The 72,089-nt window shown below is 36.8% G+C and overlaps 4 protein-coding genes and 1 pseudogene across 5 annotated transcripts; 2 read left to right on the top strand and 3 right to left on the bottom strand.

The window, feature by feature from the left end:
* The first annotated feature begins 12,114 nt into the window (after positions 1–12,114).
* LOC140864288 (uncharacterized) lies at positions 12,115–23,673 on the top strand. Its single transcript, XM_073268372.1, has 4 exons — positions 12,115–12,587; positions 21,774–22,909; positions 23,247–23,381; positions 23,480–23,673. The coding sequence occupies exons 2-4, from the start codon at positions 22,862–22,864 to the stop codon at positions 23,558–23,560; spliced, it is 264 nt and encodes an 87-aa protein (XP_073124473.1). The 5' UTR covers positions 12,115–12,587; positions 21,774–22,861; the 3' UTR covers positions 23,561–23,673.
* Positions 23,674–25,326: 1,653 nt separating this feature from the next.
* LOC140860348 (uncharacterized) lies at positions 25,327–42,794 on the top strand (annotated as a pseudogene).
* Positions 39,979–40,960, bottom strand: LOC140860634 (uncharacterized). Its single transcript, XM_073263637.1, has 2 exons — positions 40,069–40,960; positions 39,979–39,986 (listed from the first exon to the last, which is right to left on the bottom strand). The coding sequence occupies exons 1-2, from the start codon at positions 40,958–40,960 to the stop codon at positions 39,979–39,981; spliced, it is 900 nt and encodes a 299-aa protein (XP_073119738.1).
* Positions 42,795–42,824: 30 nt separating the features above from the next.
* Positions 42,825–44,071, bottom strand: LOC140860349 (uncharacterized). The gene is made up of 2 exons (XM_073263323.1): positions 43,214–44,071; positions 42,825–43,051 (listed from the first exon to the last, which is right to left on the bottom strand). Exons 1-2 carry the CDS (start codon positions 43,347–43,349, stop codon positions 42,828–42,830), a joined length of 360 nt encoding a protein of 119 aa, XP_073119424.1. The 5' UTR covers positions 43,350–44,071; the 3' UTR covers positions 42,825–42,827.
* Positions 44,072–52,099: 8,028 nt separating this feature from the next.
* LOC140864457 (protein BLISTER-like) lies at positions 52,100–61,447 on the bottom strand. Of its 2 annotated transcripts, none has more exons than XM_073268649.1 (14): positions 61,334–61,447; positions 61,064–61,229; positions 59,586–60,285; positions 58,954–59,438; positions 58,157–58,276; positions 56,684–56,749; positions 56,296–56,406; positions 55,830–55,906; positions 55,678–55,745; positions 54,487–54,600; positions 53,907–54,070; positions 53,689–53,757; positions 52,963–53,118; positions 52,100–52,618 (listed from the first exon to the last, which is right to left on the bottom strand). In XM_073268649.1, the coding sequence occupies exons 2-14, from the start codon at positions 61,124–61,126 to the stop codon at positions 52,538–52,540; spliced, it is 2,274 nt and encodes a 757-aa protein (XP_073124750.1). In that variant the 5' UTR covers positions 61,127–61,229; positions 61,334–61,447; the 3' UTR covers positions 52,100–52,537. The 2 variants fall into 2 exon arrangements, with proteins under 2 accessions (XP_073124750.1, XP_073124751.1); XM_073268650.1 differs by having other exon boundaries at positions 61,392–61,447.
* Between the last annotated feature and the right edge of the window lie 10,642 nt (positions 61,448–72,089).

The following is a 72,089-nucleotide window of genomic DNA, read 5'->3' as shown; positions in this document are numbered from 1 at the left end:
GTAAGGGGGGTACTTTTTTTCAAAAAGATTTTATTTTAATATTCTATCTCTCTAAAATATCCTTGAATATTTTAATAAATCTCCATCATATCCTCCGCCCATAAAATATTAAATATTATTTTAAAAAAATTCCAAATCACATAAATTTTTCTAAAGTAAAATATTAAAACAATTTTATTTTCTAATATAGGTTTATTATAAAACTATTTTCGTATATGTATAACTCAGAAATATTATTTTCATAGAATTATACCATTTTTGATAATTTTGATGATTAAAAGATCTTATAATACCAAACATATCAACATCTTTAAGTTATTTAAAATAAGTTTACTCAAACACTTTAACAATTTATTTTTAAAATAAGTTCTAACATCTTATAAGTTCGTTAAACAGCTTTTAAGCTCTAGGAGCTTATAAACTCTTTTTAATAAGTTTAGCCAAACACCATCTAAATTTCAAAGTACAAATCAAAATTAAGTTCCATTTATTGTATTTGTCAATCATCGTTAAATCAATATATATTGTATGAGCTAATTGTACCAAACACATTTAAACTATTTGTTATAAAAATTGACACATTTGCTTTTTTTGGTAGGAGGTTTAATGCCAGATTTTTGAAAATATGTGTTTAAAATGCTATTTTTTTATAGTCAATATCTTGTAATTTATTGAGGGGCTAATAGGTCTTTAGTTACGAGATATATCAACCATAAAGAAAATTTTCCAATCTCCACACAAAATTAGAAGAGGAGGAAATAGAAAAAGCAGTAATCGATCGAGTGTGCAACAACATTTGTCGATCGTCGAATATGGTACGTGTTACTATGAGAATCCAAAATACGTCTGATATCTGTAGCAATGGATCCTGCATAATTGAGATCCTCTTCCGGCCAGGTGACTGTTTGCACAGCTAAAAGAGAATCTGAAGCGATATGATTAACTTGAAAGTTGTGGGAATGAGCAACCTTTTAACTAGGGGTGGGCAATCGGATCGGGTAATTCGGGTCCCGAACCCGATCGGGTGCAAATTTTGGTTTTTTTGGTTTTTTAATCGGGTTCGGGTAATAACCAAACCCGATTTACACCTAGTCGGATCGGGTTCGGGTAGTATTTTACTACCCGAAATACTCGATCGGGTACCCAATTATAATTAACATTTTTTAAAACAAAAATTATATGGATGTTATTGATTTGGACTATGGACTATAGATTGTATAAATTTATAAGTGATTAGTATTTTAAAATTTTGGTGGTGTTTTTTTTGGTATTGATTTCAATATGCTTTTGATTTTTTCTCTATATATATGATTGTTTTAAAAAAAATTTATATATAATTGTCTAACGATGCTAATTTTATCTTGGAACATTAACGATTAATTATTTCATTGTTTGGATTGTTATTATGAACATTGAAAAATAATATTTTGATAATATTTGAATTTTTTTGGTACATTACTTGGTACATTAATTCGTAGATTGTATATATTTTTTTCATAATTTTTTGAAGCGAAAAACCGAAACCGACCCGACCCGAAACCGATTCAATCGGGTAACCGACTAGTCGGGTACCCGACCATTTCGGTTCGGTTTCGGGTAGTTCAAAACACTACCCGAATTTTCGGGTACCCGACCCGAATAACTCAAAAACCGAAAAACCCGACCCGTGCCCACCCCTACTTTTAAAATCCCTCTATTGCCATGAGCTCGAAGCATAAAAACGATTGGGGCTTGTCGATCTGGCGTCCAAAAGATAATACAGGTTGCTCCTCATGATTACGGATGATCCCACCAATAGTGAAACTATTAGTTCTCTCATTGTAGGCAGTATCAATATCCATACGAATATTACTTTCAGGAGGAACAGCTAAGACCCCCGGAGAGCGCCGCTTTTTCAATATTCACATTCAAGGCTGTTCGAGCAAGGCGGAAGTCGTGAAGCAAGCTCTCTCCCCAATCTACGAAAATCCCTGAAGGCCGACTCCCATTTTTATGGATTAGTCTCAATCTCTTGCTCCAATTCGCTCAAGTTCTCATTGCAAAGACCTCAAAGTCTTTTCTGCATAGCTTTTATTTCATCCAAAGGAATATATCAAGGACACCCAAGTGTCGAACCTGTTTGATAAGCACCCAGAAGCTTGATTCTTTCCAACTCGGTTTGGCTATTGGGCACGTAAATAATCCATGACTTGTTGAGTCACAACTCGCCCTACAAAGTGGACACATACCAGATACCGGCATATGATGAGTCAAAAGATTCTGCTCCGTAGGGATTATATTGTGTGCCACTCGCCAGCAGAATATGCGGACTTTCGGAGGTATCGAGAGAGCCCAAAGAAACTGTCACCAGCTCTTTAACTGAGAACTCGAGCTCGAAACTGGAGAGTCATAAAATCCCATTTCTTTTTTATACCCCTCACGCACTGAATATCTCCCTTTCGGATCCAGTGGCCAGAATCTAAAGTCCTCTTGTTGCAACAAGGGAGTTGGAATTGCCAATATTTCATTCACCAAGTAAGGCGAAAATAACTGTTGGACCATGATAAGCACGAATCTTATAGCTTATTTGACACTTTATTTTGTCGTATTCGTGCTTATTTGGCATTTTTATTCCGAATTTTGCGCCTAAATCGTCATACTTTTATGTGTTTGTAGGTTTGACTAAAATTTGAAAAATCTTAAATATTGGAAAAAAGTCAAACAATGCGATTCCGGACCCCGTGCCATTTTTGGATCAACCTCCGTGCCCATGTAAATGAAGAAATCCGAGACAGAAGACCTCCGGAGGGGTACACGGACCCTTATCCGGGGTCCGAGTAGTTACTGGTCACGTGTTAGAAAAAATGTCCGGAGGGGTATCCGGACCCTTATCCGGGGTCCGTGTGGTTCGCATATTTGGAAGAAAAAAAATATTGCTAGAATTTGGAAATTTCGGGACTCTTTTATTGGAGGCAATATTGGACATTATTTTGAACGAAAAATAGGGCTTTTTAAGAAAAATATAAAGGGAATTAAGCCCTAATTGGAAAAGGACTTTGGACTCTAAAACTTTTGCCAGATTTCGGAATTGAAGGCTTAGAGCAGAATTGAAGAAGCAAGCAAGATTCGGCACCATCGTTGAGATTTTCTTTATTCTTATTTTTCTGATTTATTTATGTTGAATTCAAACATGAGAATTTTGTCTCTTTTTGATATTATGGAGTAGTCGTCTTTTGACCGGGGCCACGATAGGGACAGACTTTTGATTTTTGTTCATGGAATGGATTGATTGATTTTTTATTTATGAAAATTTATTGATTATATTTGTGCATATTTCTTGCTTTTTATCTGGCCAATTAATTGCATGTCTGTTGTTTGATCTGGACTTGAAAAGGAAGAGATTGAAATTAGCTTCAAAAATATTGATCAACACATGGTTAAACCGACTAGAAGTAGTATTTGGTTTCAGTGTGCGATTTTAGGCGAAAGCTGAAATTCCATAACTCGTGAATGTGTTGCTTAAAGTTAATGAATTTATCTTTCCTGTGGACTTTGTGGTACTTGATATGGATGATGATCGTGAAGCTCCTTTGATATTAGGACGTCCATTCTTGGCAACCAGTTGAGCATTAATTGATGTTCAGAAGAGAGAATTAATACTTAGGTTGAATGAGAAGCAAGTTGTGCTTAATATGTTTAAAAATGATTCCTCTTATCCTAAAGTCAATGATTCTTGTGTGAATGTTGATGCTCGTAGTACATGTGTAGGTGGCAATAGGGAGGTACGAGACGCAATGAAATTGTCCTCTTTGAAGACGAAAGAATTAACTGCAATCTCGCAAAATCCAAAACTTTCTGTCGAAGAGCCTCCTGTACTTGAATCTAAATCTTTTCCCTCTTATTTGAAATATCTGACATTGGAAGATTCAAGTATACCTGTAATTGTGTCATCTTCTTTGGCAGGTAGGGAAGAATCAAAGCTTGCTAGGCTCTTACTCGATTATATTCGCACAATGGGGTGGAGCATCGATGATATAAAAGGACTTGGACCCATAGTGATGGCTATAGACTATAAATTTAGCGCTTGCTGGGAGGCAACCCAGTTTCTTTTTCTTTTGTTCGTTTATTTCGTTTCATTTTGTTTTTTTGTTTAATTTATTTTAGTTCTTCTTTAGTTAATCTCAACGTATTTTTGTGGGTGCAGATATTTTACTTTAACTGATATATCATTGGCTGCGGAGGAGAACTCGTGCAGTGTGGGGAATCACATCATTCAGGCTGTCGCTATTCAGGCGGTCGCTTACCCCTTATTTTGCATGGCAGTGGACATTTTTTAGGGAAGTGTTTTTGTTATTACTATTTTTCTTGCTTTAATTTTTATTAGCTTAACACTGAGGACAGTGTCGCATTATAAGTGTGGGGGTAGGTCGTTCATTACACTATGTTTCACATCACTTAGCAACACTTTTCAAAATAAAAAAGAGATGAGAACTTGTGGTTTACATGACATACCAATTAGTTTGCTCGATTTTTGATCACTTGAGAAATTGTTTCTTGCCTCGAACTGAATGAGATTAGCTGTAGTTGCAAGGAGAAACTTTGATATGAACTAGTTTTGCATTGACTTTATGAGACATCCTTCATGCACTTTTGTCAAACTTATGCAAGTTAATTATGAATTGGTAAGAGGTGATCTCATGGAAAAAAAATGGAGAGTTAGTGAAGCAGTTATTTTCCCTATAACTTGTCTGATTAGTCCTCGAAGCAAAAATTTGAATGATTATGACTTAGGAATGATTTAGGCGATCTTTGGACCGTTTATGCCTTTCGAGCCTACCTAATGCATCACTTTTGTCCCTAGTAACCCCATTGATCCTATAAAAAAATCGAATGGTGTGTGCCAATGGCACGCAATTAGACCCCATTCGTCATTTCTTCTGTCCTACATTAACCACCTGATTTTTAGTCTATACACTATTTTTCCTACCTAAGTTTTGAGAGAAACAAACCCTTTTGGCGCTTTTAAATATACAAAAACTCCAAGTATTCACAAAAAAACATTTGAAGGAGTTGGTGAATTATTTTTGAATGAAAGAAAGGGTTGAATTGAAAAAAAATGAAAAAGAAAAGAAAGTACCCGAAAAAAATTCAAGGGGTATTGAAAAAAAAAGAGGAAAAAGAATAAGAAGGGGTTGCATTGATGAAGTAAAAGGAAGCGATGAAATTCAATAATTGATGGGGATTGGAGCTATTTAATTATGCTAAAAGACAAATTTGTTTGTTGTCTCTCACTTTTGAATTCCTATCCTTTATTGTAGCCGTGAATCGTGGCCTAACGTTATAAGCTTAAAAGACCTATTGATCGAGTCATAATTGTTCCACATTTAGTAGAGAGGGATATGAAAGACAAGCATATGGGGCGAGAAAAAGAAAAAAAAATTATATTGGTGAATAAACATGAGAGATCCTTAAACCAAAAAACTTTTGAGGAGTATAAGTTCTGACACTCACATTACACACGTCTCATTCTGTTGATCTTTACTGGGTAGTGTTCGAGTTTTGAATTGTGACGAAAGCGAGGCTTGTGCTTTTCGACGTATGAGTTTTTGACTGGGTGTGACGAGATTTGGTAGATTCAAAGGTTTTGATTGTGCCACTCTGTGTTGTAAATCATTGATATTTTTCATCTTTAATTTTTTTTTGATTTGTTCGAGGGCGAACAAAAGCTAAGTGTGGGGGATTTGATAAGCACAAATCTTATAGCTTATTTGGCACTTTATTTTGTCGTATTCGTGCTTATCTGGCATTTTTACTCCGAGTTTTGCGCCTAAATCGTCATACTTTTATCTGTTTGTAGGTTTGACTAAAATTTGAAAAAGCTTAAATATTGAAGAAAAAGTCAAACAATGCGATGCTACGTTGGAACTTGGCCGAAAAACACGGAGAAATCATAAGACGCCAATAAATTGAAGAGAAGAAAAATACACGGACCTCGTGCATGCTCTAGAAGGGGGTCCGTGCATTTTAGAGAGAAAGAAGGATTCGGCCTAGTTTAATGTCCGGACCCCGTGCCATTTTTGGATCAACCTCCGTGCCCATGTAAATGAAGAAATCCGAGACAGAAGACCTCCAGAGGGGTACACGGACCCTTATCTGGGGTCCGTGTGGTTCGCATATTTGGAAAAAAAAATATTGCCAGAATTTGGAAATTTCGGGACTCTTTTATTGGAGGCAATATTGAACATTATTTTGGAAGAAAAATAGGGCTTTTTGAGAAAAATATAAAAGGGAATTAAGCCCTAATTGGAAAAGGACTTTGGACTCTAAAACTTTTGCCAGATTTTGGAACTGACGGCTGAGAGCATAATTGAAGAAGCAAGCAAGATTCGGCACCATCGCTGAGATTTTCTTTATTCTTCTTTTTCTGATTTATTTATGTTGAATTCAAACATGAGAATTTTGTCTCTTTTTGATATTATGGAGTAGTCGCCTTTTGACCAGGGCCACGATAGGGCCAGACTTTTGATTTTTGTTCATGGAATGGATTGATTGATTTTTTATTTATGAAATATTTATTGATTAATATTTGTGCGTATTTCTTGCTTTTGATCTGGCCAATTAATTGCATGTTTGTTGTTCGATCTGGACTTGAAAAAGAAGAGATTGAAATTAGCTTCAAAAATATTGATCAACACATGGTTAAACCGACTAGAAATAGTATTCGGTTTTAGTGTGCGATTTTAAGGGAATGCTGAAATTCCATAACTCGTGAATGCATTTTGTTTAATTAAATTAAATTAGAAATAATTGGACTGTTAAATAAAAATAGGGTTATTAATTCTAGAAATAGATTAATAATTATTCTACGGAATTTCATCGTGAATATGAATGATTCTTGTTTGATTAAATCCAATACGTGGAAATTATCGATGTCTGGTACCGTTGTGTGTTCCTGGTCATTTTCCTAAAATTTGAATCAGTCTTAAAGTTTTTCTGCTCATTTAATTTAATTTAAACTTCTGCTTTAGAATAATTTAGTTTATTTTCTTTAGGTTAATAATTCTTAAAAATCCTTTATTTTAATTTTCCTAGATTAAGTTAAATAGTCTATATCTTAGTATTTAAACATTAGTCTCCATGGGATCGACTTGGACTCTGTTCAACTATATTATAATTTGACCTAGTTCACTTGCTAGAATTTTCCCAACCGAAATCGTTGGTCAGACCACCAGTTTATTTCATCCTCCATTTGCCATAAGATCCTTGACTTTCGTGTAAGAAGTATGCTCTTAGATCATACTAATTCGGCCCCTTACACTCGGAATCCATCTATCTTTAGAGATATCAATTTTTGTTCCGTCTCTCACATGCCAACAAACCCCCTTTTCCAGCAAAGATCGGCTCCATATCAAAGAACGCCATGTAAAATATTATTTTGTAATGCATGTGTAATGCATGAATTCAAATTTGTCTTGATACATTTAATGCACAAGACAAATCAAAAGTGATGGCCGAGAGACATAATCATTCATGGTCAAGAATGGTGTCCAGAAGCATGCATCCAATTTAATTAATATCACGCGTGTTGAATTTGAAGTAATCATCTTTGAATTGTAATCTGTAAATTGCCTATAAAAGGCAATAATCAGTGTGAAGAAAAATCATCGTGCAGAATAAAAATCATTTCCTTCGTTCTTTCTCTGTTTCCTTCTTTCGCTTATTTTTTGCTCTGTTCATATTAAAATCTAAAGCTTCCAACAGCAGTTCATAATTATTTCATTGAAATCCTTGCATACTACCAAATATATTACTGGTACCCAACAAAATTGTGGTATCAGAGCCACGTCCGATTTCTCCTTTGCAAAAATATTCTAAAGACAAAAAATGTCTAAAGATTCATTAACTACACCCATTCCCGTATTTGATGGGGAAAGTTATGAATTTTGGAGAGTCCAGATGAAAACTCTATTTATCTCTCAAGATCTTTGGGAGATAGTAGAGAATGGTATACCAGAACCAGCAGATGCCGAAACCTTGGCCACGTGGACTCAAGCAAAGCAAAGGAGTACCGGGAAAATATCAGGAGAGATGCCAAAGCCTTATTGTTCATCCAACAAGGCGTAAATCGATCCATTTTTCCCAGAATAATGGGTGCCGAAAATTGCAAAAAAGCCTGGGATATTTTAAAAATGAAGTTTCAAGGGTCCGAGAAAGTTATCTCCATCAAGCTTCAATCTTTATGGCGAGATTTTGATAATTTAGCCATGAAAGATAATGAAGATATCCGCACTTTTATTTCACGTGTAGTTGAAATAATCAATCAAATGAAAAGTTACGGAGATACCATCGAAGACAAGAAAATTGTTGAAAAAGTCCTACGGAGCTTGCCACAAAAATTTGAACATGTTGTGACTGCAATTGAAGAATCAAAAGATTTATCAAAATTCACGATGGTGGAGTTGATGGGTTCTTTAGAAGCCCATGAAAAAAGGATGAGTAAATTCGTTGGACCATCCATTGAGCAAGCCTTTGAGTCCAAGCTCAAAATTGCGGAGAAGAAAAAATATGAAGGTGGAGAATCAAGCACATCCCAACAATTTCAACAAAGAGGAGGATTAAAAAATTATCGATACCGTGGACGAGGAAGAGGAAAACCACGCTTCAACAAAAATCAAAGAGGCAGTGGTAATATCAATTCTAACTCTTCTTGTTTTGTTTACAAGAAACCGGGTCATGAATCAAAAAATTGTTGGGATAGATGCAAAACTTGTAAAATTCCAAACAACTCTTATAAAGACTGCTGGCACAGACAAAAAAATAAAGGAAACGAAGCCAACTTCACGGAGGAGAACGATTATTCATGTATGAACATGACCAATAATTCCTTGAATATGTGGTACTTGGATAGTGGTTGCAGTAATCACATGACATGACACAAGGATTACTTCATCAAATTTGATGAAAATTTCTCATCGAAAGTCAAGATGGGAGACGGAAAAATGCAACCTGTTCAAGTCAAAGGAACTGTAGCCGTGAGGACAAAGGGAGGTAACACAAAATTTATTGAAAATGTCCTATATGTCCCTGATCTTACTTCAAATTTACTGAGTGTTGGACAATTAATTCAAAATGGTTACTCAGTTAATTTTGAAAAAAGTGAATGCAAAATAAGGGACAAAGATAAGAAACTGATTGCGAAAATTAAAATGTCTCCGAACAAAGTATTTCCGTTGACAATGCCATTGGAAAATAATATCTCATTAAATGTTGAAAAATCTGAAGAATCACTTTTATGGCATTTGAGATATGGACATTTGAACTACCATGGATTGAGACTGCTGAAACAGAAAAACATGGTGATTGGACTCCCTGATATTGAACTTCTGGACCAAACATGTTAAGGATGTATATATGGTAAAATGCATCGATTACCTTTTCCTAAGACTGCTTGGAGAGCAAAACAACCTCTTGAACTGATACATGCGGACATTTGTGGACCAACAAGGACATCATCATTTCAAAACAAAAAATATTTTCTTCTTTTTGTTGATGATTTTAGCATGATGATGTGGGTGTACTTTTTGGAGCAAAAATCAGAAGCTTTTGCAGTATTTGTCCGGTTCAAGAAGATGGTTGAAAGAGAGAGCAATCTTCAGCTCAAAACACTCAGAACTGATCATGGTGGGGAATTCTTGTCTAAAGAATTCTCAAATTATTGCAGTCAAGAAGGAATCCGAAGGCAGTTGACAACTCGCTACACACCTCAACAAAATGGTGTAGCTGAAAGAAAAAATCGAACCATTGTCGAAATGGCCAGAAGCATGTTGAAAGCAAAAGGTCTTCCCAACACCTTTTGGGCTGAAGCTGTCAATACTGCTGTGTACATCCTCAACAAATCACCTACCAAGGCCAATCCAAGTAAAACTTCTTACGAAGCTTGGCACAAGCGCAAACCAGAAATCAAACACCTTCGAGTTTTTGGATGTCTGGCTTATTCTCTCCTTCCTTCACAACGACGAGAGAAATTCGACGAAAAAGGTGAAAAATATATTTTTATTGGCTACAGTGATGAATCAAAAGCCTATCGTTTGTTTAATCCAAAAACAAACGAGTTGACAATTTCAAGAGATGTACACTTTGATGAAATGAAAGCATGGGACTAGGAAAATAAAAATTCCATTGAATAAAAACAAACAGAAGATTATGGTGCAAGTTCTACAATGGATCCAGTACGCGGCCAAAATATATTTGACTCAGATTCTGATTCAGAATCCCCTGTGAGAAAGGTACGTTCACTAAGAGAAATTTATGATTTATCAAATGTTGCATTTTTCTCTTGTGAACCACATAATTTTGAAGAGACCGTGAAAAAAGAAATCTGGCAAAAAGCCATGGATGATGAAATGACCACTATTATGAAAAATCAAACCTGGAGCTTGGTTGATCTCCCAAAAAATAAAGATGTGGTCGGATTAAAGTGGATCTACAAAAATAAATTCAATGAAGATGGATCAATCCAAAAACACAAAGCACGACTTGTTGCAAAAGGCTACTCATAACAGTCTAGGATTGACTATAATGAAACATTTGCACCTGTGGCGAGAATGGAAACTATTCGCATTGTACTTACTATTGCTGCACAGAAGGAACTACCAGTCTATCAACTTGATGTCAAATCAGCTTTTTTAAATGGAGAATTGCAAGAAGAAGTCTACGTAGAACAACCAGATGGCTACGTAGTAAAAGGCAAAGAAAACATGGTTTATCGCCTCCACAAAGCACTTTATGGCTTGAAACAAGCACCTCGGGCATGGAATAGTAAAATCGACAGTTACTTCATCAACAATGGATTCCATCGAAACCCAAGTGAGCCATCTCTTTATGTCAAAAAAGGAGGTACAAATGAATTTATGATCGTGTGCCTTTATGTTGATGATTTGATATATACTGGCACTAACCATGTGATGCTAGAGGAATTCAAAAAGGCCATGATGAAAGAATACGAGATCACAGATCTGGGCCTTATGAAATATTTTCTTGGCATTAAAGTGCAACAAAAGAAAGGAGAAATATTTATTTCTCAAGAAAAATACACAGAAGATTTGCTGAAAAAATTCAATATGTCTATGTGTAATCCTGTCACAACTCCAATGGCCTTAAATGAAAAATTGCAGCAAAATGATGGAGCAAAAAAGGCCAACGCAACAATTTATCGAAGTTTAGTGGGTTCATTAATGTACCTCACTAACACCAGACCAGATATTGTTCATTCTGTGAACATGATATCCAGATTCATGAGTGACCCAAGTCAAATTTATTTTTCCGCTGCCAAAAGAATACTGCGATATTTGCAAGGAACAAAAAATCAAGGTATAAAATATACCAGAGAAGATGACAATAGCCTAATTGGCTACACTGACAGTGACTGGGCTGGATCAGTTGATGATAGGAAAAGCACATCTGGATATGTATTCTGTATTGGTACAAAACCAATTTCTTGGTCTTCTAAAAAACAAAAGACAGTTGCACTTTCATCAGCTGAAGCTGAATATATTGCTGCTACTGATGCTGCATGTGAAGCAATCTGGCTACGAAGAATTCTCAAAAATTTACAACAAGAGCCAAAAAGTCCTACAAAAATATTTTGTGACAACATGTCTGCTATTTCAATGACGAAAAATCCAGTTTTTCATGCCAGATCAAAGCACATTGAACTTCGTCATCATTTCATCAGGAATCTCGTCAATGACGGAGAAATTCAGCTGACTTTTGTTAGTACTGGAGAGCAAATAGCAGATCCATTCACAAAGCCAGTATCCTCAAAAAAATTGGATCATCTCAAGCATCGTATATGTATTACAAATTAAGGAGGAGTGTAAAATATTATTTTGTAATGGATGTGTAATGCATGAATTCAAATTTGTCTTAATACATTTAATTGCACAAGACAAATAAAAAATGATGGCCGAGAGAAATAATCATTCATGGTCAAGAATGGTGTCCAGAAGCATGCATCCAATTTAATTAATATCACGCGTGTTGAATTTGAAGTAATCATCTTTGAATTGTAATCTGTAAATTGCCTATAAAAGGCAATAATCAGTGTGAAGAAAAATCATCGTGCAGAATAAAAATCATTTCCTTCGTTCTTTCTCTGTTTCCTTCTTTCGCTTATTTTTTGCTCTGTTCATATTAAAATCTAAAGCTTCCAACAGTAGTTCATAATTATTTCATTGAAATCCTTGCATATTACCAAATATATTACTGGTACCCAACACGCCAAAGGTATGAGGTGTTGCTACCAAGTCCAGCATCCATAACATCTTGGTGACAGAAGTATCGTGCTTTGAGCACACGAGCAACCAATGACTCCGGATTCACCATAATACGCCAAATTTGTTTTTCCAGTAGAGCCTTGTTAAAAGTTTCCAGATGGCGAAAACCTAATCCTCTCATACACTTTGGCTTGCACAGAGTTTTCCAGGTCTTCCAATGCATTCTATTCTTACCCTCATCGACACCCCACCAAAAATTAGAGCATTCTTTTTTTTATCTCTTCACAAACCGATTTAGGAATACGAAAGCAAGACATAGCATACGTAGTATATGTTGGAGAACGCGGCGATCAGATCAATCAGGATTGATACCCGGTGCAGCGGAAGTTTAAAAATTTTATATGGAACGATTCCATAATGGGTATCAACCTTACGATTAAATTGTGTGTGTAAAAATTTAAATAACAATTATAAATTTTTACCTCCAATCTCGAAGCGAGATTATGGACACCAACAGATTGCTCTGCTCTTGTTGTATATCCCTGGAACTGATGGACGAACTGTTCTTCAATCAGGTCCACGAACGGATATTTAATCCCTCTGATAGATTGCACTAGAAAATCTATCAGAAGTTTCTACGAAGAGATTAACGAATTTGATCCGTTAAACCAGAATGTAAATCAAAATTCACAGACTGGATTTTCCGAGCAGAGGGGAGAAAGGGGGCGGCCACTATTGAGAGAAAAATACTAGGGTTTTCGAAAATTATGACCTGTTGTGTATAATTTCTGTACTGCAATAACTTATTTATAATGTAGGCCACTAACAGCTTAGGGCCCATTAGTCATAAGTTCAAGCCCGACAAGCAAAGCCCGCATGTTCAGAAATTAATATAAAATTCATCGTGACTCCGATTGATAAACCGATTTCATCAATGTGCACAGAAACCATTTCTGCACCTTTTAAAGTCAAGATAAATTTTTCTGAATCCGAATTCAGTGATTTCCAAAAATGCCCATCCCTATGTCATTTTAGGAAATCTTACTCCTCTACTCATAATTAAGAAGTCCAACTTCTTTGTTCATTAAATTGAACTCTTTAAATTTAACTATATCAACGGGGATTAAGAATCCATTACTCTGTGTGACCCTCAATGGTTCAGGGATACAGCTAGCCGTGGGCTCACAACTCCTTGTGACTCGGAACAACAATTTCCGACTTGCCCATCGAATCATGGTAAGAGCGCCTAGCAACATCGCCCCATGATTCCCTAGGTATCACTGATAGTGCCTGCAAGAACCAATAGATTTTGGTTAGCGTACTGTACGGTCCCTTCATCCAAATATCCCGATCGAATCAACAACCATTGGTATATCGAGAGTCATTCGAGATTCGATAACTATGCAATACATCTTGAAGATCAAATAGTGACATCGCATGTGCTACTAAGAAACCATTTCTTAAATCACATCATGTACTCTGGCCAGAGATTCATCACACTAATATCTCCTCAGATCGCATAGGATATCCACACTCGCAAGTATGTGGTGAATCCTTGACAACAAAGCATCAACTCCTATATGTGTTGTAACTGTACCCAATCCCGACACCTCATGACCCCAATAGAGTCGGTAAACGAGTCAAAGCACAGTACTAGCATATAGAGTCTCAATGATGTTTCAAGTAGTAAGGACTAATGGTGTACAACCAAAACCGCGGACTTTATCCACTCGATAAGTGATAACCACTTGGAAAGTCCGGATAGGGTAGTTCGATCATTCATCGTATGAATATCCATTTGCATGCTTTGAACATCTCTATGTTTCTTACCAATGAAACGTGGTACTCTGCATCGCAAATGCTAGTCTCAAACTCGAGCGATCCTTATCCTTATTATCGGACGGCTCAATCGACTAGGAACAGTTTAGAATATACAGTGACTATAAGATGTGTTTCATGATAGACATCCCCATGTTCTACCACATCTTACATACACTATAGTATATTCAAGGTCTTTATCAAAACAACAATAGTATATCAAAATATAACAATATGAAGAAAGATAAAGTCATTGCCATTAATAAAAGTGTAAATTACACCGGGACTGGATGATGTGGTATTTCCTCAGTACGTGTTTGGATCTTTGATGAGACCTTGGTTCCTTTGCCTGAGCAACGGCTCCCGTGTTGTCACAGTACACCGGGACTGGACCAACAACTTCAGGAATGACGCCCAACTCTTGGACGAAATTCCTCATCCAAACGGCCTCTTTAGCAGCAGCTGATGCTGCAATGTATTCTGTCTCAGTGGTGGAATCCGCTGTGGTGTCCTGCTTGGAACTCTTCCAAGAGACAGCACCGCCATTGAGCATGAACACAAATCCAGAGGTTGACTTCGAGTCATCCACGTCACTTTGGAAGCTAGAGTCGGTATAGCCTTCCAATTTTAGTTCTCTTCCTCCATATACCATGAACATATTCTTAGTCCTTCGTAAGTACTTAAGAATGTTCTTCACGGCTTTCCAATGCATTTGACCTGGATTAGCTTGATATCTGCTCGTGACACTCAGAGCAAATGCTACATCCGGACTGATAGATATCATCCCATACATGATACTACCTATGGCTGACGCATATGGTACATGTGTCATTTTCTCTATCTCTTCATCCGTCTTGGGACACATAAACTTGGATAGAGAAACTCCATGACACATGGGTATATGTCCTCTCTTGGACCCATCCATTGAAAACCGTTTCAATATGGTGTCGATGTAGGTTGATTGAGTGAGTCCTATCATTCTCTTAGATCTATCTCTATAGATCTGTATCCCTAGAATATAGGATGCCTCACCCAAATCCTTCATCGAGAATCTACCTGATAACCATATCTTTGTTGACTGCAACATCCCTACATCATTCCCAATGAGTAGGATGTCATCAACATAAAGTACTAAGAATGTCACAGCATCCTTAACTACTTTCTTGTACACGCATGGTTCCTCCGGATTCTTGATGAAACCAAAATCCTTTATTGTTTCATCAAATTTCTGGTTCCAACTTCTTGATGCTTGTTTTAGACCATAAATTGATCTCTGAAACTTGCATACCTTATGCTCGCTTCCCATGGATGTGTACCCCTCAGGCTGCTTCATATAGATTTCTTCCTTAATGTCTCCATTAAGAAAAGCAGTCTTCACATCCATTTGCCATATCTCATAGTCATACCAAGCAGCTATGGCAATAAGGATTCTTATGGACTTGAACATTGCAACTGGTGAAAAGGTTTCATCATAGTCAACTCATTGTCTTTGAGTATAACCTTTCGCCACCAATCGCGCCTTGTAGGTCAATACCTTACCATCAGGCCCAAGCTTTCTCTTGTAGATCCATTTACACCCTATTGGAACAATTCCATCGGGAGGATCTACTAAAGACCAAACTTGGTTTGTATGCATCGAATCTATTTCCGACTGCATAGCTTCAAGCCATAAATTTGAATCCGCATCAGAAATTGCTTCCTTGAAGTTTCTTGGATCACATCCAACATCGGGTTCATCTTGATCCCCTTCAAGAAGAAGACCATATCGAATAGGAGGTCTAGAAGTCCTCTCGGATCTTCTAGGTACAGGCGTGTCTATCAATGGTTCCTGAGGTGTAGGATTATTATTTTGTATTTCGGGTTCTTCTCGAATTTCTTCGAGTTCCATCATCTCGCCTTTCTTATCCAATAAGAACTCCTTCTCCAAGAAGGTGGCATTCCTTGAAACAAACACCTTTGTTTCAGCAGGATAATAGAAATAATATCCGATTGAATTCTTCGGATACCCTACAAAATAACATAAGCTGGATCGACTATCCAACTTATCTCCCACTGTCCGCTTCACGTAAGCAGGAAATCCCCAAATCCTCAAGTACGAATACTTAGGAGCTTTGCCATTCCATAACTCGTATGGTGTTTTGTCCACTGCTTTAGTGTGGATGTTGTTCAACAACAATACCGCCGTTTCAAGCGCATAGCCCCAAAACGAAGGTGAAAGCTCAGTGAAGCTCATCATGGATCGAACCATGTCCAACAAAGTTCGATTACGACGCTCCGATACACCATTAAGCTGTGGTGTCATAGGAGGAGTCCACTGAGAGAGAATCCCATTCTCTTTTAGATAGTCCAAAAACTCGGTACTTAAGTATTCTCCACCTCGATCCGATCGAAGTGCTTTAATACTTTTACCTAGCTTGTTTTCTACTTCAGCCTTGAATTCTTTGAACTTTTCAAATGCTTCAGACTTATATTTCATTAAATATAAATACCCATACCTAGAATAATCATCAGTAAAGGTAATGAAGTAGGTGTGGCCATATTGAGTACCAACTCTAAATGGACCACAAACATCTGTATGGATCAAATCCAACAGATTTTGACTACGCTCAGGTTTCCCCTTAAAAGGAGATTTAGTCATTTTTCCTTTTAGGCAGGATTCACAAGTAGGTAGAGAGTTTATATCAGACATATCAAACATGCCCTCTCCCACTAGCTTGTTCATCCTCCTTGAGGAAATATGACCTAGCCTAGCATGCCAAAGGTTTGTCGGGTTTTGGCTATCGATTTTTCTTTTGTTTGTTGTTGCCGGTTTATCAACATAATTTATTGGAACGTCTTTTAGTTTTAAGTTGTATAGATCGTTTTCAAGTTGTCCATTTCCAATCAAACATTCATTCTTGTAAATATTGCAAATCTCATTCACAAAATTGCAAGAATAACCATCTCTATCAAGCATAGAAACAGAAATAATGTTTTTAATCAAATCCGAAACAAATAAAACATCTCTCAAAAGTAACTTAAAACTGTTCTGCAAAATTAAATAAATATCTCCCACAGCTTTAGCTTCAACTCTAGAACCATTTCCGAGCCTCAGCTGGGTCTCACCCATTCTAAGCCTGCGACTTCTTGTCATCACCTGCAAATCATTGCAAATGTGAGATCCACATCCGGTATCCAATACCCAAGAAGTAGTATTAAGTGAAACATTTATTTCAATATAGAACATACCCTTCGTAGTTCGCAACTGCTCTAGATATTCCTTGCAGTTACGCTTCCAATGACCGGGCTTCTTGCAGTAATGGCAAACATCCTTGGATTTTTCCATGTTTGAAGCCTTTGTCTTGTACTTCTTCTCGGGTTCAATTTTCTTGGGTGGGGCAGAACGTTTCTTACCCTTTGTAGTTGGCCCCTTCTTAGTAGAAGAAGAGGAGCCCACCAAGAAAGCCGGTTTATCCTTCTTTAATGTGGATTCATATGTCACAAGCATATTGACCATCTCTTCAAGGGAGGCCTCTATCTTTTTCATATTGAAATTCACCACAAATCCGTCAAACGAAGAAGGAAGAGACAGAAGTAGTAAGTCCACGTTGAGTTCATGCTCCAACACCAAATCAAGGGTTACCAACTTATGTATGAGCCAAATCACTCGTACCCCATGATCACGGACCGAGGTCCCTTCACGCATGCGACACGTCATTAGCTCCTTTACAGTAGCGAACCTTTCAGCCCTCGATTGAGCCCCAAAAAGTTCCTTGAGTTGTACGTGAATGTCAGCAGCATTCACGGTGTCCTCAAATCGCCTCTGGAGTTCATCAGACATCGAGGCTTGCATATAGCATTTGGCCTTGATATCATGGTCCCACCATGTATCAAGTTTGGCTAACTCTTCCGGACTTATGTCAGCTGGTGCTTCCTTCGGAGGAGATTTTTCTAACACGTAGAGCATCTTCTCCGAAGTCAAGACAATCTTCAACTTACGGAACCATTCCGTATAGTTTGCGCCAGTCAATTTATTTTGTTCGAGGATCGAGAAAAGTGGATTACGCGAATTCATCTTTATGAAATACTGAAAAGAAACAGACAAATATCAGTGATTGTTTAAGTAATTTACTAAGACATAAAATAGGCGATATTTATTTTATGAATCTCACTCCCACTATTTTAACGATTTCACTACCCTCTAGTGAAAACGGGAAACTGTTTTCCTTAGTGAGAACATGGAGTCCAATTGACAATCTATGGTCCCGAATAATATCAGCCAACCATAATTTCAAAAGGTAGAGCCCAATTGCTTCAAAAGCAACCTCCATGTTTTTACCTCATGTCTAATAAGGGCCCAATAATATGACGCCGTTTATTGTGACATGTCAAGATGACCCATCAATATTAAGTTGTGATGGACGGTCGCCATGTGGATCCCCCAATAATATGAGCCGATCCCATGGGAGTTCCACCCAACTTACAACATGTGTCGATCCAATGTACAGCTTTCCGACGAACGGGCCCCCCCAATAATATGAGCCGGACCGTATCCGCGGGTAGCATCTCATACATTGATCGTTGATGGAAGGTAGGAACATTTAAACAAATTTAAATTTCCTTTATTTATCTTGATATCAATTTTAAATCATATTTAAAATTAGGGATTTTAATTATGAAAATTTGTCTCATCATTTTTTAAAATTTTGTATGCTTGCCGGATTCACACAATTTTGTCTAAAACATGCATACAACAATAATATCACATATTATATAGGATGATCGATTCCATTTCTAATTGACCCGTGGTTGCCAATCACGAGTCTTAGTCCAATCCTAGGTAATATGCAGTATGCAATGCAATCCTATTACATTGAACTTTCAATTTACATTTCTTCTGTCTTTATTTTCTGCTGGGCCCACCTCCATCTTCAAATCTTGATCTCCCACTAAATCTAATGTATTTACAATAAATAACAATGACAAGTAGGGGATACATTTTTAAGGGGTGGGAACGGGCCATAAACCAAGCCCACTTTTATTACATATGACAATTCATATTGGGCCATAAACCAGACCCATTAATAAATCCAACAACAATAAAAACAAATGTAAATTCCTAACATACACCTACAAAATTGGTCATGACAATCGATCATTCTTATCCAATAACATTTAATTCAAAATTAATTTATTGGATAACATGCAATGACAATTTAAATTTAAAAGGATAAAATCATATTTCATACATAAAATCTTATTTTATATGCAAAATCATATTTTATCTTTTTATCAAATAAAATCATATTTTATCTATAAAATCCAATTTTATACATAAAATCATATTTTACTCAATATATCCATAAGATCATATCTTATCATCAATTGTACCAAAAATAATTAATTTCAAAATTCAATTTAACGGATAAAATATTTAAATTTTCCAAAAATTCAAATTTATCCAAAAATCAATTTTAAAATTTTCGGACTCGAACAATTCGATCCGACGCCTCGTGGACCAATCGAAAACAATTTTCGATCGGACCAAAAATAGAATTTTAACATATTAAAATTTAATTTAAAAATTAAAAAATTAATTTTTCCGCGGGCCGCCTGGGACATTCCCGGGCTGCCCGCGCCCCATAGGGCTCGGGCCGGGCAGCGATCACATCGCTGCCCATGGGCGCCTAGTGCTGCACAGGGCAGCGCCGTGCGCTGCTCGGGGCAGCGACCATCGCTGCCCGGGTTTTTGCCCGAATTTTTTTTTTTATTTTTAAAATATTTATTTTGTTTCAAAAACCGAGGCTTAAAAAATTTTTGTACAATCGATTAATTTAATCGCTTGATCTGAGCAACCTGGCTCTGATACCACTGTTGGAGAACGCGGCGATCAGATCAATCAGGATTGATACCCGGTGCAGCGGAAGTTTAAAAATTTTATATGGAACGATTCCATAATGGGTATCAACCTTACGATTAAATTGTGTGTGTAAAAATTTAAATAACAATTATAAATTTTTACCTCCAATCTCGAAACGAGATTATGGACACCAACAGATTTCTCTGCTCTTGTTGTATATCCCTGGAACTGATGGACGAACTGTTCTTCAATCAGGTCCACGAACGGATATTTAATCCCTCTGATAGATTGCACTAGAAAATCTATCAGAAGTTTCTACGAAGAGATTAACGAATTTGATCCGTTAAACCAGAATGTAAATCAAAATTCACAGACTGGATTTTCCGAGCAGAGGGGAGAAAGGGAGCGGCCACTATTGAGAGAAAAATACTAGGGTTTTCGAAAATTGTGACCTGTTGTGTATAATTTCTGTACTGCAATAACTTATTTATAATGTAGGCCACTAACAGCTTAGGGCCCATTAGTCATAAGTTCAAGCCCGACAAGCAAAGCCCGCATGTTCAGAAATTAATATAAAATTCATCGTGACTCCGATTGATAAACCGATTTCATCAATGTGCACAGAAACCATTTCTGCACCTTTTAAAGTCAAGATAAATTTTTCTGAATCCGAATTCAGTGATTTCCAAAAATGCCCATCCCTATGTCATTTTAGGAAATCTTACTCCTCTACTCATAATTAAGAAGTCCAACTTCTTTGTTCATTAAATTTAACTCTTTAAATTTAACTATCTCAACGGGGATTAAGAATCCATTACTCTGTGTGACCCTCAATGGTTCAGGGATACAGCTAGCCGTGGGCTCACAACTCCTTGTGACTCGGAACAACAATTTCCGACTTGCCCATCGAATCATGGTAAGAGCGCCTAGCAACATCGCCCCATGATTCCCTAGGTATCACTGATAGTGCCTGCAAGAACCAATAGATTTTGGTTAGCGTACAGTACGGTCCCTTCATCCAAATATCCCGATCGAATCAACAACCATTGGTATATCGAGAGTCGTTCGAGATTCGATAACTATGCAATACATCTTGAAGATCAAATAGTGACATCGCATGTGCTACTAAGAAACCATTTCTTAAATCACATCATGTACTCTGGCCAGAGATTCGTCACACTAATATCTCCTCAGATCGCATAGGATATCCACACTCGCAAGTATGTGGTGAATCCTTGACAACAAAGCATCGACTCCTATATGTGTTGTAACTGTACCCAATCCCGACACCTCATGACCCCAATAGAGTCGGTAAACGAGTCAAAGCACAGTACTAGCATATAGAGTCTCAATGATGTTTCAATTAGTAAGGACTAATGGTGTACAACCAAAACCGCGGACTTTATCCACTCGATAAGTGATAACCACTTGAAAAGTCCGGATAGGGTAGTTCGATCATTCATCGTATGAATATCCATTTGCATGCTTCGAACATCTCTATGTTCCTTACCAATGAAACGTGGTACTCTGCATCGCAAATGCTAGTCTCAAACTCGAGCGATCCTTATCCTTATTATCGGACGGCTCAATCGACTAGGAACAGTTTAGAATATACAGTGACTATAAGATGTGTTTCATGATAGACATCCCCATGTTCTACAACATCTTACATACACTATAGTATATTCAAGGTCTTTATCAAAACAACAATAGTATATCAAAATATAACAATATGAAAAAAGATAAAGTCATTGCCATTAATAAAAGTGTAAATTATATTAAACAAAAGATTGTTTATACAAAGAGTCATCAAAGCCCTTAGCCACAAGTTGGCTCACCGGGCACCCACTCTTTCAGTATAGACTATAGACTGCAAGACTGATTTAATTAAAGTCTCCTTACCACATACTGAGAAGGTTTTGTTTCCCCAGCTTTGTATCCTTGTCACAACCCTCTCCATTAAGTATATGAATTGCAGCTTCTTGCTCCGTTTCGAGAATACTGGGATCCCAAGGTAGATCTCATGACCTTGTACAATCGGGATGGCCAATCTGGACTTAATACTTTCAGCCAAGTTTGCATCTGTATTCGAGCTAAAAGACAGCGATGACTTCTCAAAGTTAATGAACTGCCCCGAGGCCTTCTCATATAGGAGTAAACAGTTTCGAATTGCCTCACAATCTTGCATTGATGCTTTGAGAAATAGGAGGCTGGCATCTGCAAAGAATAGGTGAGTAATATATGGGCATGAAGAAGCAATACAAACACCTCTTAAAATGCTATTAATTGTACATATGATATTTATTTTGTTTTTCCAAATTTCACATGACGTGTAAATGAAATAGGTCTATCATTGAGTTAAATTTCACCTCTTCAGATTGTCCGGATTTTAAAGTGGACGAAATGATGGACTATGTCTATGTGGCGCATGATTTAAAGCTAATTAAACCTTAAAAATTTTTTAAAAATTATTTACATTTCTTTCAAAAAAAAAAAAAAAGTGTCCTTTGTTGACTAGAAAATATGAAATAAGGTAATTATTGTTTGAAAATATAGATAAAAAAACTTAAATATGATCCGAGGGAAGAAGAGTCAAATTGATTGTGTGTGAATAGAAAAATATCTATCTTACCATATATTTTATTTCCGTTCGAGAATATCAACTTTTAACAAAATAGAGCTCAAAAATATAACAAAATAGCTAAAACAAAGTACAGATCGTGCTATTCATGTGGATGCCCATTTTTTGCGCAAAAACTTGGACATGCTTTATATTAAACTAGGTCAAATAAAAAGATTAACAACCTCGAGTAGACACGAGTCGATTAACTCTATAAATACCTTCTAAAAACAAACTAATCACAATCATATACAACAAAATATCATCCAAGAGTTAGTTTAAGTCACACAATACTTTACTTTTTAAGTCCTTTTAAAAGTTCCAGTGAAGATGTCAAGTGGTCAGTACAATGCAGGACAAGCCCGTGGCCAAGCTCAGGTAACATCAATTTCATCAACACATGTGATGCATAAATGACCTATATTTATCATATGGAAAATCGTTTATGGTATTTTGTATTTGGCTCTTTGCGATTTTTTCATGATATTGTTATGGATGTACACGTTTATTGTAACAGACCGAGGTAAATCCGTGATTCCTATAAATAGTGATGAGACCGAATACTTAGAATAGAAAGTGGAAAAAACAAGAATTTTGGAGAATGAAAACCTGTCCACAGCTGAAAATTATATTGTTAATTAAAAGAACCATATATCGTCTATAAATATGTTTTATTTTTATTTTTATTTGTTTGTGTATATTTTATTTTGTGCAGGCCAAGACAGAGGAATGGGTGGAGTCTGCTAAGAATACAACAAGCAAGGCCCATGATAAGGCCTGCGAAGCTGCTGGTCAAACCCAACAACAGGCCCAACGTAACAAAGAGGAGAATGCTAACTTCCTTCAACAGGTCCCCATCCATGTTACATAAATTAAATATTTTTTTTTATATTTTATATGATTTTTATACAAATATAAGATAATGTTGTTTTGTGTTTTGAATTCCAGACCGGAGAGCAGGTGGTTCACATGGCTCAAGGTGCCATTGATGGTGTGAAGAACACACTCGGCATGGGTGACAAGAAGTGAAAGAGACCCGAATCGTATCGTATCAATGATATCACGTTTACTTTCTTATGTTTTTGGATTTTTTTATGAGCATCCGTGCTGATATGTAATAAAATATTTAGCATGACTATGCTCCTGCGAGAGCATCTCTTTATGATTTTTTTGATAATAATTTTTTTTATGGGAATCTATCCATTTTTTTAGTTAAATAAAAGAAAGAATTTGTAACGCAAATTTATGAGAGAATATTATTGCTTTAACAAGTCTCATAATAATATAACTATTTATTGTTTCTATAACTTTTTCATGGCCGAAACACCCTTTTGGCATGAACCAAGGATAACAACAAAAAGAAAATTCATAACCTTCAAATAATAATAATAAAAAAACCTAAAACATAGCTCAAACCAAATGTGGATGGCATGGTAAACATAATTATTCGATTTTAAATAACAATATGAAAATTACACAATACTTCTTAAATTTCAAATACATCATTATGTTCTTATATACAAAGAAGAAAAAGAAAATACAAAATAAAAAAGTGATTACGACCACCTAGTTGGAGTGATTAAATCTATCAAAATGAACGGTTTATCAGATCGGCAAACTTTATTAATGGGTGGATCGTGACGGATTGTCAGTCAACCAACTTTCAACTCTTTTGATATAACTACGGAAAAAGTAATATCGTCAAATGATAAATTGGAAGCATGTTGGTCCTGTCAGTCAATCTGTTTGATAACTCTAATCTTGAAACTTTGATAAATTTGTACATGGTCCTGAGTCCTGACTCCTAAGCGGGAGATACATGAGTTTAGCAGTAATACTCTAATGAACAAAAATGGAAGGAAAAAAAAAATACAAAACCAAACAGCGCCAAAGTTTCGAGCACATTCGTTCAACCTTTTGGAAGTGCTCGAACACTCTAGCCTTACTTCAACGGTCAATTCCACAATCTAATCAAATTATCCACTGAAAATGGCTTTAACTTTCCACCAATTTTATCCCTCTCACTAATTGGCATCCTCCATTCATGGCCACTACTACTCTACAATCCTACCTCCATTTCTTGGCCAATAACTCCCCCACAAAACTGTTCAACTTCAAAACCCTTTATTGCTTCTCGATCTCCAAGAAGCTTGTAGTTTCCAAGAAACCATTTTGCGGGAAGAAAGGTATCGGGATCTCGAGATCAAGATTGATTGGCTATTGCAAAGCAAAAGGTGATGCTGACAAATGGAAGGCTGTTTCAAGTGTGCGGAGCGGGGAGAGTTGGGATGAGAGGCCTCCTTTTGATATTAACTTGGCGGTTATTCTTGCTGGTTTTGCATTTGAAGCTTACGCAACTCCATCTGTAATTTCTTTGATTATGTGATGTTTGTTTTCCTTGTATGTCTTCGTTTTGCTGTGAATTCTTTGTCAACATAAAGTGACAGACCAGTTGGAATAAATATCTCACAAATGCATGCTATTTTTGCCACTAAAGTTCATTAATTTAAACACGATTGAAGTTCCCGTGTCTGCTCATCAAGGTTCTTAACTTTGGGGTATGATGGAATCCCACCATATTAAAGATTGATGATTGTTTACTAGTCTCATCTTGAGTTCATTTTTGTTAAGTTCATTTTTTAGTATTTCATTCATCATTAAGGATTTTGAGGAACATTTATCAGGCTCTTGTGTTCTCTTGTCAAACAACTTACTAGTCCTTTCACGTATTTGAAGCCAATAGGTGGGTTCATTTAGACGCTTCTTCTTATTTTCTATTTTTATTGACATGAAAATGTGGGTAAGCGCGAGACGGATGCAGCTAATTGCCAGACAGTGTTCCTTTCAGAGTATGCGGTCCTTGGAATTTCATTGACTTTAAAACTTTTGTAATTCTTGATAGCTATAGTGGGGCATATATGGAATTCAACTGAGACGTCTTTAGATAATATGAATTGCTAAGGCTTTCCATCAGGTCTCTTGTCATGGTTTATACTTATCCTTGCATCACTATATTGGCATAAGAGTTATAAACAAATCTTACAGTCTTGCGGCTCTTGTAATAAGGAAATTCTTTTTTCTACGTAACAAAATTATGGCTTTCACATTCTTAAAAAGCTGTCTTTCAAATCTCTAAATCTCCCTCGTTATTTTCAGGTCATTTACCCGTGAAATTTATGATGGTCAATTGTTCCTAAAGCTAAAGAAAGGTTTCAACTTTCCTGCCATGGATCCATGGGTAGGCTAATTGCAGTATTTCTTTAAACATGAAAACGTAAATAGTTAGACCCATCATATTCATCAATTTTTAACTCCTTGAGTTACGACATCATTTACCCAAATTTCAAACCGTCCTCGTCTCTTTATTTGATTTAATGAGATGATTATTGCTGTTTTGTTTCTCAGGGAACTAGTGATCCATATGTGGTCTTGCAGTTGGATTGTCAGGAAGTCAAAAGCAAGATCAAATGGGCGTAAAATTCTTATAATTCTGCATACCTTTTTTCAATAGTTATAGTACCTCCATCACTGCTTGACACACCTCATATTCACCTAATGGATAAAAATAAGTAAAAATTTTCAAAATAAGTAACAATTTTCATGAAAGTTGTTGATTTTTGGCCTTCTGGTCACCCAAATTTAATTAATCTTTGAAGTTATCTGTTCACTTCTACCAGATAGAAAATGGTGGTTGGGAGCACGATCGGATATGGAGTGAACACCATGTCCTAGTTGATGTCTATCAACAGTCTACTACTATTTATCTTTTTAGTCATCGGGAGGTGATACTGGGCTGGTTATAGAATCAGTAACTGCCATATTTGTTGCATTATGTATTCCGATAGTGTCAAAGTCTATCCTGGATTATTTTATCCTTTATCAAATGTGTCAGGACGAAAGAACCCAGTTGGAATGAGGAGTTTATTTTGAATATCAAGCAATCACCAATGCACAATCTTCAGGTTGAAATAAATTCTGTGTTCAACTTTCCATTTTCTCTTTATGGAGTGATTTCTTTTGGGAACTGCCGTATATTGTTTAGTTGATATGTTTGCTCCCATAGAAAAACGGAGAAATTATGCTTGCCCTGGAATCATCTACGAACTTGCTGTTACGCATACACGGGAGATTGATCAAATATTTATCCTACTGGTATGAAACCTATTTTCTATGTTAAGAAAAGTGATGCCATATTTGCGAAATTAATTTCTTTCCTTCACCCACATCTTCTGTGCATGTCTTTCACTGGATATTGCTAAATATAATGTAGTATACTTTGTCGTGGGGAAAATTTGCGTTGCGTTGATGTTGATAGCTCATCCTCAAAACATTCTAATGGCCAAACCTCCTTTGTTTTGAATATCTATAACCTCATCATTTATTTCAGTGTTGTAAAGGCCAAAAAAATGATCAGGAGAAAAAATGTACTTAATCTATCTGTCCTCGGGTTAATTTATCAACAGCATGTTGTGTGCTTGCTTGTATTTTTGTCCTTGGGATGTCGTTATGCTAAATATTGTATGGAAAGAATAAAAATACTCATGATTGGTACTTATGTAAGATCATTTCACAGTGCTGGTTTGTAATGTGAGGTAATTCTTCTATTAAAATTTAAACTTTTTTAATATCAAGTATTCAGGTTGCAGCTTGGGATGCAAATCTTGTGACTCCCCACAAACGCATGGGGAATGCTGGCATTGATTTGGAAAAGATATGTGATGGTATGATATACACCACGTTTGTTACATGTCCAGTGTTGATCACCCTACCTAAAATGACGCCACTTTAACTCATTGTTACTAAAACAGGAATGCATGTAAATTATTTTTTGTTCCACCTATGATCAGATGAGCTTGGCTCAGTTTAGTAACCATTTTTCTATATAAGCTGCATAGTCGTTGAATTTGCCACAACTGTAAAGCTTATAGTGTAACAATCTGTATTTTACTGATAAAATCAAGTATAACCTCATATGGCAACCAATTCACGATATGAGGTTCATATTCTGGCATTTGCGAATTTGGATATGCTTGAAAAAATTGAGTGTAGGAACCTTATTTTTTAGCTTGGTATCAGTGGGACTTCTCTTTTGATAGGAAATTTACATGAAGTGAATCTCGAGTTGGAAGGAATGGGCGGTGGTGGAAAGATACAACTTGAGGTAAGTTGCTTGAAAACTGAGATTATTAAGCCAATCTTCAGGGTGCATAATGATTGAGTTCCAGATGCAACTATACAACTGTTCGATTGCTTTTAATTTTTTACTGATCTCTGCAAGCATGAAACTGTTCCCACATTAACTAATGAGACTTAGAACGAGATACTGAAATGCTTTAACTAAACAGCTGTAATGGGTCCTTAGACGTGCTGTAATATACATCTCTGTACTTTTTCTTATCAACGTGTTTCAGATAAACTACAAAAGTTTTGCTGAAATTGACGATGAAAAAAAAAATGGTGGAAGATTCCCGTTTTCACGGAATTTCTCCAGAAAAACGGTCTTGAACCTGCATTGAAGATGATTGCGGGTGGTTCCAAAACAGTACAAGTGCGGGAATTTGTGCAGTTTGCCTTTGTACAGCTGAAGTCACTTAATGATTCATATACTCAGAATGATTGGTTTTCGGGTAAAAAAATGTTTGGTGACTCTAATATCAAGACAAACATCTCTTCAATTCTGAATAATAATCCAAAGGATTCCGCAAATGAGACAAATCAAGAGTCTTCACATCCCGATAAACATTTCTGGAAGGAACTCGCGGATTCTGTTAACCAAAATGTTGTGCAAAAATTTGGTCTTCCGATCCCGGAGAAAATAAAGTGGGATGGTTTTGAGTTATTGAATAAAATTGGCTTGCAGTCACAAGAAATTGTTGAGATAGGTTATATCGAGTCTGGACTTGCGACTCCAACTAATCCAGAGACAGCTAATACTGGTACTATGACTGGATTGATTCCCAGTAACAACGCTCTGATAACTTTACCAGATATTAAGAAGGTGACGCAAGATTTATTACAGCAAACGGACTCCATTTTGGGAGCATTGATGGTTATAAATGCTGCAGTTTCTAAATTAAGCCAAGGAGCTGACCTTACAGGAAAGTTTGATGTCAAAGAAGATATGCCAGTTGATGACAAGGAGAGTGAATTAGCAAGTCAGCCAAATGGATTGGTACTGGACTAAAAAGAAGCTGAAGAGATGCGGGAACTTTTCTCAACAGCAGAGAGTGCCATGGAGGCCTGGGCTATGCTAGCCAATGCGTTGGGACATCCGACATTCTTTAAATCTGAATTCGAAAAAATTTGTTTCTTGGATAATGTTTCTACAGACACTCAGGTAGGTTTGAGTATATTCTTTATGCACCTTTTGTCATTCTCTTATTTATGAGGTAGATCAATAATGAGTAATGATTTCTGTGTGACTTTCACTGCCACATCTCTTAAACGCTTTGCTCTGTGGACAAAAAACTACATATAATTGGCTTCGCCTTTATTTCAACTATTTTGCCACCACACCGCTCTGCTTGACATCCAACACATCATCATAGGACTCTTTTTAAGTATATTTTCCCCACTTACAAATTTATAAATGCATTGTATTTTGGTTACATGGTGATATGATTTGAAATTAGACTTTTTAGTGATCATGTACTTTATAAGGGATGCAGGTAGCAATTTGGCGAGATCCCAGAACAAAAAGATTGGTCATAGCTTTCAGGGGAACAGAACAAGTAGGTTTGCTATTTTGCCGATCAGTGCAACAAGTTTGGTCTGTTTTCCTTGCTGATGTGCTGACATTTTTTCCATCCAGACAAGCTGGAAGGATCTGCGGACAGATTTGATGCTAGTTCCTGCGGGGTAATGCATTGATTTAACAAAAAACCCTGCTTTGTTTTCTTTCAATCACGTATTTGCTGTGTCAAATGCTTCTCTTCAATCCATTAACCTGAACCTGTTGTAAATAAATGTGAAGTACTTACCTGAGAAATTTCTGATGACAATGATGCCTTTAGAAGCATTATATTTGGAATCTTGGATACTGCTTAAAGTTACTATTGCTGATCTTCTGTACTGCTTCTACAGGCTAAATCCTGAAAGGATAGGTGGTGATTTTAAGCAAGAAGTACAGGTACTATTTAGGTTGTTAGCTTCAGTTTGGCAACTGCATTTATTGGACCCACGGATATTGGCATGCAATTGTTCACAATTGCTTCATAAATCTGCAGGTTCATAGTGGCTTCTTGAGTGCTTATGATTCAGTTAGAACAAGATTGATCTCGCTCATTAAACAGGCTATTGACTACCGGTATATCCCATTTTTCTTATCTGGAGTGTTCTCTTTTGAAGACCCAAACTCTTGATCTGCCAACCAAATTTGTGTCGAATTAATTATATTACTTTTCATAGGCAACTTGCAAAAAAGCATAATTAAGGACTGCCACTTTGAATTGGAAGTACAGGAAAAAACTTAACTCTTAAATGTTGCTCTTGTTCTGAATAGCCATCATCTTACATGTGCTATATGTTAGAGGTGATTCTTTGGAGATGCTCCCGAAGTGGCATATATATGTGACTGGACATAGTTTGGGGGGTGCATTGGCTACTCTTTTGGCTCTTGAATTGTCGTCAAGTCAATTGTCCAAGTTAGTTCCTCTTCCTTCCGCTCAATAGATTATATATCACTCAGACTCAGTCCTCTTTTTTATTTTAGTTTTGGAACTTCGGATGTGTTATTGACACTCTTTGTCTACGGATTAGGCGTGGAGCTATTTCCGTGACCATGTATAATTTTGGGTCTCCTAGAGTCGGAAATAAAAGTGTTGAGAAATGGAAGTAAATATATTATTTGTACAGAATTATTAGGAAATATTTTTACCTTATGTGTTGAGTTATTTTAGGATAGCTAATATTCTGTCATTAAATTTAGGCTTGCTTGTTGTGTATATAATGAGGCACCTTGTAACGTTATTTCATAGAGAAAAAAATTATTGTTAATACAGTCAATAGAATGTTCTTTGTTTGTTCATGTTTCTTTGATATGGTCTGTCAACATGGTATCACGTAAGGCTTTGACAACGTGGACCTGGTGAAGAAACAATCCTTTTAGGGAAAAAATCACAGTTGTGCGTACCTTGTGAAGAGGCGATCACACCTGGGCATCAAATCCGAAGCACCTGCAGGCCTGAGAAGACGCGAAAATGTCTGGAAGGGGGGAAGAGAAGGGCTCGGAAGACGCTAACCAGGTTATGGGCCCAAAAATACAAGAGCAGTATGCAGTAAACCCTAATGGGCTTGAAAACTCATTGGTCCATCTTACCATTCATAAATTGAATGGAAAAAATTTTCTAGAATGGGCTCAGTCCATAAAATTAGTTATCGATGGTAAAGGAAGGCTGGGATATCTGACGGGAGATACAAAAGAACCGCAGAAAACAGATCCAAAGTGGAATTCATGGAAGTCCGAGAATTCCATGGTGATTGCGTGGCTGATAAACTCCATGGATCCGCCGATTGGGAAAACCTATCTATTCTTGCCCACTGCGAAGGATGTCTGGGAAGCCGTGAGGGACACATACTCTGATTTGGAGAATTCCTCTCAGATTTTTGAGCTTAAAACCAGGCTGTGGAATTCAAAACAAGGGAAAAAAAGTGTGATTGAATACTACAACGAGATGCGAACTCTATGGCAAGAGTTAGATTTGTGTTATGAAGATACTTGGGAATGCAAGAATGACAGCGTTAAATACCAGAAGCGCATGGAGAACGATCGAGTATATGTTTTTCTTGCTGGACTAAATCGAGAACTAGATGATGTTCGTGGCAGAATTCTGGGGAAGAAGCCTTTGCCATCACTTAGTGAAGTATTTGCTGAAGTAAGAAGAGAAGAGGGCAGACGCAGGGTCATGTTAAACGACAAGACTTTTCCTGCGACTGAAGTTTCTGCCTTGGTGTCCAAAAATACTAGCAGGTTCCCTGGCAACCAGCAGCTTCGACCAGGCCAAAAAGGAGAGGGAATCAGGTGCGAATACTGTGGCAAACCAAACCATACAAAGGAAATTTGTTGGGATTTGCATGGTAAACCACCAAATTGGAAGCCAAAATTTCCCAAGTCAAAGGGTCGTGAGTCGAGAGCCAACCAATCTGGAACCGAGGATGAAGTTGCTGCCACCGCAGGGACACCTTCTTTCAGTAAGGAACAGCTAGACCAATTGTATAAACTTTTCCAATCTACACAGTTTTCTAAATCCACCTCAGTGCCACCCTCTAGTTCCCTAGCTCAACAAGGTAATATGCTTCAACATATAGCCTTTTCTACATGCATTTTATCCGAGAATCCATGGATTATAGATTCCGGGGCTACTGATCACATGACAGGTTCATCTAGGCTGTTTTTCTCTTACACCCCATGTGCAGGAAACAAAAAAATAAGAATAGCCGATGGCTCTTTATCCCCAATAGCTGGAAAAGGGTCAATCACTATTTCCGAAACCTTGAATCTTCACAATGTTCTTCATGTCCCCAATCTGTCTTGTAATTTATTGTCGATTAGTCAGTTAACTCGAGAACTTAATTGTTGTGCTAAATTTTCTCAAAATTCATGTGAATTTTCAGGATTCGGACTCGGGGATGATGATTGGCAGTGCTAGGGAGAAAGGGGGACTTTACTACTTTGAGAAGTCTGACTCGCATGGACAAGCACAACAATCTAGCATGGAACCAAGTTCAAGTACTGATAATATCATGTTGTTACATCGTAGACTAGGCCATCCAAACTTGCCATATTTAAAACATGTGTTTCCAGCTTTATTTAAGAATAAAAGCTTTTCTGAATTTCAATGTGAAGTGTGTCAGTATGCCAAACATCATCGTACCACTTTTCCAGCACGATCATATCAAGCATCTACACCTTTTTCTCTTGTTCATAGTGATGTTTGGGGACCATTTAAAACTCATGCAATTTCTGGAAAAAAATGGTTTCTCACATTTATTGACGATCATACACGAATGACATGGGTTTACTTACTCTCTGAAAAGGCAGAAGCTGAACGAGTTTTTAAAATATTTTATACTATGGTTCAAACACAATTTCAGAAAAATATCAAAGTATTTCGAAGTGATAATGGGAAAGAGTACTTTAATCAACTTCTAGGGGCATTTTTTCATGAAAATGGGATAATTCATCAAAGTTCATGTGTCCGAACTCCCCAACAAAATGGTATAGCAGAAAGAAAAAATAGGCACCTCCTAGAAGTGGCTAGGTCTCTCATGTTCACTACTGGAGTACCCAAGTACTTATGGGGAGAGGCTATTCTTACTGCTACCTATTTAATTAATCGAATGCCATCTAGAATCCTTAATTTTAAATCCCCTTTATCAATGTTTAAAGATTGCTTTCCCACGTCACATTTAGCTTCTGATTTACAGCTTCGGGTGTTTGGATGTGTAGCATTTGTTCATCTGCATGATCGAGATAAATTGGATCCTAGGGCACTAAAATGTGTTTTTGTAGGATACTCCCCTACAAAGAGAGGATATAAATGTTTTGATCCTCGAACAAAAAAGTTCTTGGTGACAATGGATGTCACATTCTTTGAGTCACAAGCCTATTTTACTCCTCTTCAGGGGGAGAATCTACTTGAAGATTCGTTTCCTAGCCTTGTTGATGTACACATGAGTCCTAGCCTTGTTGATGTACACATGAGTCTAGACCCACCAGCACCAGAGTTAGGGTCCACTCATCAAAAAACTGAAACTGGGAAAATGTTTGACTATGTCTATGCGAGAAGACAACCTCAAAGGAAGAAAGAAGGCCCCATGATTCCACACGACCATGAGTTTGAACCGAGGAAAGAATCTGATGCCTTAGTCTCTCCTGATCCAGGTAAGAACTCTGATCTATCTCATAATATTATTGAGCCCCCTGTCACCCTGGATATTCCCATCGCACTTAGAAAAGGTACTAGAGCATGTACCCAACATCCTTTGTCTAACCATAAGACTTACCAGAATATCTCTAAATCCTATTCCAGCTTTATCTCTCAGTTGCATTGTGTAGAGGTTCCTAAGTCTATACAGGAGGCTCTATCTGTTCCACATTGGAAGGAGGCTGTGCTTGAGGAGATGACAGCGTTAAAAAAGAATGCAACCTGGGAGCTAATGCCTTTACCGAAAGGAAAGCAAACAGTGGGTTGTAAATGGGTGTTCAATGTGAAACTTAACTCTGATGGGTCATTGGAGCGGTATAAAGCCAGACTTGTTGCCAAAGGATTTACTCAAACATATGGAATTGATTATCAGGAAACTTTTGCTCCTGTAGCTAAATTGAATACAATCAGAATTTTACTCTCTGCCGCTGTGAATCTAGATTGGCCGCTGCACCAGTTGGATGTAAAAAATGCTTTTCTTAATGGAGAGTTGGAAGAGGAAGTATATATGGATGCTCCACCTGGCTTTGAAGATCAATTTGGAGGAAGAATATGCAAGTTAAAAAAGTCCCTCTATGGACTAAAACAGTCGCCACGGGCATGGTTTGAAAAATTCTCCAGATCAGTCAAGAAACATGGCTACACCCAAGGACAATCAGATCACACGATGTTTGTGAAGCATACCAGTGATGGAAAGGTGGCAGTTCTGATCGTGTATGTCGATGACATAATCTTAACAGGAAATGATGACATTGAAATAACCAGACTAAAGAAATGCCTTGCATCAGAATTTGAGGTCAAGGAATTGGGTCCTTTGCGTTATTTCCTGGGAATGGAAGTTGCCAGATCGAGAAAAGGAATTTATGTTTCACAGAGGAAGTATATCCTAGACTTACTTGAAGAAACTGGGATGACCGGCTGCAGACCCAGTGATACTCCTATAGACCCGAACTTGAAATTGGGAAATGTGACTGAAGGAACTCCAGTGGAGTTAGGGAAATATCAAAGACTTGTAGGAAAATTAATCTATCTTTCTCACACACGACCCGATATTGGATTTGCTATGAGCATGGTGAGTCAATTCATGCACTCACCTTATGAGGAGCATTTGGAGGCGGTCTACAAGATCTTGAGATACTTGAAGAGTACTCCTGGAAAAGGTTTATTGTTCAAAAAGTGTAGTCAAAAGAGCATAGAGTGTTTTACAGATGCTGATTGGGCAGGATCAACGGTGGATAGAAGGTCAACTTCAGGATATTGTACTTTCTTTTGGGGAAACTTGGTCACTTGGAGAAGCAAAAAACAAAATGTTGTGGCAAGAAGTAGTGCTGAAGCTGAACTGAGGGCTATGGCAAATGGGGTATGTGAACTACTTTGGCTTAAGAGAGTTCTTGAAGAACTAAAGTTAGAAGTACAAGTTCCAATGAAACTGTTCTGCGATAACAAATCAGCCATCAATATTGCAAATAATCCAGTCCAACACGATAGAACTAAACATATTGAGATTGACCGTCATTTCATCAAGGAGAAGTTGGAAAGTGGTGTGATATGTATGCCTTTTGTTCCTACTGATCAGCAGATTGCTGATGGCTTAACTAAAGGTCACTTTCGACCTAAGTTTGAAGATTTCACGAGCAAGTTGGGCATGTTGAATATCTTTGCACCAACTTGAGGGGGAGTGTTGAGAAATGGAAGTAAATATATTATTTGTACAGAATTATTAGGAAATATTTTTACCTTATGTGTTGAGTTATTTTAGGATAGCTAATATTCTGTCATTAAATTTAGGCTTGCTTGTTGTGTATATAATGATGCACCTTGTAACGTTATTTCATAGAGAAAAGAATTATTGTTAATACAGTCAATAGAATGTTCTTTGTTTGTTCATGTTTCTTTGATATGGTCTGTCAACAAAAAGATTTGCTGAAATATACAACGAGGTTATTGTACTTTTCAACCAACTTTAGACAGACTTGACATTATTTGAAATATTATATGTAGCTAGTCTTCCATTCTGAAATTGTTTAAAAATCTTAGTAAAATGACTGATGGCTCTGCGTTAGAGTTGCTTGACGATTTTTTAATTCATTTGTTTCTCTGATGGCAGAAAGTGAAGGATAGTTGACGAGTGGTAAACCACCGGGACATAATCCCAACAGTTCCACGTTTGATGGGCTACTGCCATGTAGCTCAACCTATATATCTGGCAGCGGGAGCTCCTAGAAATGCAATGGTGAGTAATGGACTGTAAAGATATTCGAAAGTTTGCTTTGAAGCGTCAAGAAATTTACAATAGTAGTCGCGCCAAGACATAAATAAACTTTTTGCAAAGACCGTTGGAATCCATCATCGTTTAGTTTCAAACAAGTTTACCTTTCCCCTCCGATTTTGAGGAAACTGTATGATACAATGTTACAGGAATTTGTTGATCTTTTGGAGGAAGGATACAGAGGCGATGTTATTGGCGAAGCAACACCTGATGTTCTTGTCAGTGAATTTGTATGTTACTCGCTCATTCTTCTCCACAAATGATGTTAACTTCACTCGACCAAAATTATAGTAAAAGATAAATTATAACACCCTGATTTTTATCTAGTTACATGAACACTCCTGAAGTTTGAATAATGCTAGTTCCTGAGGTTTCTTAAACTTAGACGATCACGAGGTTTGGTAAACCATGTTTTAGAACAGGGTTTTAAGTAGTGTAATCATACATCTACCGGCATTCAAGGATGATGCTATTTAGTATTCAAACTCCGGCATTTGTTTATATACCCAGACCAAATCTATGGGTTTCCCTACATATTCCTGAGGTTTCTTTTGGTGTAAATAATTGTTAGAACTCAAACATTTTTGGTACGTTTTGATGTGCATACTGCATATTGTCCTGTCCAAGTTAACTTAGTAGGAATGTAAAGCTGATTGCTGCAACTAAATCTTTCATGTTGAAGATTTGAGAGAAGAATTTAATCTTATTTCCACCGAATACAATATTTATACAAGTAAAGGACACAAATCAATCACCACAAAATTAGGACTAAATCTTAGCTAAATTCCATAATTAATCAAATATAATCTAATCTAATCTACTCTATATTTACAGTAGAATCAATTCCTAACTTTGTTCCATTATTCTACACTCCCCCTCAAGCTGGGCATAGATATTGTACATGCACAGCTTGTGACTAAGTTCTTCAAAGTTAGTTCTTGGAAGAGCTTTAGTGAGTATGTCCGCTGTTTGTGATTTTGTAGAAATATGGATCAATTGTATAATTGCCTTCTCAACTTTTTCTGAAATGAAATATCAATCGATCTCGATGTGTTTCGTTCTATCATGATGCACAGGGTTCTTTGCAATGCTAATGGCAGCTTGATTGTCACAGAACATCTTGATAGGTTTTCCTGTAGATATCCCCAATTCTTCCAGCAATCGATGTATCCATATTCCTTCACAAACACCCAGAGTCAGAGATCTAAGCTCAGCTTCTGCGCTACTTCTTGAAACTACAGATTGTTTCTTACTTTTCCAGGTCACAAGGTTTCCCCAAACATAGGAACAATATCTAGATGTTGACCGCCTATCTGATATGTCTCCTGCCCAATCTGCATCTGAGAAAACTTCAACATTTCTGTCATTATTCTTTTTGTACATCAGTCCTTTCCCTGGTGTCATTTTCAAATATCTCAAAATTCTCTTCACAGCTTCCATGTGTTCTTCTCTTGGATTGTTCATAAATCGACTTACAACACTAACCGCAAATCCGATATCAGGTCGAGAATGTGAGAGGTAGATAAGGCGTCCTACAAGTCTCTGATAGCTTCCCTTATCAACAGGTGCACTTTCCTCTTCGGTTCCCAACTTCTTAGTAGAGTCCATCGGAGTGTCTGCTGGTTTACATCCAAGCATGCCTGTTTCTTTGAGTAGATCTAGGACGTATTTACGTTGAGAGATAAATATGCCTTTCTTCGATCGAGCCACCTCCATACCAAGAAAGTATTTGAGATATCCAAGATCTTTGATTTCAAATTCCTCGGCTAAATGTTTCTTCATTTTTGAAAGTTCCTCATCATAATCACCTGTTAAGATAATGTCATCTACGTACACTATCAAGACTGCTATTTTCTTGTTTGATGAGAACTTAACAAATAGAGTATGATCAGTTTGACATTGAATGTATCCTTGTTTCATTACTGAACTTGCAAACCTGCCAAACCATGCTCGAGGTGACTGTTTAAGCCCATACAGGGACTTGTTGAGTTTGCATACCTTGTTATCCTTGAAAGATGTTTCAAACCCTGGGGGTACCTCCATATAAACTTCTTCCTCCAAATTTCCATTGAGAAATGCATTTTTGACATCAAGTTGATGTAAAGGCCAATCCAAGTTAGCTGCAAGAGAAAAAAGAACTCGAATAGTGTTGAGTTTGGCCACTGGGGCAAAAGTTTCTTGGTAATCTACTCCATAAGATTGAGTGAAGCCTTTGGCTACAAGTCGAGCTTTCAATCTCTCAATACTTCCATCGGCCTTGTGTTTAATGGTGAAAATCCACTTACATCCAACCGGTTTATTTCCATGAGGAAGATCAGAGATAACCCATGTGCCATTCTTTTCCAAAGCTTTTATTTCTTCATTGACTGCCTTTCTCCATTCTGAATTCTCCAGGGCCTCCTGGATGGAATCGGGAATCTGTACACTATCAAGCGTAGTGACAAAAGCTTGATAGGAAGAAGATAATCCATCATAAGAAACAAATCTGCATATAGGATGATTAGTGCACACTCTAACACCTTTCCTCAAAGCAATTGGAATGTTCAAATCATCAGTATAAGGTGCTGGATTTTCAAGACCAAACTGACCAGTAGCTTCTGTACCTGAGTGACTTTGAGAAGGACTTGAACTCGGCTGAGATTCCTGGTCAAATGTGGGAAGAGCTGGCTGCTCTATTATCCTCTCGGGTCTTCTTCTCCTCGTGTAAACATGAAGCTCATTATTTGCAGTTTGCGTTGTTTGAGAATGGCTAGGAATCTGATTTTTAGATGGGCTTGTAAAAAGATGACTTTCAGGTATAGTGGTTGCTGGAACGTCTGAAATTTTATCAATAACTTCAGATTGACCACTGATAATGGGCAGAGAACTGAAAGGTGAAGGAGTGGAAGATAATGGTGAGTGATCCTCAAGATTTATGGTCTCAAAAAACTGATATGCTCTCAAATTCTCCCCCTGCATAACAGTTTTGGTATAGAAGGATTGGTGCTCAAAAAATGTTACATCCATAGAGTTATAAACCCTTTTGGTAATCGGAGAGTAGCACTTATATCCTTTTTGGTGTGAGGAATACCCTATGAAGATACATTTGATGGATTTGGGGTCCAATTTACTGCGATGTTGCCGATGTATATGAACAAATGCAGAGCACCCAAATATTTTTGGATCCAAGTTTGAGATGATTTTTGTATGTGGAAAGACTTGGAGAAGGGATTGACGAGGTGTTTGGAAATTAAGGATTCTGGATGTCACTCGGTTAATGAGGTATGTGGCTGTAAGAACTGCTTCCCCCCAGTAATGTTTAGGCACGTGAGTGGAGAACATGAGAGACCTTGCTACCTCCAACAAATGCCTATTTTTCCTCTCAGCAATCCCATTTTGTTGTGGGGTATCAACGCAAGAACTTAGGTGGATTATTCCCTGACTCAAGAGGAAGTTTCCAAGAGCTGAAGTGAAATATTCTTTGGCATTGTCAGTTTTCAAGACTTGGATTTTGGTTTGGAATTGAGTTTGAATCATGAAAGTGAAATTTTGAAAAATTTGACCAACTTCTGATTTTTCTTTCATCAAGAATACCCAAGTCAATTTGGTGTGATCATCTACAAATGATACAAACCACCGAGCTCCTGTTATATTTTTTTCCTTTGAGGGACCCCATACATCACTATGAATCATGGCAAAAGGGTGAGAAGGTATATATGAAATTCTGGGATAACTACTACGAGTATGTTTCGCATACTGGCAAGTCTCACAACTGAAATATTTGGGATTTTTATTGATAAATAAAGATGGAAACAATTTTTCTAGATAAAAGAAATTTGGATGTCCTAGACGATAGTGCCATAACATGATTTCACTATCTTTATTGACATGAGGACCTAAGTTTGGCTGGCTCTTAGATGAGGGAGAGTTTGAAAAATGACCTTGGTCAACCAAATTTTTTGATTTATGACCTTTTTTCAAAAAAAATTTGCAAAATAACCTTCAAATACAAAGGAAATGCAAAAACAAAACAAAGAAAAAAAATTGAGAATGTTATATTTCCAAATCATGGTCAAACGGAGGTTATTTAGTTAAATAAATCCTCTTAGATGACACACAACTTGCATTTTGAGCTTGTCTTCTGCGAGGAGTGTCAACCTTGAGGAAATAGAGTCCGGAGCTCATCTCAGCACTGACAATCATCCTCCCCGAATCCAATTCCTGAAATTCACACAAGTTGGAGAAAAATTTAGCTTCACAATTGAGATCATGAGTTAATTTGCTGATTGATAATAAATTACAATCCAGATTAGGAACATGAAGGACAGAATTCAGATTCAGATCCTTTGCAACCATGACTGAACCTATTCCAGCAACTTTTGAGAGAGATCCATCAGCGATACGAACTGTATAATTCTCATTACGGGGGCTGTAGTCATGAAATACAGTTCTATCTCCCGTCATATGGTCTGAAGCTCCAGAATCAATAATCCATTGTTGACCGTGTTGCTTATTCACTGTAAAGGCATTTGATAATTTACCTTTATGTGCCAACATTCCTGTTCCAGAAGTTAGATTACTCGCAGGATTTTGATGTAGGAGTTTCTGGAGCATATCAAGTTGTTCTTTAGTGAAGGGGCAGCTTTCAATTTGGGCTGGTGTCTCTTCTGCAGCAGTGGTATAATGGGCACGACTTTCCTTTTCCTTGAATGTTTTACGTGGCTTCCAATCAGCTGGTTTTCCATGAAGTTTCCAGCATGTTTCTCTATTGTGTCCAGGTCTTTGGCAGTTGTCACACCATGGTCTCCCCTTTTGCTGGCGATTTTCACTATAGCTATTTGGTGAAGGCCCTCTTGCTGCAAGGGCAGATCCTTCAAGTAATGGGGCAGGGCTTTGAGTTCCCATCATAACCTTCTTCCTACTTTCTTCACGACGAACCTCTGAGAAAGCTTCCCTGATCTTTAGAAGAGGTTTGGTCCCCATTATTCTCCCTCTGACTTCATCCAGATTTTTGTTCAGTCCAAGAAGGAATTTGAAAGTGCGTTTCTGCTCCACAATTCTCCGATACAACTCTGTATCATTAGGACATGTCCAGGAGTGAACTTCAAGCAAGTCAAGTTGCTGCCAATGTCGAGAAAGAGTGTTGAAATATTGGGTAACAGAGAGATCTCCTTGTCGGAGGTCATGGAGTGCAGCTTCAATTTCAAATGTTTCTGAGGTGTTTTCGGAATCCGAGTATGTTTCCTTCAACGGCATCCCATATTTCTTTTGCGGTTGCATAGAGTAGGAAATTCTCTCCTATATCATTATTCATTGAATTGATTAGCCAAGACATTACCATGTGGTTTTCAATCTTCCACACTCTGAATTTTGGGTCTGTCTTCTCAGGTGCAGTGACTTCCCCCGTAAGATATTCGTCCTTGCCTTTCCCACAAATATACATCCATACGGACTGCGACCACTGGAGAAAATTATGCCCGTTGAGTTTGTGACATGTGATAAACAGAGAAGAGTTTTCGACTCCTGCGTGGTTCACCGCTGAAGTCGGTTCTGTTTTGGAGGTCATCTCACGAGTTGGGCTTTTTGTTTCAGCGGCCATGTATGAAGGAGGCTAGGGTTTTGAGGGTAGGTTCTGTCTGATTTTTACGATGAAGAAGGCTAGGGTTTTGAGGGTAGGCTTTGATACCATGAAGATTTGAGAGAAGAATTTAATCTTATTTCCACCGAATACAATATTTATACAAGTAAAGGACACAAATCAATCACCACAAAATTAGGACTAAATCTTAGCTAAATTCCATAATTAATCAAATATAATCTAATCTAATCTACTCTATATTTACAGTAGAATCAATTCCTAACTTTGTTCCATTATTCTACAGGATGCATCAAAATGTAAATTTGGGATTTCTTTAGGTGGGATTTACAAAATTACTGCCGGACTTTGCCCCTCGACTTAAAGCTTTTGGTATGGATTGTACATGAAAGCGGGAGATCCCAAGTTCCAACGCACTTTCCTCACGTTTTCCCTTTGATATTTCCGTTATTGCTTTTAGTTTGCAAAAAATTATTGGTGGTCCACTGTTCAGCAACTTAAACTTTTGGAATGGCTTGGTAATAAACTACCAGATTATAAAGAAATTTTCTTTACCATTTGTAAGCATTGCAGGTTGGTTTTTCCGACTGTACGTTATGCTAATGTTGCATCCTTTTTCATTTTGTGGTGGAACAGATGAGAGGAGAGAAAGAACTCATCGAAAAGATATTAAACACAGAGATTAACATATTCCGATCAATTCGAGATGGAAGTGCTCTCATGCAGCATATGGAGGATTTCTACTACATTTCATTGCTAGAGGTAACCTTTTTCTTCACCAGTGCCATATCAAAATGCCTCATCTTTTGAAATTGTAGATTAACATAATACCTTCTTGTCACAATGTCAGAATGTGAGATCCAACTATCAGATTGTTGGCGGGACAGAACCTGTGACAGATCAAAAGCTATCGATTTGAATAGAATGCACATTTCACGACATCAGCAAAACGAGTATAACTGTATTGTTCCACACTGGTCGGATCATTTTACAGTTCACTGCTGTGGATTTTTTTGGCTGCGTCAGCTGCAAGCGTTGCTTAGCGGGTGGTTCATGACATCAAGGTGTACAACTAATATTGTGGGATGCGATCAAGGATTCTTCATCGTGCTGTGGGAATACTAATTATGTCGAAGTCCCTCAAGTCAGGTTCGAATACAAAAGTAGTCCCCGCGACTGCTACGGCCTATGAATACAGCAATACCCCCAACCCCCACACCATTGTTGGATGATTTTGCCTTTTACAAGTCCATGCCTTCTTCTTCATTATGATCTTTATGAAATTGAAGCATACATGATTTTCGAAAAAGTTAAGTTGATAGTTTCTGTAATCTGTTTACGACTAAATCAATGTGCTTGAACTTGCAAGGTACTTGAAAATTCACACTCAGGAGATAAGGTAGAAAATATGATGTAGGCCAATGTACTGACAACAATATTGCATATGTAGAGCTTATGCTTCACGCTTGATGTAACATGAGACACAACCTTAACTTTATTACATGTAATTTAACAATATGATATGCCTTAGTATCTTGTTTGGCCAATTTTGTTGTTTAATTTCTTCCCGTGGCTCATAATTCTCAGGCTTTGTCTCAGTATGTCCACCTCTCTTTGCTTTTTGATTTCTTGATCTTCCATGGATGCTAACTTTGCTTCAAGAGATTCAATCCTTTCTTCCTTGACTTTCAGTGCTTTCTTGTGCTCTTCTGGTATATCTTCTTCCTTTCTATCCCAACAAAGCCTTTCCCCTACAAAAAAAATAAAGATGAAAAGAGAACCGATCACTTCTTCTTGTAAATATAATAATCACGTTGTTCAACAATTTAGAGCTAAAAAGTAGAAACTTTATGCAAAAACCAAAGACAAAATATGAACGTGGTTGATTTTTATTTAATTATCAATTTTTTTACCTCCATGTGTCCTTTGAATAAGCTCATCAAGCTCAACTTTTATAGCAAAATAAAGCTCTTTCCATTTCTCCAAAGTTTCATCTCTCTTCAATATCTCCCACTCGATGTTCAAATTACACCTTTGGCTCAAATCCATCGCCCCTACATTTCTTTATATGCAATAGTACTTGGACGACCTCTCTTCTACAAACCTCATTCTCAGTTTCTTCATCTCTTCTTGCAATCTTCTCTTTTCCCTCTTCCACTTCTCTTTCTTGACTGCAAAATCAATCAATTGTTCCTCGTAAACTCGGCTCTCAATCTCTCTTATGGCCATGATCTCATTGATCCCACCTCGGAGAAGCCTGATCTTGTTCTTCAAACCTTTCACCACATTTTCACTTGGAGTGCTTGTATTTGGTTTGAGAACTTCCCTTTATTCTTGATTTTGGTTTCTCCCTGTTGGAGTATAAATGGTGGCCAGATTTTCCTTCCTCGAGTTCAATTATTGTGTGTGGAGTTTGAAGAGACAGAGAGATACGTGGTGATCTATATATATTGAGTTGTCGACTCACAAGTATTTGAATTACTTTGATGACTATTATTTATGAATTCATGACAAATACATTTGACATTAATTAATTTAGAAAGGAAAAACGGGTTATTTTTCATGACAAATACATTTGACATTAATTAATTTAGAAAGAAAAAACGGGTTATTTTAGAAAAATCGGAAATAGAGGTTGTTTGGCTGAGCTTATAAGCTCTATAAACTGTTTTGGAGTTTATAAGCTCTTAAATTTTGTTTGGTAAAATTTTTTTCAAACAGCTTATAAGCTGTCAAAATAAACTGTTTGACAACTTATAAACTGTTTTTTAAAAAATAAAGGTGACCTTACTTTTTTGAAAAAGATCTTTTTCTAACATTTTATCTCTCCAAAAGTTTCTTGAATATTTTCATAAATCTCGATCATATCATTCAACAATTAAATATTAGATATTATTTTAAAAAAATTTCCAAATCACATAGATTTTTCTAAATTAAAATATTAAAATAGTTTATTTTTTTAATATAGGTTAATTTTAAAACTATTTTCGTATATGTATAACTCGAAACATTATCTCCATAGCATTATATCATTTTTGATAATTTTGACAACAAAAAAATCTTATAATACCAAACATATCAACATCTTTAAGTTGTTTAAAATAAGTTTACCCAAACACTTTAATAACTTTTTTTTTTAAATAAGTCCCAACAACTTATAAGCTCATAACTGTAAGAGCTTATAAGCTCTTTTTAATGATTTTTTTTTTCTTATAATGGGTCTCCTACAATTGGAATTTCTCTATGTTATGTATATATGAACGAGATTCACTCTGTACGACCATTGGATCTCAAAATAAAGAACGAGCCGCTCATAAATATACGTAGAACTCATATGATCTAACAATCTTTAGATGATAATAAAATAAAATATAATTCAATGCGAGGAGTATAGGTAGTGTTTGGAAGAGTTTTTAATAAACATTTCTCGGCTTTTTCTTAACAAAATTTCACAAAATTTCAAAATTTTATTAAAGAAAAGCAGTGCTTCCAGAAACTCTCCCAAACACTGCCACAATCGTCTCTTTAGTTGGTAATTAATGTTTGAGCCTCCCAAGCAGTGACGCTTCCTTCTCTTGCTCTATTATTAGTAAAAGTCCTCTCCTTCATTCACTCAATCATATCATTTATTGTAAGGTCAATAATCAATGGAGTGTGTGACCCATGCATATTTCAAAATTTGGACATCTTTAAAACAATATATAAATAAAAATGAATTAACAAAATAACCACACTCACTTATGGTATAGAGAGAGTAGCATTTATGATTTTTCCAACAATTTCTAATATGATTTGGAATTTAAAATATGTTACCTCGAGAAAATATTTCAACCCGAGCCCGTTTATAATGGGTTTACCCGATATGACCCAACAATGTCAAGTTTCAGCCCAATTTGGGCTATGTGGGACTGTGACCAGGGCTGATCATTATGGGCCGACCCGAGCTGGGCCTAATGGACTGCGAGTACTTTTCTAGTTCAAGTAGGACTCAAATACATACAAGATAAACTTGACCATTTACAGATATTCATGAGATAGAGATAAGCTTAAGGGCGGTCCAATGAATGAAAAGTCCTACCTCAGGACATGTTATACTTCTACTAAGGTAACTTGCTCTTTCTACTCCTATAAATACAGTTACTGTTATGGTTGTGCTCATTCATTATTCATTATTCATTACTCACTATTCACCAATATTCACAATTCACCTTCACACACCTATATTCTTTTGTTTTCACACTCATCATACTCTCTGCCTTCACGACACTGACTTAGGCATCGGAAGGGTCACGCCGAAAACACTTTTGGCGCCCCCCTGACCTAGCTGTTGTTTGTACAGAGTTCATTGGTACCCGACCCGACCTGCTTCATAAAGAAGTTGGAGGATCCAATCTACCAGACCTGCTGACCAGTTCATTACCGACCTCACTCAAACCTTTCAGACGCTGAAAAATTATCAACTGAAGTTGAACCCTAGCAAATGCACTTTTGGAGTCCGAGCAGGAAAATTTCTGGGCTATATGGTTACAAGGAGGGGAATCGAGGCTAACCCCGAAAAAGTCCAAGCCATCATCTCCATGAGCTCCCCAAGAAATATACACGAAGTACAGAGATTAACAGGAAGAATTACGGCGTTAGCTTGGTTTATAAGCAGATCTGCGGATAAAAGCTTATCTTTCTTTAAAGCATTGAGGAAGACGAAAAATTTTGAATGGAATGAGGAAAGTGAAAAGGCCTTTCAGGATTTGAAGGCCTACTTAAAGAAATTGCCCGTACTGAATAAGCCCACTCAAGGGGAAGAACTGTTCCTTTATTTGGCTGTTACTTCTCGGGCAGCCAGTTCGGTTCTGGTCAGGAAAGACAGAGTAAATCATCAGCCCGTCTATTTTGTGAGTCATGCCTTGAAAGGGGCTGAGATCAATTACTTAACTCAGGAAAAGCTTGCTTTAGCTTTGGTCATCACAGCAAGAAAATTAAGGTCTTACTTCCTCTCACACCCCATCACCGTACTCACTAATAGTGCTTTGGGAAAGATTGCAGCAAACCCAAATGCGTCAGGCCGGCTGATCAGGTGATTACAGAATTGAACGAGTACGAGCCCCAGTTGATTTCTTGGCCGAGACGGTTCAATTAGATCAAGAAGAAGCTATGGAAAATTTTTGTCCATGGATCATCATGTCAAACAGGGAGTGGAGCTGGAATTATTATAATATCTCCGTGGGGTGAAGAAACTAACATCTCCATTAGGCTGGATTTCCGAATGAAGCAGAATATGAGGCACTATTACTGAGACTCAAGGCAGCACGGAATTTGGGTGTTTCCCGAGCTACTCTTTACTCTGATTCCCAATTAGCCATCCGGCAGAGCAATGGAAAGTTTGAGATCAAAGATGATAAGATGATGAAACATTCTAAGGCATTAGACAAAGCTAAAGAAGGGTTCACCGAGCTGAACTTAGAGCTCATCCCCCGAGCTGAAAATACCAAGGCCGACCATTTGGCCCACTTGGCCAGTGCCTTGAGTGACCGGCCTGTTCCCATCGTCTCAGGTCGGGAACTCGTATCTCAGCTAGAAACTCTTGACAATATCATAGCCCAAGTACCAGAGGGGGATTGGAGATATGGCATACACACATATCTGACTAAGAAGGAGTTGCCAAATGATAATAAGAAGGCTAAAGAAATAAAGTGAAGGGCACTTCGTTTCGTCATAATCGACCAAATTCTGTTCAAAAGGTCTTTCTCTCAACCTTTGTTGAAGTGTTTGGGTTCCGATGAGGCAAATTACGTACTACGGGAAATTCATGAAGGTGCTTGCGGAAGTCATCTAGGCAGTCTTTCCCTAGCTCAGAAAGCCCTCCTGGCTGGTTTATTTTTGCCCACCATGCGAAAAGACTCATCAGCTCTGGTTAATTCATGGTATAATTGCCATAGGTACGCTAACCTACAGTGGAGACCGACCGAATACATGAAGGCAGTAGTGGCTGCTTGTACTTTTGATCAGTGGGGGATGGATATTGTAGGTCCATTCCCCATTAGCACGGGACAAAGGAAATTTTTGTTAATAACAGTTGATTATTTTTCTAAATGGGTAGAGGCAAGCCCCTGGCCAAAATTACAGAGAAAGAAGTGCTCAATTTTCTATGGAAAAATATAGCGTGCCGCTTCAGACAATGGGAGACAGTTCTGTGGAGCTAAAGTCCGAGCATGGTGTCAAAAGATGAAGATCGAACAAGTGTTCACATCTGTCGCATACTCGCAAGGGAACGGACAAGTGGAAGTCACTAACAGAACGATAGTTCAAGCTCTCAAAACACGATTGGATACAACCAAAGGTAAGTGGGTGGACGAACTACCATCAGTGCTATGGTCGTATCGAACTACAACTAGGTCGGGCACAGGCGAAACACCATTCAGCATGGTATATGGTACAGAGGCTGTCCTTCCAACAGAAATAGGGCAAGAAAGTGCGCGGATAATGGCGTATGGAGAAAGTAATCAAGAGCTACGGGCAATGGATTTAGACTTAATGGAAGAAAGCAGGACCCGAGCAGCAATAAGGCTTACAGCTTATCGCAAAAGAATGACCAAGACTTACAATAAAAGAGTGTACCCCAAGGTTTTTCATGAGGGAGACTTAGTCATGCGAAAGATACAACATCCAGGAGAGAGAGGAAAGTTGGATCCCAAGTATGAAGGACCATTCAAGGTAATAAGAAAAGCTGGAATAGCTACCTATTACTTGGAGGATGCTCAAGGTAAGAAGGGTAAAAGGCCGTGGAATGCTCAGCACTTGAAAAAATACTATCCCTAACGGCTCGGATCAGACTTCTTCATATAGCTCGCTGAGCTGGTCTTTAACAGGTTAAGTCAATTTTTTGTGGTATTTTCTCGTTCAGTATAGCAAGAGTCAGCCCTGTTTACATTAAGTCAGTCCTGTTTTCTCGTCCTCAGAGTAAAGTATTTGCTGAGTAATTCGCAAAAACTGATAAATTTGTTTATTGTTTAGTGGACTAATTAATAAATTTTATTGAGCTCGGAGATGTCCAGTACAATTATTTAAGCTCAAGTTTAATGTTTATTTTCAATTGATGGAAAATATGAAATCCTGAAAAAGGATAGGAGCTGACATGGCTGGTTTTCACATATATGATATATCTTTTTATGACATCTATGTCTAGTTAAGGAACCAAAGAACCAAAATGAGTATTAGTTGTGACAAATTGAATCATAATCCTAGTCATTCTTGATTGAAGTAGTTCAGCATCTTGTATGTTACAGCTGTCCTTGTGAATATGGTTTTTTTGTATCTTGTTGCAGGATGAAGCAAACACCAATAATATAGCTTACTGGCTTTCAAACACATCCACACTACTGTTTTTACTTCAGCAAACTCTAAAAGCTACAAGTTCAACTCCAAAAAAACCTCCCCAACCTACTTCATTTTTTGGAAGGATTTCCCAGGTGCGAAGACCTTATATGTTTCAACATACTTATAATTAGTTCCTTCCGGAGATATTTCACTGAAACGTGACTGGATTTGAACATTCTTAATAGCAATTTGGTTAAGCACACCAAAAGAGACAGTAAGAAATATGATTTTTAGCAATTTTTCAGGGCTTTCGCTCCTCGCCTTCTTCTGCACACCTTTCAATAGGTGGACTTGATGGGATTTGCCAAGTTGAGGCCAAGTATCCGGCTTTGCTTTTCAAGGAGCAATTGACTGCTTACGTTGAAAAGATCTATGGAATCATTCGGGAAAACTCGAAAAAGGAATTGTTGTCACTCGTTTCTTTGTGTATCCAGGTTGGATTTTCCCATTTGGAAAATTCAGTTTTCCCATCTTTATTTGGTTTTGTCCGCGATTACCATTTATGGATATTTTAGCTTCTTTTTTAAAGTTGCATCTTATTTTTCGTGAGTTTTCATTTACCTAATTAGGATTACATAATCAATTTAGTTATCTGGTTTTCACGCGTGCATCCTTTCCTTCTTCACGAGATTACGGAAAACAAAATCTTATTTGAAAAAGCCAGTTGAATAAGACAGCAAGAGTCATGGTATGAATCAGTCATAGAAATTGTTGTGTGGCATTGTTGTTGAATTTGCTTTGCTAATGATTTGTGCTGATTGGACTTTCAATTTCAATGAGTACTTCAGGCACCTCAATCATCTGGTGGATCATTTAACGGTAGTTCTTCAAGAAATCATTGGAAAAGCATCACTGAGAGCCTAAATGGGATTCTAACCACTATGAAAGATAATTTTGTATGTAAACCTATTCATAAACTTGTTATGTGATTATGCAACATAACTTATCGAAATTGTTGTTTCAGGTTCCTCCAGTCCTCGTTCAGAAAATCTTCACCCAATTTTTTTCTTATATAAACGTACAAATTTTTAACAGGTATTGCTTAAAACATTTTCGGATTAGCAACAAAATTTTACTCTTTATTTCTGATGTTTCATTTTTCTGCAGCCTTCTCCTTAGCAAAGAATGTTGCACATTTAGCAATGGGGAGCACATAAAAGCAGGATTAGATGAATTAGAACTCTGGTGCGGACATGCAGGAGAAGAGGTAGCTTTGGTTGCAGCGCATTAATTTATGAATTTTTCGTTAATATATTGCAAGTTGTATAGGATAAGAAGGATCCAATGCCACACTTGGTAAATATATAGTAGGGAGCATTATTAATGTTGGATGTATGGGATCTAAATGCGATCTATTTGATCCAACAATACTTAATGAGCCTGGCGTATGCTATTGAATATAGGATAGGAAAACCAATTGTTACTTTACTAGCATGCTTTCAGAACGTACTTTCAATAGTTATTGCATCATATGGAGGTTGTATAATTATTGTCATTTTACAGTATGCAGGCTCATCATGGGATGAGTTAAAACATGTACGTCAGGCTGTAGGATTCCTGGTATGTTTCTCTTGTCCTTTGCCTGTCAAACTTTTTTGTAAAACATTTCTATAATAATTCGAATTTTGAGATATTTCTGGTTGAATTAATTATCTAAAATCTTGACAACCAATGAACCTTATATTATCTTATACATAATGACAATGTTACAATACCCTCTGACATTGATGTATTTCTGAGAGTAATTAAGCATCTTTCGATGCAGGTAATACATCAGAAGTTTCGAATAACATATGAAGATCTTACAACTGACTTGTGCCCTGTAAGACTGCCCTGATGTGTGTGCTTTTTTCCTAGTACTAAAAAAGCTATTAGAGAGAGATGAGACAGGAATTACATGCAGATTTTGAATCCAAGATATCTTAATTTATTTGAGCTGTGTGATTTGTATTCTAATCCATAGCATAAGTACCATGATGAACCCTATTTATGCTTTGTTGTTTGCAGATATTGAGCATTCAACAACTTCATAGAATTTGTACACTCTACTATGATGATGATTATGGCACATGTAGTCTCCTGAATTTAGTTTCCTTTTTCATTTTTCTTGATATACTTTTCAACTTCATTTCAGTTATATAATCATGGTGCACAATGATTTTGAAAAAAATCAACTATTTTATAGCGTACTGGCACTCTCTCAACTTTATATTCATCTTATTAGGTATTATCTAGTATAAAGATACAAATGACAAAGGATTTTGATGAAGCTGATGGCGACTCCTTTTTGTTGGATGAAAATTCGAGGTACCATGACAAGACAGATTTAGCACAACATAAAAACAATAAAAGCTCATGACTGATTAACCTTCTCTAATTGTGCAGCATCCCCTTCTCCATTGATGATATCTGTAGTTCTCTCCAACAATCAGACTTCATAGGTGTAAAACCTGCGGCAGAACTTCTTGAAAATCCAGCTTTTGAATTTTTTGCAATAACAGGAAATTGGCCTAGATGTAGCTGCATGTTTCTTCTCCAGTTAACGCCACAATGTATATCCACCTCCTCGATTTTCTTTCCGATCACTTTCCTTGTTCTATCTCAGCATCGGCCTTGAATGTACAATTATGTAGTTAGATTAGTAAAAATCTGTAGGTTTAATCTAATAGTTGGAGCAGTCTATCTCCCTACCTTAGATCATGTTATAGATAATATTTCTTTTAGCAAATACTCGAGGAGATATCCTTTAGGAAAGCTGTTACTGCCCTGTTGTTGTCAATGAAGGAATCGTGTCTGCTTGATTTTTTATGCATTCGTGAAAAAGAACTACAAATGTGGTTCCATAATGCTACTATTGATGGCTATTTTTTTAGTTGTCTGCTTGTTTTTTCTGGCTTCGGCATATGCCTCTGACCAAGGTTAGATTTGCCTTGTAAATTTTTTCACTTGAGGTTATAGTTTCATGAATTTTTATTTTTATTTTTGCTTTTTGTCTGAAAAATAGTAGATTTCAACATATAAAGGGGGATACTAACATTAAGTGGACATGAAGTTGTAAATACTTCAGTTTCAATTATCTACTTGGACTTCCATGGTAAGGGGAATTCTGGAGCTGAGATTGGTACACAAACTCATGAGCAATAACAAGCAAATTCAGAATCCGTATAATTTGCTCGGACAACATTAGCCAGTAACTCAATTGAAATTAATATTATACGGTAGTGTGAGTCAAAGTCGTTGAAAAGGCGAGCATTTTTTATTCAAGCGTCTGAAATAATTAAAGAGGAAAGTTTTCTCTTGGAATAATTTTGAAAAGAAAAGTAATCAGCAAGCAAAATACCCAATCAAGAGGCAGATATCAATTCATAATAGCATATGATTTTTTACAAGATAAATTGAAGGAAATCAATATGAAATGAGCGGACGAATTAGCAAACTTCATTCCATGACATTTCACACCAAAAGTCTTTGGCATCTTTACAACTCTTACGTAACTCTTGACTGTTCTATAATGTAAAAAAATTATTGTTGTCAAAATAATTTCTTAGAATACGTAATGCCCAGCTTACATGTACAATTAATATACCCGCAGAAGTATCACAAACGCTACAAAAACCTCCCTTTAATACAAAAAAAAATTCTGATTCTAAATGCCCCAAAAACTTGGAACAGACCGACTAAATAATCGCAACTTTACCAAGATACCTATCAACATCATCTTGGGAGGCCCCATAGAGATTTTCCCGCTTTCTAGAAAAAAGGAAAGGAGATGGGGTCACTCCCAGTATACAAACCGCAGCCTCTATCTTGCCACTGAACGAAGGGAGGTGAAGATATGGTCGCATCCAGAAAACTGTATTATATGATCATAGATGCTTGCTGGTTCGCTGCTTCGATGACCCTCCAGGAAATAGCTTCAATATCCATCCCAATACTCTTTCCACCACCTACTCAAACAAAACAATGACAAGTCATTGGCACAGCAGTAGAATTTTTGAACACGAGATTATAATTTTTAGTTCTTGGTTGGAAAGTCGTCAAGCGGATATGCAGTGTCACTGAACTGTACACAAATTATACCCAATTGGGTGATAGGCCAAATTGAGTCTTCCATCATATTTGATACTACTTCATCAGTTATAACGATTTATCTCAAAGTGCCCGGGTTCACCAAGCCAACATTCCGACAAGCATTTACTCCTAAATAAATTCAGCAGTATATATATCGAATATTTTTTCGATATTTTAACGGCAACCAAACAAAACAATCCAACTGTAATAGATGCATCACCTCATCTCCTTCATCTGCATATGCGGTTTTTTCCTGCTCAACATGAAGATCTGGTTGTCTTCGTTGGATGTTTTCATTTGCCATACTTTGAGACATCAACAGCTCAAATTTTTGTGTTTGAGATTCAAGCTTTCGGGTCAATTCCTTGTTTAGTTCCTTCAACCAGACAGAAGCAGATAAAGATGAAATAAAATCTACCGTGCAAAAGACAAGCCAAAACGACTTATAAAATTAACATTTTATGGCTCTCACAGCACAAAACTTACTTTAGAACATGTAACTTTTTCCTCGCACATTCTTTCAACCATATCTAAAATCTCCTAACCAAACAGAAGGTGAATTGCTAGTGTTCGGAAGTGAATTGTTAAAACAGAGAATTGCACTTCTCTTTTTGTGATAGCCTTAATCATATTATGCTCCTGCGAAAGAGATTACTATAATGCATGAAATTTCCTAATTGCTTATGGGCCTCAAATCTTTTTGTACAATCCCATAATCTAGCTGACTTTATAGTAAACAAAAATTGCAATTGCTTATGGGTCCCAAGTCTTTGTTTGAGATCTAATAATCTGCAGGTTGAAGCATATGGCTACAAAGAGACATCACTCAGTAACAACATGTAGGTTTCATGATTGAGAAATCACCACCAACATTAAATTCCTTGGAGCAGTAGGTATACTACAAAAACAATCTCAATTAGCAAAAACAAGATTGAATAAAACTTACCGAAAGCTTTGACCTCTGCGATGATTCTGCTGACAAGGCCTGCGTCAACTGATCTTTCTCCAAAGCCAACTGCAGTGGAAAAACTCAATTTACTTTTGGGTTTTGAAATGGTAACTGCAGTGACACTTCAACTAACCAATGCATGAACAAAAGGGAGACTAGAGAAATCCACACACACACACACACACACAAAGGTTTAAAATGCCAACAGAATTTACCTCTGAGATTAACATGTTAATATTTTGAATCATTCTCATCTGATCAGAAGGAATAGTCAAAGGTAGACCTTCAAGACGGAGCATTATGTTTTCATGACTAAGATCATCACTTCTGAGCAATTCAGTCCCGTAATAGTCCAAATTCGAAGCTTCCGTGACACTACCTATAATATATATCAACAGATTTCTTGTTAATCATAATTGACTAATCAATCACATGATCATATGATTCAAAACCTCAGGAATATATTAGAAGATAGGAAAATAGTGGTCTGTCTGATTGAAACATGATACTCAGAGCAAGAAAACCCCAAGAATGAAATATTATGATAAAAAAAACACCTGGAAGTTGCCGCTCAAGGAGCAATAAGGAGAAATCATGTAGGTTTATGCAAAGAACAGAATATCTACACACATTCACAAGTTCTTTATGCAACGATGAGAGACACTGAATTCATCACAAGGTTTTCCATAGACATATTAACAGAAATTCAGTCCTAGACATACAACTCCAAAAGAAGATTATTACTCTCAAACCAGATTCGAGCACTACAAGAGAAAGATTATTGGAAATCCATACCAAGATCCTCTGTTGAAGTTGACATTTCTTTCTTATTAGTTGATGTCTCCTTGATGTCAACAGATCTCCCACTTGCAGAAGCTTTTCGTAATTTGACCAGTAACAGCTTTTTCTCTGCATGAGGGGATGGTTATATCATTACTATGACGCACATCCCAATCGATTCAGAATGAAAATAAGAAAGAGAGTTCAAATATAGGTTATACACATTATAGAGCATATATAGACAGATTCTTATTAATTGTATGATGACAGATATAGTCACCGCAGTTCTTAGAGATGAGATCTGAATTATAATTATAAAACAAACAACATGAGGCCAAGCTACTTTGTAAAGAAGAAATTATTGCTTACTACCACAAGATTTAGAAGAAAATGAGAAATGACTGACCGATGTCAAAGAACAACGCTAGTCAAAATACGGTACAAGTACAAAATTCACATGTAAAAAGATTTTTCGGATACTCAAATAAGTCAGAGATCATCTGTGTTATTTTCATCCTTTTGATCCAAAAAAGGAGGACTTTAAGCCACCTTCTGGTAGTTTCCTATATGGATATTTAGTCACCTGGAGTCCCCATTCTGTTTTAACCTTAAGAATTCCAGAAAAATAAAAAAGGACACAAAATCAAGAATATGCAATGTTCCAATTGACTTAATTTTAAAATACAAAAATCTTCACCAGTATCAAAACCATCTTTGTCTCAAGGCTAATGCTGAAAACTAGAGAATTGAAGTGACCCAAAATTCAGTGACGTCGATAGTCATAATTGGTTAATAACAGTACATAAATTCTCTTTTAGCAGGACTCCCTTACGATATTCAAAACTTTTATTTTTGACAGTAACCACTCATTTTTACCTGTCTCCCCTTGTCCAGTATAAAACAGAAAGCAGCAGAAGAATCACGTGGGGGTTATCTTTGAGCTTAATTTAATATAGTTAAGATAAAGTGAGTATTTGATGGGTTTCCTTTGCAAATTCCAAAAAAAAAAAAAACCAAAATCGAAAATTCTAAGTTTCTCAACGCACACAATTGAAATCAGACACCATCAGGAGATCAACATCGAACAAGTTTCAGAGAATAGAGTGACAGTTTCAACAATTTCATGATTATGCTTCTCTCCACTTCAACTTCCTAAATATATCGCTCTTAATAAATAAACATTGATAGAGCACATAAGTTACACACCTTCTTGTAAAGCATCAACAGTTGACTGCAGATCTTGCCTATCTTTTTCAAGGCTTGACAGTTTCTTCCTGTGGAGAGCAAAACGGGCAGTTATTATGAAGCCTTTTCTTCTAGAAACGTGAATGTGATAACAATAAGAGGAATCACAATACCTGTAAGAAGAAACTTCAGCCTGGGAATTTTCCAAAATCCTCTCCAATTTTAGCTCATTAGACCTCAACCGTAATGCCTAGATGCACAGGTATACCACAGAAATGTAATCTGAAGAAACGAGAATAAAACTCCAAGCAATGTTTGGCATTAACGACAAATGGGGTGACTGCTCCACTCTTTCCATCTATACAACTGCAGTCAGTATTCTTCCCGCAGAAGGTCAAACATCAAGAAATGGAATTATGGTGGGAAAAAAGTCTCACAGACAACGATGGGAAAGATATCCCTTCTCCTCGAAACAAGAAATGTAAACTGAATAAAGCATGAATACACAGCACCCTCCAGAGTTCAGAGTTCAGACACTCCCATTGCAATAAGATTTGACAAATGGTACTGTAAGCATTACTCTCCTGCCCAATTCAACGAAGTTGTTCATAGCTAAAAAAATATTATGCAATGAATTACCTTCTCTTCCAACCCAATAACTTCAGACGCCAACAACTTTGCGCGTTCATCAGCTGCATTACATTCCAATTGAGCATTAGCATATTCAATTTTCACAGCTTCGAGTTCCGCCTACAAATTTTTTACATCATGGGTCAAGTTAGAGCAGAGTGAAAACAAATAGATTATGGTGAGTCAAAGAGAGTGGAGATTGAGAAATATGAAAAGGAAAACAGTTATTAAATGATCATCAATCACAATGAATAAGATAATAGAATATGAAAGATAAGACGCCAGTCAACTAACTCCATTATGCGTAATCAAGAAGCTAGTCAGTATACCAATGGAGAAATCCTAAACTGGAAGACAACTACATAACACACCCAAAGTTTATTCTATCAACACTAACCAGTTGAGCTTTGATTTCTTCTTGTAGCTTGTCCAAGTCAAACTTCAGCTGGTTGACAAGGCTTCCCTGAAGAGAAGAGGAAAAGAGCCACATCAGAACAAACAAGTTGTGCTACCAAATAAGAGAAATATTGGAATCCCAACATTAGTTAGTATGCGGCACCAGGGTCAACACAGAATTTGATAAACAAAATTAAGAACACGATAAAAAGATGATGAAAATAATCAAATGTCCGAACAATGGTTTTACAAAACTCAAGATCATAGATGATATATACCATAAAAACACACAATCTCGTAAACTTGGATTCTCCAAGAGTCCAAATAACACCAGAAATTTAGCAATATTTTCGAGCACTGCATGTCTATTTAAAGAAGAAAGGAAACAACAATGAGAAGGCATAAGTTTTTAAACACAAGAACTTGCCATAACACGTGTTCCAGCCGTCAATTTTTCAGCATTCACGATAATAACAAATGTACTGAAATTATTATCAAATTGAGCAGGTATGCCAACTTGTTTTTTTCAAAAACCCTTATATACTCTCAAATACGAATGTGGGGCATCCTGTGATGGAAGTCCTGCATATCCAGCTAGTAAATGGTATTATATACTTCCAAAGCTATAATGAAATCGGAACCCAAAATATAAAGTCAACAGGACACCGGTTTCTAGCATGATTGACAAAAATCATCAGCCAAGAGGTACTTTAATATGACCAAAAGAAAAAAGAAAATTGCAAAACATGCATAGAATTAAGTCTAATCATTCGAGCCATTTGGAAAGCGCCGATTCCTTCTAAGGTCAAGGTATTCTCATGGACAGCAGCGTTGGGTAGGCTACCGACTTGCGATTTGATCCAAAAGAGGTCTCCGAAATGTCTTTTGAATCCTAATTGGTGTGTTCTGTGCAAGAAAGAGGGAGAAAGTATAGATCATCTGCTGGTGCATTGTCCATTCACGAGTACATTATGGTGGTTAGTGCTAAAGGAACTTGGACTGTTGTGGGTAACACCAAAGACCACGAAGGATTTGTACGCAGCAGATTTGGGATGTTCACTGAGCAAAAGAGGGAAAACTATATGGGAAATTACAATACATTGTGTTTGTTGGAACGTATGGCTGGAAAGAAATCAGAGAATCTTCGAAGACGTAGAAGACTCGATTGAAGAGATCTGGGATAAGATCAAGCTCAGAGTGGCAGTGTGGTTACATAGTTTGAATGATTTCCAAGCTTTTGCAATTTCAGATTTGTATAGGGGTTGGAATCTGGTTTTGAAGTAGCATAATCTTCATATTAGTCACCTAGAGGATCTTGTGGACCTCTGGTCCACATTTGTACGAAACTTTTATACCTATTAATAATATTTGTTTGTTTCTGATAAAAAAAAATCATGTCAATTCCAGTTCACATGAAATCCACCAAGCAGCTAACACATACACTTTTTCAGCAACAAGCATTGCAAGTACACACCTGTCTATTAAAGCTATCAGTCAAAGTTGAATTTTCAGAAGCCAAAGACTCTGCTAGAGCACGCGAAGTTTCCAAAGCACGTTGCAATGAAAATTTCTCTTGCGTTAAATCCTCTATATGCTGCAAATAAATGAAAACAGAAGTGACTCCAAAATACAAAAACCTTAAATCCGTCCCAAGAAAACAAAGTCCTGAAGAAGCAATCCGTCCTTACATCAACCAAATAATCAATTTCATGGATCTTACAAATTAGTTTATAGCCCCAACTACATTTCTTATCAGCATACATCAAAAGAGATTCAACTCTTCTTTCATCCCTCATCGACTTAGAACTGCACTATGTCCAATACATCAGCACAATAATCAGGGTTAATCCAACAACCATGTCTAAAAGATTGTCCAAAAGGAATGTAATGAAATCTTCAAGTTCATCTATGCAAAGAAAAGAATTATGCCAGTAACTGACTGAATAAGAAAGCGTAATGAAACTAAAGCGAAAAGAATAAATGGGGATTCTAGAATGCAGTGTATGATGAATGCATATATCTGAGCGCAACAAATTTGGAAGTAAAGCTTGTGCAATGATTATGTTAAAAAAAACAAACACTATCTATGCGAAAAGCAAATAGAATTGATTGAATTAACCCATTGACAGAGATTGGAGCGTGATATATATATATATATATATATATATATATATATATATAGTAGCAAGACAATATACAATAAAGATATAACAATATCAAGAAGCATAAAAATATCAATACAGCAATTATAAATACGCGTGTTTAGGAAACCTGTTCTAAAGCAGCAAAGTCTTCATTTTGCTTCCGTGAAAGAAGATCATGCTTGCTCTCAGTGATATGACTGAATCTGTCAACCTCATTGCTAGATGCAATATAAGAACTCACGGATTTTGGAGAAACTAATTCAGCCAAACCATCCATTGGGTAGACCTTGGAACTAGATGAATCAACTTTTGTTTCTCCAAAGAGGGGAGGAGATGATGCGGGAGCTTTTGAAATCTGAATGGAATCAAGGAAAGACGGACGAGATCTTCTCCCAGACACAGTTGGAGATTGTGGCGCACGGTTTGACCATAATTGGGTATCAGATTGATCAGAATATCTATTGTTAGATATCCATGGAGTTGAACGATCAAAGCCTCCCATATGACCAGTGGAACCACTAACTTTCTTCTCCTCCATATCAGGAAACTCGGAGATTTTTTGTCCGACACCAAATACAGATCTGGTCATATTTGGGGAAGAACGGACAGAGTCTATGATACCACAGCATGACCAAGGAAAATATACAGAAAAACCATGCAACAAACAAAATTAGAAATTTCTGGAAAAAGGAGAGGAAGGAGGAATCAAATGCCCAAAAATCGACCAAAATTAGTTTTTTAAAAGTCCCGCAATCTTACTTTGGTAAGGTGAAGATATTATATCATTGCCCAGGTGGCCATCATTATCCAGCATGTCTTGCAGAAGAGCTCTAATAGAATTCTCAGGCAAAAGATTCGGGGTAAAAACAGATGTACTGGAATTACCAAGTAAAAAATCCTTTTCAGGGGTATTATCATAATTGGATAGGTGATTATCTATCCCATTGTCATTAGAGTGACTGGAAGCACGGTAAACTTCCTGGTGAGATGATGGGCCATGAACCAAAATATCGTAATTTCCAAAAGTTGAAGCAACTTGAGAAGATGATACGTTGCCATTCATTTCATTCAGGAATTCATGGTCAGCTCTTTCATGCTTATCCGAACCCACAGAATGGGCATACTCATCACCAATTAAGAGTGAATGCTTGGGAATAGATATGTTTCCATCAATGTTATTAGCCAATAAAGAAAGTTTAGTATTTGTATAACTGGAAGAACTATAATCACTTTTAAAGTCGGTTTCAGTTTCTTGAATAATATTATTTGCAATAAGAATTGAAGGTTCAAACCGACCTTCCGCAAGATCATAAGAAACACCAAATCCACTAGAATCTACAATAAATGCTTCCTCTGATGCTTGCTTTTCAAGTTGAAGGTCGTCTGAAACTTGAAGTTGTGGCGTGGATGCAGCTTTCTTAGCATTCTCTGCCGCTTTCTTTCGTCGAAACTCTTCTAACTGCAGCATAATTACAAAAATTCAAACAAAATATCAACACAGAAGAAAAGAAGAAGTCCTTGATATGTCATGCTGAAGTACATACAGAAAATGTAAATTTGAGCCAAAAAATCACTTCTCGAAATTTTGACAGTGACAAAAATGTCACTGAAAAAGAGGTGTGTCCGAGTTCAAATATATCCAAGACAAACATGTCAAAACAACCTAAGCAAAATTCAGTTTTTAATGGATGATACTGAGAACTTTATCCATCATTTTCTAAGGCACGGGGTCCTAGTGAGATGAATAAACCTAGTATTGACACATCACATGAATTTGGCATTTATATGTTAATGTAAAATGCGCACGGCACAACTTCTATATCTGGACCCTAATATTTTAAATTATCGACAGGGCTGCATCTCGTGATAGAGAATTCGAGCTACCACTTCCATGTTTTCAGTTTCTGGAAGAAAGTGCAGCCCGCATTTCATATGCGAAGTCAAGACTCTCGACAGAAAAGGGAGAGAGACCTTTCAATGGTTTTCTGATTACGTGTTGCTCAGCAGCAACTCACAGATGTGAATAAACAAGTACAATAAGATTAAAAAAAATTTAGTTGTACTAAATACGAGAGAGTGGCATATGCTAAATACGCAATACAATCATCAAGCATCAACCCCAAACAAAAAAACTGCAACATAAAATACTTATCGACACCACAAATGAGCAATTTTTTTTCTAATATAGTGCGGCCACTGAAAAAACTGCAATTGAATAACCGGACAGGACTGCAAACCTTCTTTTTTCCAGCTTCTAAATGCCCTTGCTTCCTCGACACCTGCGCCGGCGCCGGCGCCATTCAGAATTCCTATCACGTCGAAAATCTCAGCCCCTTAACAATTTTCCATCGCATCGGCAATCAGATCACGGCAAGAATCACAGACACTTGAAGAAATTTGTATCTATGTGCAAACAAAAATTCAATGAAATGTCAAGCTCCCGAAGGAATCAACGGTCGGTGGCAACGAAAAAATAAGAAAGAACAAAATAATAAAAGTAAAATCACAGGAGACAAAGGTCCGATCCGATCGGAGAAAGGTAGAAGCGGTGAAATCAAATATTACTCTCTCAATTTTTAACTTTTATAGTTTAGTTTTCTTCGAACAAAATCCCTTCGAACCCCTTTGAATTTTGGTGAGAATTTTTAAAATAATTTCTTTTAAACTTATAATTTTTGGTTTTTAAAAAAACTTTAATTTTACTAAAAGCTATAATTTTATTTTTAAAAAAGTTCTAATTTTGACTAAAAAAAGTGCTTAAATAAAGTGCTTATTTAAGTATTTTTTTGTCAACCAAACACCTTATTAACTAAAAAGCACTTAAAAAAATGTTTCTGACCCTGGGTATTATTTCGTTGACATGAAATCGCATTTGGATACAGATAAAGTCGCGTATTGATTCTATCACCAATATTACATGCAACAATCCATTCATATGAAATTTTAGATAAAAGTAACTCTTTGTGAAAAATAAATAGGCATTTTGTCTTCTGAGTTTTTTTTTTTAAAAAAAATTCAAATATAATTAACTTCATAATTTTAGATGCACGTGTTTTAAATATTTATTATATTATATATATATTATACTATATAATATGATCATGACAATATGTAACTCACATTTTACATGTTTGCATATATCAAAATTAATATTATACACACATGAGAAATATTTTTACAGTTAAAATGCAATAATTTCAACAATACAGTACCATAAAATGACCGAAAACATAAATCCAAACATATCGGCACTGTCTGGTAAAACTTCTAGCAAGCACTTCTCAGCTTTTCGTTAATAAAATTTTCAAATTTTTGTTAACAAAAATCTAAGAAGTATTTTCTTGAAACTTTCCCAAACACTACTATCATAATATACATATTAATTTTGAAATTGAGGCCTATGGCAATTTTGGAATAAAAAAATTATATATCACACACGTGCTCTATGTAATTTTAATATAATAATAATATATACTTATAAGCCTGGAAAATACCTTTTTTGTTTTTAGACCGACTTTGCTAGTTCCGATCGGTAAAGGGGATGAAGTCGAGTTCCCATAATAATAATAATAATATAATATAATAATAAAATACATCAATATATGTCTTAAAGAAAATGTATGGACATGCATGCATTTCATTATTGATGACGTCATTACGAGATTGATTGCTACGCAGACTCTTCGTGTCACTGTTCAACCCATAATAAGAGGCATCCATCAATAATCGAATCTGGTCTTCTTTGTAATAGATACTTCCAACATTCTGTATTATTGTTATTATTCTATTTTGTTTTGTTTTTTTAAAAAAATTATTCATTGTATTAATCTGCTTACGAATTTTGTTTTTTTTTTTTTTTTTTGAGAAAGTATATACGAGATTACTGCAGATTTATCAGGTATCGGCAACGGCAAGGGAAAAATGTTTTTTTTATTTTTTAGAGATTTTCTATTGGTCTTTTCTTTTTCTTTTTTTTTTTTTGGGTTGGGATCGTTTATTTTTCACTTAAAATCTTTAAAAAATGCTTGGTTTGAGTATTACGAAGAGTCCCTCGTATCGTATGAACACATGCAGATTACTGTGGTGCATGTTGGTCATCAGCCCTCTTTCTATTTAATTAAAAATCAGCACACAATACTAACTGTTTGTACATTTGGTGTAGCCACATTCACTCACATAAAACACTCCTAATTTCTTTTGGTGTGGCAATTCTTTGCTAAACGTGCATGGGTGACATCATGACAACTATCAAATCTGAAAACAAATTTAAAAAAAAAAATTCAATTACGTGGAGAAGGGAAGAAGCGGGAACAGTTATCCTTTCCAAACCTAAATCACACGTAATTGAGTTTCAAAATAATAAAATTTCCTCGTAGTTTTCTCTCAATAATCGGTGTCCTTCTTTTTAGGGGTGAGTATTCGGTTAATTCGGTCAAAAACCGAACCGAATTAATCGAATTTTTTTTGGTTAATCGAACCAAACCGAATTTATATTAAAACCAATTTAACCGAACCGAATTAAAAATTAATTAATTTTTAAAAAATAAATTAAAAATTAAAAAATTTATAAAATTAATAATTTAAATATGATTTTTTTATCATTATAAAAATATATTAAGCTTAAAAAAATTAAAATATGAAAAATTAAGTAAAATATTAAATATAAAACCATTAAAAATATATTATAAATTATATATAAGGCATAATAAAAAAAATCAAAATTTAATTATTTATAATTCGGTTAACCGAATTAACCGAATTATTTTTAAGAAAACCGAAAACCGAACCGAATTAACCGAAATTTTCTAACATAAAAACCGAATTTTCGAATTAAGCGAACCGAATTTCCGAATTGATTCGATTCGATTAGTTAATTCAGTTTAACCGAAATTTTGAAAACCCCTAATTCTTTTGTTAGAAGAGTGAGATGGCAAAGCAATCAACATTTTACACACGATAATTGATGAAAGAGAAGAAAAGAAGCTCTCTCCTTCTACATGTAGCGTTTCTCACACTTATTGGCTTTTTCTGGATTGTATAACTTTGACAGAAATATATATTATTTATAGTGTTTAATTAAGGACTGCTATTGATTCAATAATTGCTTCTAATTTATCCACAAGACATGATTGTCAAAAAAAATTTAGTCTCACTCGTTGTTAGTGAAAACTCAGTCATCAACTGTTCGACATAATATGTCAAAGAGGCCAAGAGAAAAATATTTTTGCAAAGAATTATGAATAGGTCAAAATATTATGAATTTTCTTTCAAACTAACTCACGTATTTTGTGTTTGTTTTGTAGGTACCTTTAATAAACTTTGAAAAAACAGATTATATTGCAGATTTTAGTGCATCATTTTTTTATCTGCCAATGAGATGGTTAAGTTCTCAATGAGATTTGTTGTTATTTAATTGATTTTTATTTCTAATTGTTATGAGATTGAGAACGCAATTAAAGCAACAGAATAATGGAGACGAACGTTAGAGCAAATAATTAGAAAGCCTCCATAAAACAGATTATGTTGCAGATTTTAGTGCATCCTTTTTTTAATTTTCCAATGAGATGGTTAAGTTCTCAATGAGATTTATTGTTATTTAATTGATTTTTATTTCTAATTGTTATGATATTGAGAACAATATTAAAGCAACAGAATAATGGAGACGAACGTTGTAACGACCCACTATATCAAGACGGGTCTTTTCAGCGTGCTTATGTCCTCACTCACACGCACCCTGAGAAACTTCTCAGGGGGTCACCCATCCTATAATTTTCCCAAGTCAAGCACGCTTAACTTTGGAGTTCTTATATGATGAGCTCCCGAAAAGAAGATGCACCTTCTTGATATGAGTAGTACATATGAAATCTTTTAAACTCTCTTCAACTATGCAGTCTCATACCTACACAGTCTCAGAATCCCTCTCATTCCAGCAGGATCGGTTCATTCATGTCTCCCTCCGCCTAGAAGCCTGTCAGGAGCCGCTCATTGTGAAACATCCTAGAACTTCTAGTAAATTAAATTTTTTTTTTTTAAAACTCTCTGATAATAAAATAATGAATATAAATATATATATATATATATATATATGCCCATACATATATATATAATACTTAAAAATAACTTTACTTAATTTAATATAAATTTACACATTAAACATAAATAATAACGGAAGTACATGCATGCAAATAAATACCTAACATTAATTACTAAATAATAATCCATAAGATTGTCATAATAAAATTCCTAAATAATATTTCCTTGACAAAAATCCATGCAAACTTATAAAATAAATACTAAAAATCTAATAGTAAAACATATGCGGAAATAAATGTTCTAGTTTCAACATAAAATTCATAATTGAGCGATGGTCACGGGTACTAGCCGCCTGGATACTCATACGCCCTCGCCGCCAGTCGGGAACACATTAACTTCATTATTATTCTGCTCACCTGCACCATTTAAATCTAGTGAGCCTAGAGGCTCAGCACGTTCTATCCTTATATAACAAAATGAAACCACACACAAGCACACATCATATAAAATACGTGAATATTAATTATACGTGCATGCTCTTAAAATATTATGAATATAAACATGAAATAAAATCATACTATTTAATCATCATGCTATAACATGTATCATCATAAATATCATAAATTAACTTATCAAATTTTCTTAGTTCTCAACAGGTCGTATCCATGTCGGTGGCATCATACTGAGCGATTGATCAATCTATAAACCAACGTACGCGGCGGTGGGATTTCCACCTCTGTGCTGCTACTTCACCAGCCCTCTCAGCTGGATCCATAAGCTCATCATACTTACACATCATTAGGAAGGTCACCGGGCCCAGGTATCCCGGCCTCCAACCACATCACTTTCCACCTTCACTTCAACTTCCATAAAAATATTTTTCATAACATGCTCTTAAACTTATCATGAAAATTCTTAATGATGCATGAACTTAAAATTTTCAATATTTCTTTATTTCATGAAAATTTGTCCGTAAATATATATTTAATTTATTTTCTTAAAAATAATACTTATATATCTAATAAAAATGCATGCATGAATTAAATATATATTTACGAACATTTATTTTTCCAAGGACTTGTTCGAGCTGCTGACCGCTAGACTTAAACTCCAAAATTCTTAGACTGGCCCAAAAACCCAAAAGCCCAACCTGACCTGGCCCATTAAGCTTCTTGGGCCCTCAAGCCCAAGAGAAACTAATGGGCTCACTTAAAATATACTTTAAGCCCATTAACTAATTAACTTAACATTTAATTAATAAAAGTATTATTTAACCATTAATTATAAACTAGACCGATAAAATTATTAAACCCGACTACACTTGGCCCAATAATTCTCATGGATCACACGGCCCATGACAAATTAGAGGGCTCACTTACATAATTTATTTAATCCCATTAAACTAGTCCAATTAATTAATTAATCAAGACCAAACCCATTAATTGTTAATTAATCTCTCATTTAATTAAAATAAAAACACCCGAGCCCAAATAATAAAAATCTAGACCCGGACTAAAATTATTTGACCCATCAATTTAGACCCGACCCGAACCCAAAACGAGCCCGGCCCATGAAACCCAAGGAAGGAAAACAGTACCTTTCCCCTTCACCATACCTCACGGCCATGACCCTTATCCCCTTTGCTACAGCCCAACTCCGGCCACCCCTGGCCGGAGCTCCGGCGCCTGGACCACCCCAGGATCCAGGTGCAACCCCAGCCTAGGGCCTGGCTCGAGCCAAGCCTTACATGGCTCGGCCAAGGCCCCTAAACTCCATGCAAGCTGCGCAGGCTCCTTTTCTGGACAGCCCATGATACATTGCATGTTCCGACCAGCTCCGGCCACCAACGGCCGGAGGTCCGACACCTGGACCACCCCAGGGTCCAAGTGTATCCCCCTGACCAGGCCTGACTCGAGCCAAGCCCATGCATGGCTCGGCCAAAGGCCCTAAACCCGACAGAAAATTCTGCACGCCTAGCTGCTGTCCCAGCCCCTTTTCCCTTGGTTCCAGCCCTTCCAGCCGTGAACCACCTAGCCAAAACCGACCCTTAGGAACCCCCTTAGACCCCTGAATGAGCAGCCAGCAGTTCGAACCCAAGACATGTCCAGAAATAGTGCAAAACCGAGCCATGAAGTGCAAAAACGTGAGGAACATGCATGAACTTTAATATTTTATTTTCTAGATCAAAACACATGCAATAACAGATCTTGTAAGCATAAAATATTTGTAATATGATTTAAATGGTGTTAAAGAATGGAAATCAAACGTGCCTTGATGAATATTTGATCAAAGTGTTGATACCGACGCGTATTCGGTTACCGGACGACGAACGACGAACAAAACTTGATAAAACTCCAAAGGTTGGTTATGGTGGTCTAGAAATCTGATGAGGAGCGTGGGGATGGGGAAGAGAAGAGGTGGAGGAGGCGGCTAGGTGAATTACCGTAGGTTTTATTTTTTTAAAGGGGTAGGATTAGGTTAAATCTTTAATAAAACATGGTTAAGATATTAAGATATTATTGAATACAATAAAATAAAGTTAAAACTCTTAAATACCAGATAATTAAATCTGATTTTTAACTTAAATCCCGAAATAATAATTTTGGGAATTTTTAAATATTAATAAAAGTCAATAAAATGACTTATTTTGGCCAAAAACAAATTCTTAAATTAATATATAATTAAATACTAAAATTCTCTTGACACAATACTTTAAAATAATATTTTAAGGCTAAAAAAACTCATAAAATATTTTTGGCTAAATATTTTGGCATCTCGTCCGTCCACGGTCCCGCCTACGCGATCAAAAAGTAAACTTTCTCAAATAAATTCATAAATCACATCATACCTATTTAAATGCCGAACAAACATTTAAAACATGCTAATAAATCATATAATTCACATAATAACATATAAAATTAATTTAACACATTTTCACATTATTTTAAAATTATTAAATCCCCTAGTTATGCATGCGGATTTACGTGCCGAATTTCTGGGCGTTACAATTCTCTCCCCCTTAAATGGAATTTCGTCCTCGAAATTGAAACGAACTCTAAGCAAGAACAAGTTTCCTCGTGTAGTTCCGAATCGAGCAATCCAAATACGACAAATTTAATGCATTTAAATAACATTACCCGTGATGCGCAAAGTATCTGGTGCTGCTTCCTCTGCCTGCATCACAAAGACTCGTCCAGCAGCATTCTTCTTGGGACAATGCAGCATAATGTGTCCCGGTTCCTTGCAATGGTAGCACATGCCTGATCCCTTCATACACGGTCCTGGATGGGGCTTCTGGCATTTCTGGCAGAGAGGTAGTGCTTCTGCACGAGGGACGATAGCTCCTTGCTGTCTCAGTGGATTTGGGCCTTTCGACGGCCCAGTAGACTGCTTCTTTGCATCCTGCTGTGGATACGACTCATGGTACGATGTTTGTAGCTGCCTCTTCCTCTGTTGCTCCCTCAAGATATCCTTCCTACCCTCCTCGGATCGTAGTGCCCTACTCACCGCTGCCTCATAAGTGGTGACGTCCAACATGCGTACATCATGCTTGATGTCCGCCCTAAGCCCATCAACAAACTGTCTCAATTTCTCCGGTGCACTGTCAGCAATAAGGGGTACGAAGCGACACCCCTCTCGAACTGTGTAATGTACTCCACCACAGACTTGTCCCCCTGACGGAGACTCATGAACTCCCGGATCATGCGGCTGCGCACATCCTCAGTGAAATACTTGGCAAAGAATATACGTCTGAACTCTATCCAAGTCAAAGTAGGTAGGTTTACGCCCCTAACAGCGCCTTCCCACCACGAGGCTGCATCCCCTCTCATCATATAAATTGCACACTTGACTCTGTCCACATCTGTAATCCCCATGTAGTCAAAGATAGACTCTAGTGATCGGATCCATCCCTCGGCAATGAGCGGATCAGTGGTGCCTGTAAACTCCTTGGGTCCCTTCTTCTGGAACCGCTCAGCCACATCCTCATCGTGTGAAAGCCTCGGACGTGCCGCCTGCTGCTCCAACAGAGCAGTAATCCCAGCCATCATATTCGCATTGGCCTGCTCCAATGCTGAAAGAGGATTCTGTGGAGGTGGAGGTGGAGGTCCCCCACGTCTGTTCACTGGTCTCGGAGGCATTCTGTACCACCACATATTTCTTTACGTAAATCGCCATGCATAACTAATATTTTTGACTTTAAGACTGTCGTAACTTTAAATTCTCATTTTCATAAATAAATAAAAACATAACTCATGTGTCCCATGCATAAATCATAATTTAAAACACTTAAAACTTACAGACTGGCAGTGCGGCTTCTGAGCTCCATGTAGCAGACTAGTAACCCTCCAAGGACCAAGGCTCTGATACCAAATGAAACATCCTAGAACTTCTAGTAAATTAAATTTTTTTTTTTAAAACTCTCTGATAATAAAATAATGAATATAAATATATATATATATATATATATGCCCATACATATATATATAATACTTAAAAATAACTTTACTTAATTTAATATAAATTTACACATTAAACATAAATAATAACGGAAGTACATGCATGCAAATAAATACCTAACATTAATTACTAAATAATAATCCATAAGATTGTCATAATAAAATTCCTAAATAATATTTCCTTGACAAAAATCCATGCAAACTTATAAAATAAATACTAAAAATCTAATAGTAAAACATATGCGGAAATAAATGTTCTAGTTTCAACATAAAATTCATAATTGAGCGATGGTCACGGGTACTAGCCGCCTGGATACTCATACGCCCTCGCCGCCAGTCGGGAACACATTAACTTCATTATTATTCTGCTCACCTGCACCATTTAAATCTAGTGAGCCTAGAGGCTCAGCACGTTCTATCCTTATATAACAAAATGAAACCACACACAAGCACACATCATATAAAATACGTGAATATTAATTATACGTGCATGCTCTTAAAATATTATGAATATAAACATGAAATAAAATCATACTATTTAATCATCATGCTATAACATGTATCATCATAAATATCATAAATTAACTTATCAAATTTTCTTAGTTCTCAACAGGTCGTATCCATGTCGGTGGCATCATACTGAGCGATTGATCAATCTATAAACCAACGTACGCGGCGGTGGGATTTCCACCTCTGTGCTGCTACTTCACCAGCCCTCTCAGCTGGATCCATAAGCTCATCATACTTACACATCATTAGGAAGGTCACCGGGCCCAGGTATCCCGGCCTCCAACCACATCACTTTCCACCTTCACTTCAACTTCCATAAAAATATTTTTCATAACATGCTCTTAAACTTATCATGAAAATTCTTAATGATGCATGAACTTAAAATTTTCAATATTTCTTTATTTCATGAAAATTTGTCCGTAAATATATATTTAATTTATTTTCTTAAAAATAATACTTATATATCTAATAAAAATGCATGCATGAATTAAATATATATTTACGAACATTTATTTTTCCAAGGACTTGTTCGAGCTGCTGACCGCTAGACTTAAACTCCAAAATTCTTAGACTGGCCCAAAAACCCAAAAGCCCAACCTGACCTGGCCCATTAAGCTTCTTGGGCCCTCAAGCCCAAGAGAAACTAATGGGCTCACTTAAAATATACTTTAAGCCCATTAACTAATTAACTTAACATTTAATTAATAAAAGTATTATTTAACCATTAATTATAAACTAGACCGATAAAATTATTAAACCCGACTACACTTGGCCCAATAATTCTCATGGATCACACGGCCCATGACAAATTAGAGGGCTCACTTACATAATTTATTTAATCCCATTAAACTAGTCCAATTAATTAATTAATCAAGACCAAACCCATTAATTGTTAATTAATCTCTCATTTAATTAAAATAAAAACACCCGAGCCCAAATAATAAAAATCTAGACCCGGACTAAAATTATTTGACCCATCAATTTAGACCCGACCCGAACCCAAAACGAGCCCGGCCCATGAAACCCAAGGAAGGAAAACAGTACCTTTCCCCTTCACCATACCTCACGGCCATGACCCTTATCCCCTTTGCTACAGCCCAACTCCGGCCACCCCTGGCCGGAGCTCCGGCGCCTGGACCACCCCAGGATCCAGGTGCAACCCCAGCCTAGGGCCTGGCTCGAGCCAAGCCTTACATGGCTCGGCCAAGGCCCCTAAACTCCATGCAAGCTGCGCAGGCTCCTTTTCTGGACAGCCCATGATACATTGCATGTTCCGACCAGCTCCGGCCACCAACGGCCGGAGGTCCGACACCTGGACCACCCCAGGGTCCAAGTGTATCCCCCTGACCAGGCCTGACTCGAGCCAAGCCCATGCATGGCTCGGCCAAAGGCCCTAAACCCGACAGAAAATTCTGCACGCCTAGCTGCTGTCCCAGCCCCTTTTCCCTTGGTTCCAGCCCTTCCAGCCGTGAACCACCTAGCCAAAACCGACCCTTAGGAACCCCCTTAGACCCCTGAATGAGCAGCCAGCAGTTCGAACCCAAGACATGTCCAGAAATAGTGCAAAACCGAGCCATGAAGTGCAAAAACGTGAGGAACATGCATGAACTTTAATATTTTATTTTCTAGATCAAAACACATGCAATAACAGATCTTGTAAGCATAAAATATTTGTAATATGATTTAAATGGTGTTAAAGAATGGAAATCAAACGTGCCTTGATGAATATTTGATCAAAGTGTTGATACCGACGCGTATTCGGTTACCGGACGACGAACGACGAACAAAACTTGATAAAACTCCAAAGGTTGGTTATGGTGGTCTAGAAATCTGATGAGGAGCGTGGGGATGGGGAAGAGAAGAGGTGGAGGAGGCGGCTAGGTGAATTACCGTAGGTTTTATTTTTTTAAAGGGGTAGGATTAGGTTAAATCTTTAATAAAACATGGTTAAGATATTAAGATATTATTGAATACAATAAAATAAAGTTAAAACTCTTAAATACCAGATAATTAAATCTGATTTTTAACTTAAATCCCGAAATAATAATTTTGGGAATTTTTAAATATTAATAAAAGTCAATAAAATGACTTATTTTGGCCAAAAACAAATTCTTAAATTAATATATAATTAAATACTAAAATTCTCTTGACACAATACTTTAAAATAATATTTTAAGGCTAAAAAAACTCATAAAATATTTTTGGCTAAATATTTTGGCATCTCGTCCGTCCACGGTCCCGCCTACGCGATCAAAAAGTAAAC

The sequence above is a fragment of the Henckelia pumila genome, chromosome 4 (assembly GCF_033568475.1).
Source record: "Henckelia pumila isolate YLH828 chromosome 4, ASM3356847v2, whole genome shotgun sequence".
NCBI lineage: Eukaryota > Viridiplantae > Streptophyta > Magnoliopsida > Lamiales > Gesneriaceae > Henckelia > Henckelia pumila.
The sequence above is the reverse complement of the archived record's forward strand: the minus strand, read 5'-3'. Positions and strand labels throughout refer to the sequence as shown.

What these genes read in the sequence shown, in the direction of transcription:
- LOC140864288 (XM_073268372.1), top strand. Translation starts at nt 22,862, where the DNA reads ATGTCAAGTGGTCAGTACAATGCAGGACAAGCCCGTGGCCAAGCTCAG. An exon ending in AAGCCCGTGGCCAAGCTCAG is followed by an intron (nt 22,910 to 23,246) that starts GTAACATCAATT and finishes TATTTTGTGCAG; the next exon opens with GCCAAGACAGAGGAATGGGT. An exon ending in ATGCTAACTTCCTTCAACAG is followed by an intron (nt 23,382 to 23,479) that starts GTCCCCATCCAT and finishes TTTGAATTCCAG; the next exon opens with ACCGGAGAGCAGGTGGTTCA.
- LOC140860349 (XM_073263323.1), bottom strand. Translation starts at nt 43,349, where the DNA reads ATGGATTTGAGCCAAAGGTGTAATTTGAACATCGAGTGGGAGATATTG. An exon ending in TATTCAAAGGACACATGGAG is followed by an intron (nt 43,052 to 43,213) that starts GTAAAAAAATTG and finishes TTTTTTTTGTAG; the next exon opens with GGGAAAGGCTTTGTTGGGAT.
- LOC140864457 (XM_073268649.1), bottom strand. Translation starts at nt 61,126, where the DNA reads ATGGCGCCGGCGCCGGCGCAGGTGTCGAGGAAGCAAGGGCATTTAGAA. An exon ending in ACTTTGCTGCTTTAGAACAG is followed by an intron (nt 58,277 to 58,953) that starts GTTTCCTAAACA and finishes ATTTATTTGCAG; the next exon opens with CATATAGAGGATTTAACGCA. An exon ending in TTATTGGGTTGGAAGAGAAG is followed by an intron (nt 55,907 to 56,295) that starts GTAATTCATTGC and finishes CTGTGCATCTAG; the next exon opens with GCATTACGGTTGAGGTCTAA.
- LOC140860634 (XM_073263637.1), bottom strand. Translation starts at nt 40,960, where the DNA reads ATGCCGTTGAAGGAAACATACTCGGATTCCGAAAACACCTCAGAAACA.